Consider the following 72089-nt stretch of genomic DNA (forward strand, 5'->3'; position numbering starts at 1 on the left):
GTAGGAGACACAAAGGATCTCGGAACCACTACCGGTCATCAAATTATTGGCTTAGGAATGCGCGAAAAACAAAAGAAATATCCATGAATTCAAGTCTCCATGGGGTGACTAATCGATAGAAAAAAAGTCATTTTGGGGGTGAACTATTTCTTTAAGGTCGGGTCTATAATGCGTTATACTGCAACCACATTTATAATGCACTTATAAAGCATTATAACACTTGTTATAAATGTTTATAATTATGCATAACAGCTTACAACAAGGTTTATGAAGTATTACAACTTATAAATAATATAATGTATAAGTGGTCATAATGTTCATAATGCCTTATAAACTCAGTGGAACAGCACATTATAACTACCAGGTAACACTTTACTTAAAGGTTAGGTCTATAATGTATTATAATCAAATTTATAATGCGTTGATTATATGCATTATAATGCTTCATAACACTCGTCATGAATGTTATAATTATGCATAAATAACGTTATAACAAAGACACTTTATAACTAACTAAGTTAAGGTAGTTATATGATCTGCTGTTCCACAGAGCTTATAATGCGTTATGACCAGCACTTATAATACATTATAAATGTTGTTATAAGTTGTCATACATGATTATAAACATTTATAGTGTTATAATGTGTGAGTGTTATAAACGTGATTATAATGCTTTATAAACCCAACATTTGAGTAAAGTGTCACCGTTATGCAGTGGTGTAAAGTAACTAAGTACATTTACTCAAGTAATGTACTTAAGTAAAATGTTGAGGTATTTTTACTTTACTGGAGTATTTCCAATTTCCAATTTACTTCTACTCTACTACATCTCAGAGGCAAATGTTGTACTTTTACTCCACTATAATGATTTTAAAACTAGTTACAGTACTTGTTACTTTGTAGATTTTGATTATTACTACAAAACATACATTAACCACTTCAGCCCTACAGTATATACATTTCGGCCTTTTGAAAATAGCCGATCAGATTTTAAGATTTTTATACATTTGAAAACTTGTGAAATGGGACATTCTGCTGAGTACTTTTACTTTTGTACTTTAAGTATGTTTTGATACTAATACTTTTGTACTTTTACTCAAGTAAAAGAAAAGAACCCGGACTTTTACTTAAGTAAAAAATGCGATGAACGATTTAATTGTGTGTTTGGCATTGAACATTGGAACATATGAATAAAAAAATCATTTTCTGTTTGCCTTTTAGGCTTCATAATCAAAAGTTGTACAGGGCAGATATGACAAAGACATTATTGACATATTTAATAATTTTATACAGCTAACAACGCGTCACTTCGTGGCGCGTTGTAAGCTTGTAGATCTGCCATTTCTGCTTTTTTTAATATTTGAAAATATGTGGAAAAAAAATCAACATGGAAACGATTATGACGATTATGCTAAACTAATTGCGATTAGACGAGTGTGTAATAATTGTGACAGGCCTACTAATATACTGTACAGTCTCACCCTGAAAGAGAGGCCATGGAAAAAATATATAAATGAACCATTGGTTTCAGGCATTATATATGACCATCTTCCCGTTTCTTTTTTTGTTTAGTTTTTTTTTTTGCTCTAAAGGAAACCTTTTGCACCCTTTGTGTTGATTACCGTGGGTTAAATGATGTCACGGTTAAGATTAAGTATACCTCAGGCTCTGCCTTCAATGAACTATTTTGAGTCTCGATCTCCATGATGCCAACAGTCTTCACTATGCTGAACGGACTGCGTATCAGAATTAGGAAAGGAGAAGAATGGTAGACAGCCTTAACACTCCTGCTTTACAAAATATAAATACACTTTTGGACTCACTAATGTGCCTGCAGTTTTTCAAGCCTTGGTAAATGAGGCGTTTTTGTACCTTGACTTGATTGACATTTTTTATTCACAAAAATGCATATACAGTACATAACATATATTTGCACATATCTGTCAAAAGGATACAACACATAACTACACATTATCTCTGTCGTCAAGACATATCTGTCGATTTAGCATATTCCATTACGATTAGCTACGATTGACTTCCAAAGTCACAAATTATTCACAAAATACCACAAATCGTGAATGCAGTGTCCGATTGGTGTGAAACTTTGCACGCACACTCCCAGTTGGCCAAGGAAGACCTGGCACACCAACTGTTTCAAATTGGCCTCATGGTGGCGCTATAATAGGTCGCAACACAGCCCTGGGTAGGCCAACCCAGCCTTTTGAAGATGTCTTCCATCTTCCTTTGTGTTTCTAACTGGGGGAAAATACTCTCTAAGACACTGTTTCCCAAACAGTGGGTCGGGACCCATGTTTGGGTAGCAGACCAAATTTCATGGGTCGCGAGTAAATATCCCCTTTTTTCGACAAGAAAGTCACAACTTTTCATCAATTAAAAACAATTCCAACATTTCTCAAAAGTATTTCATAAATAAAATCAAACAATCAAATAATTTACAGAAATACATTGAAAAGTAGTGAGAATAGCAGATCTACAAGCTCGCAAAGCGATGCGTTGTGAGCTTGTAGATTTGCTATTCTCACTGGTGTGGGTCCCCGGCAAACTTCTAATTTCTCTTTTGGGTCTTGAGCTACAAGGTTTGGGAACCCTGCCTGTAGCTCAGAAGCCTAATATCTCCTTTGGCCGGGGGGGTTAATCCCCTTTACATGATTGGTAGATGTTTGGTTTCCCATGCTGCAGACCTGGGTTTGAATCCAGATGGTCTACGCCGTGCAGGTGAGTAACTGAACCATAGTGTTTATTGTGGTTTATGTACGGGAAACTTACAGTATGTGTTCTTTAATCTTGATACGTTTTGTCTTTATTTTTTTTATTTTTTTACAGATACACTCACAGCTGTGATGTATGGGTAAGTTTATTGATATTTACTACTGCTGCTACTACTTAATATTCTCTTCTGAATCAAAATCATCGTTTTTCAAATAGCCAATGTATGCATGTTTAAAGTGCTCATGTGGCCTAGTCGCTTCTTTTGGGATTGTTTTTTCATAGACCTTGTTGCTTATTTCTCTCGCAAAATCTGGTAACAGTGCTGGCTACATAACACAAGACTATAGGCTCGGGTTAGGCTAGGTTAGGTTAGGTTAGGTTAGGTTAGGGTTAGGGTTACCTTTCGCCCCCGACAGCCTTGTGTCGGGATATGGTACTGCAGCTTTTTTCTTTTTGGAAAATGTCCACTTATTGGACAACAACTCCTTATTAGGGTTAGGTTAGGTGAGGGTTAGGTTAGTTAGGTATGGGTTAGGGTTAGGGTTAGGGTTAGGTTAGTTAGGGTTAGGGTGGATGCTGGGAACATGCTCCCCCTTGTGGCAGAACTTGCCTGTGCCAAACGTGTGAGGTTATATGACCGTCTGATGACAAGTGGTTCATATAAAAGGCCTCCGAAGAGACTAGCAGCTGCCTCTTGTCTTACAAAAGCACCCAGAATTAGAAATGAGCCGCTTTCCCCAAACGCAGCTGGGGATTTGTTTGGAATAACAGAGATGTCTTAGGAACACAAACCCTCTTCTAAACCCTTTTTACGGGGTTTGAACCTGTGGGGATTAACGCAAAGGTATCCCGCTCTAACACAAGCATCAGTGCCTTGTAACTCCTAAATTAATATGTCCCTAAAATATCATTACGTTGGTACACACATATCTATGTATAGAGATGTTCGTTAAGTACTTAGAGAGTGTTGTGTACTTTTCTACAGTTTAGTAGGACAAAAAATGGAATTCTAATGTCATTCTAGTCATCCCTCAGTCAAATATCATATACTTTGTTAGAAAATGTTAGCACGTTTTCAACAAAGCCAAGAAGCTTGAGAAAGTTAAGAATACCTGTATTTAATCTTAGAAAGAGGCCTCAAATCCTATAGGGGGAAAAAAGATGGTAGAGTGAGATGAAGGATTATTTTGATAATCATTCAAACAAACAAACAAACATGTTAATACAATAATGGTCAAACAAAACTCAAGCACACAAAACAAAAAAAGTTGGAAGCTGATGTCCAACATGAGAGAATCAGATAAATGACTACTGCCCCCCACTGGACACGTCAGCTCACTGCAGGAACCTGTGCTTGATGTCTGCATGCGAGTATGTGTGGAGTATAAAACATTGCACATCCAAAAGCAGATCATCAACAAAATCAAAAAGTTAATGAGCAGAGGGCGTGAAATGTCAATGAACGGGGTGAACAAGACTGCCAAAGAGTCTCATAGCCTTTCATTGCTTAATAAACCTAGACTTCCGTTAAATGGCCTGCATGTTGAGAGCTACGAGCCCAACTTGAGCTCGTTTGGCATTTCACACCCCGGCAGATCGATGTCCGAGAAGATCAAAGCACACAAGTGGGCCAGAAAGGCGAGTTGGAGTTCAAGAAGCCATCCGGGGGCTTGAGGAAAGCGTGCCATGTCTGCAGCAGAGACACTGCTGAAAGGTCCGCCAGCCTCCGTGAACTTGGACTGAGGGGCCGACCTGAAAACAAGGGGGGGAGGGGTTTAAAAGAAGTCAAGCAGGAGGTGAGTACCCTGTCTAACGTAGCTATGAGGAGTTATGTCTCTCTGTGTCCATAGATGTCACTTTACTTATGGCTCTGTGTCCATAGATGTCCCTTAGTTATGGCTCTGTGTCCATAGATGTCACTTTGTTATGCCTAATATATTGTCAGTCGTACCACCCCACTGAGCATTTTTCGGGCTATTAGACGTTTAAAAAACGTCTAAGGTCTAGGCTAAAACCGGGTTATAATTGGTCTAAAAGTGAAAGTTTTTTCAACGTCTATTCTTAGCCTAGACGTTGATTAGCTGTTTTTTAAGCGTCTATATATAGACCGTCTATATCATAGCCGTTGAAATGACGTCTATAATATAGACGGTCTATATATAGACGCTTAAAAAACAGCTAATCAACGTCTAGGCTAAGAATAGACGTTGAAAAAACTTTCACTTTTAGACCAATTATAACCTAGTTTTAGACGGAGGTCTAATAGACGACTATGGCTCACTGGGACGTGTCGAATAGAGCAGTTCTATGAGCTCTGTTAGATCGCCTATTTTAGACACAGGACAATGTCGTAAATACTTTTGTATAAATCAAGCTTATAAATCAAGGTGTGGCAGAGCATAGCACTTGTCGACAGCATTCTAGATTATGCTTACAGTGCAAGTGAGCAGTCATTTTTTTTTACGGGGAGATGTCATCACACCTTCAGGAGAACAACATGAACTTTTGGAGTACCAACACTGACCTCCAGAGTCCAGACAACCCTACTTTTTACTAAGAGACAACGGCCCACCAGTGTTGCCTGATTTTTGTGAGAGAAATAAGCAACCGGGTCTATGAAAACAAGCCCAAAAGAAGTGACTAATATAGGCTACATGAGCACTTTAAACCTACATACATTGGCTATTTGAAAATAGCCGATCTGCAAGCTCACAACGTGTCACGATGTGAGCTTGTAGATCTGCTATTTTCAAAGAAAAATCTTGCAAGAAATGTGAAAATTGTGAAATATTTTCAAATCCACACAAATCTTGTATGGGGGTCTCTGGCACAAATTATTTTCAGAAGGGGGGTCTGCGGTCAAATTCATATTCATTTGGCAGTCCTTGACATGAAAATGTTTGAGAACCACTGGTTTAAACAACATTAGACCGCAAGCCCAAAATAAGCAACTACACTTTAGAAACAAGCCCAAAAAACCGCAACCACCAATATTTACAAGCGACTTAAAGGGATACTTCACTTTCGGGCCGGGGAAACATTTAAAAAATATATTAAAAATAAATGAAAAAAGTTATGGAAAATTCATGGCCCCCTCACGCATTAGAGTGTCCTACTAATGCGTGAGGGGGCCATGAATTTTCCATAACTTTTTTCATTTATTTTTAATATATTTTTTAAATGTTTCCCCGGCCCTAAAGTGAAGTATCCCTTTAACAGAAAAACAAGCCCAAAGTTGCTTATAATGAGTGGACATGGCAACACTGACACTCACACTGGTCCAGTGTGAGTTGTGGGTGGATGGCTCAGTGGCTGTCAATGCCTTGTCAGGAACAATAGTATTTTTCATGCCAAGGAGGACCCCTAAATACATTGGCCGCGGACCCCCATCTGAAAATGTTTTGTATCAGGGACCCCCAGAGGCAAAGATTTGAGTTTAAAAAAAAATGCTTTAAAAATATACATATTAAAAGATTTGCACACATTTTCAAGATTTCTCGAAAATAACAGATCTATACAAGCTCATAGCACTGCACTCGGTGTCGCACTATGAGCTTGTATATTATCTGCTATTTTTGAATAGCCAAAGAAATCTAAAATGACACAGATGCGTTCCCGGATTGAATGCATGGTTAAGTAAGAAGACACTGAGCAATACTCAGAGCTTACGTGCCTCACTATCCCAGCCATCATACATGCTGATCATAAAACACAAGGCATTTCTTTTGGTACATGCTTGGTAATGTTGCTAGCCTGGCTCCAGCCCTTGAAATCGCTAGCCAGGGTCTGGTGACGCTGTAGAAGGCGGGGTTTTCTCGTTTGCAAATCTAAACGACCCAATCGGGATCAGGATAATCCAGTACCAATCACCAAAGAGTCCCACTTTGACGACGCCCCCATCTCAGAAAACTGCTGCAATGAGAGGGCTTTCAGACTGAATAATGGAGTGAAACTGAATGAAAATTCAGGCTGAGTGTCAGGCTATAATGTTGCTGCTATGCCCTTTTATGTCATCAAAATCTTAGTACATTTATTGTGTTCAGTTGTACAGCTGTCCTCCGTCCCCTAAACGTCTTGTTCAATGATCTTGCCAAGTCGTTCACATTTAATCATTTGTATCCTTGGCCCACTATTCTCTTTGCTGGAAATAGCTGATCTACAAGCTCATAACGTGCAGCGTTGCGACATGTTCTGAGCTTGTAGATCTGATATGTTTTTGTTGAATGCTTGCCTATTATAACATGCCCAGAATAGAGACACTAGGGTTCAAATGGCTAATTGCTACTTCATGCATTCTGTTATACTGGCCACCATCTGACCTTTTCTTTTTCCCACCAACATTTATAGGACTAACAGTTGGAGACTGAAGTGAGAACACTGAAGGTATGACTGACAGGAGGTAGATGCGTCAGACATCCAAAGAAGTAGGTTACAACAATATTTTCAACATTATATCATATATAACAATCATTTTTTCACTCATCAGCTACTAGGCTGCCAGTTGTTGTCACGGCAATAGCTACATAGTGTAAAAAGTTAGATCGTGCCGCTTTAAACCAACACAGGGGATTTGGTAGGATGTGTTTTGTATGTCATTGTTTTTTACTCACAGTTTATTCCCACAGCATTACTTTATTTTAGCGTTTTCCCCACACAAAAAAAACGTGATTTGCAAATAAATGATGGGCTATTATCATTGATATGTTGTCATACTAGTATCACTTTTTTTGTATGGTGAGTTGGTGTTTATCCAAATCAACACACTTATAAACGTTCATTCATGCATGTACAGTATATACGTTGCATATCGTCTCGTCGGATGGAAACCTCATAAGTTACTTTTCAGGATTGAAATTCAAAAATAGCAAAAGCAGCAGATCTACAAGCTCGAAACTCGGCTTCGCGTCGCGTTTCGAGCTTGTAGATCTGCTACCTTTGATGCTTTTGTGTGACGCTGTAGTATGATCAAGTAAGGAGTTCATTTACGAAAAAACACAAAAAGTCAGAAAATGGAGATAGGAGGTTTCTGACCGACCGCAACGTGTGTTCATTGCATGCTAGACAGGTGTGTGGGCAAACATGGCATTGCACTTTATAGTGACACATTTAGGTAGATGTTTGGGGGGAGTCGTTATTTTCTTCTTTCGTCATATTCTATGTTTTTAATTGGCTTCTGGTATTCCTCTTTGTCCAGATATGTGTGCATTCATCCCACCAGACCTTGGCTGTAATTTAGCTCTTTGCAAAGTGCAATATTAATATCAGCCTATATCAAAGGCCTGCTCAAGACATAATTAACAGCGGAGGGAGCTTAACGTTTACATAGCAAGTAGGCTCAAATGGCTTGGTTTCAAGCATCATAAATATTTTATCGAGTACAGTACGCACGTGAAATATCCATTACCGCGAAATATTCGCTCAATATCCGTTACTGTGAGATATTCATGTTACTGTGTTTAGATGGTGAGGAAAGGGCATCGTTCCATCTCCCGCAGGCGCTTATGAACTACAAATCGCACTACAAACATTCCTGGGACTCATATTGGATGTCGGGGGGGGTTTCGAAAATAGCAGATCTGCAAGCTCCCGACGAGGCGCGGACACAGCGCGTCGGGAGCTTGCAGATCTGCTGTTTCCGGGGGCACGCGACACCGACACGACACCCGTCGCACGATGAATTGGGCTTTCATCGTCGAAGCGTCTCTTTTCTCCTTGACAGTATCATACATACCATATGACACCTCCTCCTACTGCCCCGGCATGGAAGTGTGGGTAAGGGTAGCCATCACTATGCGGCCCAGCAGGAGAGGATTTGAACCGTAGTGTGATCATCATTGACGTCTGACAAAGCTGTCATCATAACCCTTCCAGTTATGAATGACTCTCCCATAGACAGACCTGGTCATGGTCATAATGTGTGGCGAGGATTGTACTATTATTTGGTTAAGTGAAGCTACTTCATATAATACTGTCTAGACACGTTTCTAACTTATGTGACACCTGTACAACGTGCTTATATTTTCAGCATTTTTTATGTTCTCTTTTTTTTCCAACTTGTGTTTTTTTTTCCTTTCTTAGATACAGTAGTTGAAGGAGAGAGACAGACAGATGAAACCAAGGGCAGAGAGAGAGAGAGACTTTATACGGATATGACACCCGTATATTGTGTTTATATTTTTTTGTTTGTTTGTTATTTTCCCCCCAACTTTTATGTTTTCTTTTTTTAAAGTAATTTTTCCCCCAACTTGTATGTTTTCTTTTTTTTGTTATTAAACCTCCAACTTATGTTTTTATTTTCCCCCCAACTTATGTTTTTTTTTTATTATTATTATTTCTCCCCCAACTTTTATGTTTTTTTTATTTTTTTGTTATTTTCCCCCCAACTTTTATGTTTTTTTTTCGTTCTTACATACAGTAGGTGAGTGTAGAAGAGAGACAGGAAACCAACGGCAGAGAGAGAGAGAGAAAAGAGAGAGAGACGTTATACAAGACTGGTAGTCGGATTTGAACTTGTGTCCTCGGCATTCACAAGGAGCACATCAGGTCTGCGCACTAACTAGACTAGACTGAGTCACCAGGCACCCTGGGTGTGTGACAGTTTTAATGTATGGTCTTAAATAGAATCTATCAGAATAGCAGACGTCTTCTACGCAGGTAATAACTTATCGGGCTTCATGAAGGGAGTATGGACCTATTCCACCGCTGAAGGACTGCTTAAGTTACCGTTCTGCCGAGAGAGGTTTGACTTCAGAGCTTTCTTTTTAGTGTAAATCTGTTTAACTGCTGCCCTCAAATGGGTGTATTATGGATGTATTATACAGAAGTATATGTACTACAGTATATACTACTGTATATACAGAAACAGCATAACGTGGGCTACTTATACACATACAGTCCACATGTAAGGATTTCTACAAAGTGAAAACATACTGTCTGGGTGAACATTGCTAATAGTGAATGCTTAGGCTATATCACTTTCCCACTAATGCGTTGTTTTCGTTGTTTTACAGGTTCTACAAATATGTAAATGATCCTGTCACCGATAGGTTGGAGAAGGTAACACTAGCTTGCTAGGGCTACCTGAAGACGACCCTTATCTTTTATAGCCCGAGTGTTAATATGAGAGGCCTCTCTACCGCCAGAATCGCACACTGCCAAATATTACGCGAGAGGTTTTTCTGAGGACAAATCTGGATCTCGTCTGGAAACACTAACCAAGCAAGCTGGTGATTAAAACAGTATTAATAGATGATAGATATGTGAGCTTGGTAATTACATTGGGAGCAATGGGAGGGCAACACAAATATTGCCCTCCGATTAATATTTCATCAGTAGTTTCTATATATCTTTTAGTGTCATTTTCTCTCTTTCGCTCACAGGATACTGACCCTGTTATCCATGATAGACCTCCAGGATACTAACGCTGGGTATGCGTTATCCATGACAGACCTCACAGGTTGTCCTCGTTTCTTTGCTTCTGAATCTGATACCCGGCACGGGGACGGCATGCAGCATGCTTGTGTTTGTTAACTGACCTGTGTGCAGCCTTCTGCAGTTGCTGGAACAAGATTGTTTTTTATCTTGTGTAGCTGATACTCTTGGAATCTGAATTCCTGACACAGACTGACATGTGGCTATTTGGGAGCCGTTTGTTTAGTTAGTTTATTTATTTGTGCTTGCATGATAAGTTTAGTATTTTGTTAAAGCAGTTAGACATGTAGTTAGACAAACCAAGTTTGTTGTGAGTTTCATTAGAAACAAGTCCCCAGGACTTGTATTTCTGACTTATAAAAGTATTTAATCAATCCAAAAAAAAGTTAAAGTCAGCAGTGACTCAGCAGTGTGATGTCTACAGTAGTTACTTAGACCTGTGTGAAGTTATTTATTTGCCCCCAGTTCCATTACCCCAGAGTATTAACCCTGCTGTGTAAAACTTTTATGGATCCCTCCATAAATAGGTGTTGCCTTGGCAGATTTTCCTTTCGCCTTGTGGGAAACTAGTTTGGTGTGTATTTCATGCCTGTTGCAACCATCTTGAAGCTGAACGATGCTGGTTAGATAGGCTATCTTAAATGATGCAGTAGGTTCTGCTATGCTCTTATAGGTGATTAACAAAAAGATGGTGTATTGAAGACAATGGCGGGTCACAGTATTGTATCGTTAGCCTCATAGCATAATTGCCTAACTCATATTTTTAAGGTTTTCAGGAGACAAAAAAAAACACTTTCTGCCTAAGTCACCTAAATGACTAAAACTCATATTTCCTAAGTCATGTTTATCTTCACTGATTCATCCTGCCTTATTGACAATGTTCTCAGCCTATTAAACATTTCCGTCCTTCTAATATTTGAATAAATATTCATTGTTTAAGGCGGGTTTTAGTGGCCGACGGAGCAGTCAACATGGCCAAGTTCACAGCGTGTCACCTCGCAACACACTGTGAACTTGTATAGATCTGTTATGCTTGTTACATTCTAAATCATTTCTGCCTAAGTCAAAAAATAGTTGACTTAAAGCACTTTCTGCCTAAGTCATTTTGGAATGTAACAAGCATTCTGATTGGCTTAGGACAGGGGCAATAAGGCACAATGATGCCAAAAATGTCAATTTGACCCAAAAGTGAGTTAGGCCATTATGCTATGAGGCCAACGGTATGTAATCTGAATGTAGTTTACTTACGGATGGCGCTTATACAGTCACTTGGGATTTTGAGCCTCGTACTTTAAACAGGTATGTCTGTCTGACAGATTCACTGTTTAGAGGAAAATTTACATTGTCAAATCGTAATGTCGTTGTCCTGTAATGTCTTGTCGAATGTTATGTTTTCATGTTATGTGTGGACCCCAGGAAGATTAGCTGTCGTTATGCTATTGCTAGCCAGCTAATGGGGATCCTAATAAACACTACAAAAATAACCTGTGTAGTCAAACGATTCTGGCATATTGGCATGCATACTTAAAGGGATAGTTCACCCCCAAAATGTTTTTTTTTCTATCGATTAGTCACCCCATGGAGATTTGAATTCATGGATATTTATTTTGTTTTTGTCACATTCCTAAGCCAATAATTTGATGACCGGCAGCGGTTCCGGTAGGAGACACAAAGAGTCTCCTTTGTGTCTCCTACCGGAACCGCTGCCTACCGGTCCGCTGGTCAACAAATTATTGGCTTAGGAATGCGACAAAAACAAAAAAAATATCCATGATATCCAATATCCATTTTGGGTGAACCATCCCTTTAACGTGAAAGAAAAAGAAAAAACCCACAGTCAGTCCGGCATGACTGAACAGAAAAGTTTAGTGTCATTTCAAAGTAGCCTGCTGTCCCTGAACTTTATTAACCAATTGCGTTTCTTAAACAGGATTCTGAGTCACAGCTGATATTGTCCGTGGGAGAATCATGATGATTCCCCCCCCCCCTTTTTTTAGCATACAAGTGGCACCGGGACCTAGTCATAAAAAGATACGTGATCAGGCTCCTCCTCGAAGTTGGCTGATTTACAGGGTGAGTTGGCATAGGCAATGATGATATTTCAGGAGCTTGCCGGCCTATTGGTTCTCAGAACGCCTTCATTTCCATAAACAGGCCCGGATCCAAATGTGACCCCCCATATATAACCAGTGTAATGTCTTTTCACCGTGACTAGCCAGTTTGTCTCTTTCTCTACAAAGGCACTGCTCCTATTCCCTCCTCATCTTTCTTGTATAGGTGAGATATACTTCTGTTTATTCCTCTTTCTCCCTCTGTCTATCTATACACTTGGTTTGTGCATGAAGATAGTAGAACTGAAGTCCTAATCTTGACGGTTGTTGACTGCTTAACCTTTGGGGAAGCCTGCGACAGTAATGTGTTAAAGCGTTAAAACTTCCGGCAGAAATGTGATTCTTGCAAGTCGGCTGAAAGAATCTACTCGGTAGAGTGGAGTTAGCAGGTCTTTAAAAACAGTGTATTTTTGTTGTTGAGTTCGTTTTGGTATTACAGTATGGATTTTTTTAATTGGAGCTATAGCGTGATATTACAGTAAAATAAAATGTGAAGCTTCAACCTATTTAGCTCCGTTCAGTGTCTTTAAGAATTTGTATCGAGTAGAATTAGATTTGTAGACATGCATTTGCATCTGTGCTCAATGAGGCCAGTTGCTGTTCCTTTGTTTGTCTTTGTGTTTCTTCCAGTTGCTTTGGACATTATGATTAGGGGTAAAAAAGGACCTCTTTATGACATTTCATTGTATTGAGAACATAAGGCTCTTTGCTGTGTTACTTTAGAAAGTAAATACTGATTGAGTTGGGACGAGGTCGTAACTGTATACTTGCACAGCATTTCAACAATCTTTTGCCGCCGGACCCAAGTGTACCGAGTGTTAAGGCTCAACGCATTCCTTTTAGGAGCTAAATTCCGTGTTGAGTGTTGATGTACGGGGTCTTAGCATCTGAAAAATTACTTATCAAGGAGGCTGAGTCCGGACATTTAATCCGTCCGCCTAAAATTAGCCCGCGTTACTCCTTGAGTTCGAAACTCCATCAACGATCAAATGGATCGTGTTTCCTTGGAACGCCATCATGGTCAGTTCTGATATCCAAGTTAATGAACAGGTGTGTCCTCATATTCTCCTCCACATCTTTCCTTTCTCTTGTTGTTTGTCTCAACAGGTTGTGAAGCACAAAAACAGCCAAGATGTCTGAGTAAGTGGCTTGTTTCTTGCTTATGACTAAATATTAACCCATTAGACCTGGAAATCCTATAGGCTACCTTCTTATTCCCTTCAATCCGGGAAATTTCTTTTTGGTCAAGGACCCCCAAATTGATATACATTTGACCGTGGAACCCCATCTGAAAATATTTTGTTCCAGGGACCCCCAGAAGAGAAGATTTGTTTTTAAAAATAAGAAAAAATGCATAAATTATTAAAAAAAATCCAAATATTGTTGAGATTTTTCAAAATGTATTTAAAAATAGCAGATGTACATGCTCACTGTTTGTATATCTACTATTTTTGAATAGCCAACGTATACATTTTTGAATAAATATGTCAAGTTCCTAAAAAAAACGTAGGTTAGGATTTAGAAGGCGTTTTTTTTTATCAGCCTCAGGTCTAAATGGGTTAATACGATTTATATGTCTATATCCACATACTTGTTAACAATGCTGCGTTTCATTTGTCTCTCGTTAGAGGGAAAAAGATGTCCTCCAGCCGCAAGCATCACCTGAAGGTATGATACTATTCCTTTATTCAGTCAGTCTGTGGGGACTGTGGGAATTGGCACATGCTATACAGTGAAATCCTGAGTGATCATTTAAAACCCTCTGGCGTCTCACATTTTGTTTTATAATGCAATTTGAATGGGTCCTGCTGGGTCATGGGTGTCCTGGCCGACTTGGAAGGATTTTAAAGTGTAAAAAATAATTGAATCAATAAAATAAACAAAAAATGAATCAAGAAAATAATCAAGGGTCCAGTTAAATTAACGCTGAGCGTTTTGTTGTGTATAGTTTAGGAACTTGATGATGATGATATACAGTTACCATACAAACAATGTAGAGAGAAACCCTATAGTTGTCTGCTGCATTCGTACATGTATGTGTTTATATGTGCGAGTGCACATTTTGTGTGATTCTGTGAGGGCATAGATTGCATCTTGAGCATTTAATCTTTCACGTGCAAGCGTTCATTGCATTTATGTCCTTTCTGCAAGTTTGATTGGTTTCATATTTGCCAGGTAAAATTATAGAACCGAAACTTTAGAAACTTTGTATAAAACCTGGGTTTGTTCCACTCCTTTTATTTTTTCACTTTAACCCTGGCGTCCATATTTTGGGCATGTCAGGTGAAATAATTTTCACAAATCTTTTGATAATACCTGATCTACGAGCTCACAATGCGTTGCAATGTGACATGTTGTGAGCTTGTAGATTGGCTATTTATGGGTTGCTGTTGTTTTTTGGTCCAAACTTTTTTATGCTTGAAAGAGTAAAAAGGTAAAATACATTATATAAATAAAAAGTAGTTCAAAGTAAAAGCAAAAAAAGGGCTTAAGTTGTTAACCAGGCCTCCATCGTTTTGGCAGCTTCTGATTATATGGTTGCATGGCCAATCATTTCTTGTCATGATTTGATCTGAAATCATGTGGCAGTTTGAGGACGGACACATTTCTACTATATACTCAACATATTTCAGTTGAAAATATGTTATTTGTTTTTATTCCCTGGCACTTGTCGAAAGGGTCGAGTTACAGTGAAAACATATATTAACCTTTAGGGTAGTCGTGATCTGCTTGTTGTTGGTTTTCAATTAAATGGTTTACTATGGTAAACAATGTCAATAATTGTGAAGATATCTGCAGTTTTGCAGTATTTGTGAAAATGTGTTACTTTGTAAAGATTACCAAATAATACATTATGTGATATCTTACCTCCAGTGATGGAAGAAGTACTCACATGTTTTACTTGAGTAAAAGTATCAATACTGCAATGTAGCTATACAGAAGTCCCGTATTCAAAATGTACTTGAGTAAAAGTTGCAAAAGTAACTGCATCAGAATACTTAAAGTATGAAAACAAAAGTACTCATTGTGCATAATGATCCATTTCCCAAGTTCAAAATGTATAAAAGAATCTTTTGAAAATAGCGATCTACAAGCTCACAATGCGACACATTGTGAGCATCGCATATTTTCAATAGGCCGAAATATATATATAGGGCTGAAGTGGTTAGTGTTTTTTGTAATAATAATCAAAATCTACAATGTAACTAGTAACAAAAGTTTTCATATAATTGTAGTGGAGTAAAAAGTACAATATTTTCCTCTGAGATGTAGTAGGGTAGAAGTAAAAGTATTGAAAATTGTAAATACTGAAGATTGTACTTGTACTGTACTTGAGTACATGTTCTTAGTTACTTTACACCAGTGCTTCCCTCTGAGATATCACATCTCTACTAAAACCATTGCCATGAGAGAAGTGTTCCTTGCGCCTCCTGGTGGCCTAACAAAGAACAAGCTTTGAGATTATTCTGTTGACGAGCAGCTCAGATATACAGTGGTGTAAAGTAACTAAGTACATTTAATCAAGTACTTAAGTAAAATTTTGAGGTACTTTGACTTTACAAGAGATTTCCAATTTTCAGTACTTTTACTTCTACTCCACTACATTTCTGAGGCAAATATTACACTTTTACTCCACTACTTTATTTGAAAACTTTAGTTACTTGTTACTTTGTAGATTTTGATTATTATTACAAAACATACATTAACCACTTCAGCCCTATATGTATTTCGCCCATTTGAAAATATCTGATCTACAAGCTCACAATGCGTCGCAGCTTGTAGATCTGCTATTTTCAAAAGTTTATAAATTCTGCCTATGAGTACTTTCTACTTTTGGTACTTTAACAACACATTCACCGCCAAAGTTTTTTCATAATAAAATCACCCACTGCCAGGGTTTTTAATAATTTTTTTATAGAAACAATGTGAATTATTTGTCTGTTTATTTTTTAACATTGAAGTGAATGGATTTTTTTAATTTATTTTTTATTATTAATTCGTTAGGGTTAGGGTTATAAATTTATACTCAAAAATTTGAGAAACATTTTAGGAATTCAAAAACAGAATAAAAAAAAATAATTAAAAAGGGGAGAATTCTCCCCTTTGGCGGTAAACACCATTGACTGAAAAGGGGAGAATTCTCCCCTTTGGCGGTGAGTGTGTTAACATTTTGATACCAATAATTTTACTTGTTACAGAGCACTTCTACATTGCAGTATTGAAACCTTACAGAGCACTTCTACATTAAAGTATTGAAACCTTTACTTAAGTAAAACAATTTGAGTACTTTTCCCATCACTGCAGATATACAAAATATGTTTTCCTTCTGCTGTAAGGCTACATGTGCTATTTGAATGTACCGATTGCTGATATTTTTCACAAGTACAATGGATTATACTTGTAACTGTATTTGTCTGTAAAATACAGTAAAGTTTTGCCGTTTCAAACCTGTAAACTGTGTAGCCATCAGTGATGACTTTAACGGCTAATTACATATGTCATTAGCAGGAACCTTTTGACAAAATGTTCCTCAACAGAATAGTGCATTTTCAACTGATTCACTTGACGCAAATTATATAAAAATGCCAAAATGTCAAAAGGGAATGAATTATAAATTAGCCTCAAGTTATTTAGAATTAGAATAAGAGATTGTTTGGGATGTGGATGCTGTTCTGAGAGGCTTATAACCAGAGGCCTCAGATCAAAGTTTTGACTTACTTAGACATCTTAGGATCTTAATACACTGATATTTGATCAAATTCTTCTAATAATTGTCTCAAAATATGGTCCTGCTACAAGAAAATCATATATGCAACACCAATCAAACAAAAATACTGACAAACTAGTTAGGTTACTGTACATCAGAGCAGTGGTTCTCAAAGATGGGTCTGGGGACCCCCAGGGGTCCTTTGGTCCTTTGGGGGGGGGGGGGGGGGTCCCCAGCTAAATGATTGAGGAAGCAAATGTGCCCTTACAGGTCTGTAACTCTGAGAGTTACAGCCAGGGCTGAATTTTGGTCCCAGCCCGCCCCTGTTTATCGGCACTCTCGCCAGTAGTACCCCATTACTCAAAAAGCCCATAATAGTCAAATATGTGATAAATAAGGGATATTAACAATTATTATTTGTTGTAACTTTGTTTTTATTTAGCATTTAGTAATGCTTCTATCAACTTACTACAGCTTTACTGCTAAACAAAACTTCACATTCCTGAGTATGCCTTTCAGAGTATTGCTGTAACCTTGGCTTAAAAATATACAAAAATGAACACTAGAATTAGAGTTAATAAGGCTTCTATTAAAATAAACGAGCGCGCTCTACTGGTGGACTGTTGTAATTAAAATGGTTCATGGAAAGTTGCATGTTTGGAACAGCTGAAGGCAATAGTTCACCATTTTGGATATGTTTAGATCACTTTGTTTTTCTTTGTGATTTCAAAAGTAAAAAAATCCCTGATCTAGAGAATAGAGACACTCCCCTGTTTTCGAGAGAGTGTATAATATACACAACATACGTATGCAGCAGTGGTAAAGTAACTAAGTTCATTTACTCAAGTATTGTACTTAAGTACAATTTTGAGGTACTTTTACTTCTACTCCACTATATCTCAGAGGCAAATATTGTACTTTTACTCCACTACAATTATTTGAAAACTTTAGTTACTTTGCAGATTTAATTATTTCATTATAAAACATACATTAACCACTTTAGCACTATTTTATACCTGGGCTATTTGAAAATAGCCGATCTACAAGTGATGCGACGCGTTGTGAGCTTGTAGATCTGATCTTTTCAAACGTCTTAGTACTTTTACTTTTGGTACTTTAAGTACATTTTGATACCAATACTTTTGTACTTTTACTCAAGTAAATTTTGAATTCCGGACTTTTACTTGTAACAGAGTACTTCTACTTTGCGGTATTGATGCTTTTACTTAAGTAAAACATTTGAGTACTTTTCCCACCACTGGTGTGCAGGCAGGACTTTGTATTATGGTCATCCCATTGAAACAGCTGTTAAAACTGATCAGGGGTTTGGGGTCAAGACACTCCCAGCAGTACAGTGTTGTTGTTAACAGTACGGGCCAGCAGAGGGCAGCAGCGCACTGTATTTCTAACAGGGGGAAGTCAGAGTTGTGAGCTTCAAATTAAACCAATTTCAATTCCTGCCGCATCAGTTTGAAGTCCATTTGAGAGAACGCAGAGTCTCAAACTGTGATTCTTTTTTGTGAAAAACAAAACAAATTTGTATAACTTAAACCCTATATACCACTGTTTCCCAAACATTGGGTCGGGACGCTTTATATTAAGATAAAAAAATAAAATAAACCAAAAACAATTATAATTTCCATAAAAAAAAAAGATGCTTAAGAAGTAGTGAAAATAGCAGATCTACAAGCTCGCAAAGCCGCGCGAAGCGACACTGCTGTGAGCTACGGTTGTGAGCTTGCAGATCTGCTATTTTTACTAGTTTGGGTGCCGTGGCAAACGTCAACATTTTTTAGCTAAAAAATGTTTGGGAACCACTGCTGTAGTGTTTCCCTCTAAACCGAAATGTCTTTGCAGAAGAACTGAATGTTAGCGCCCACAATAGGGCCGTTAACTAACACTTATCTATCTATCTATCTCTCCAGACGCTGATGCTGACCATTGCGGCCCAGTGGCTGGAGACAGAGAAGAAAGAGCTGGTTGCAGCGAAGGATGCCTACATGAAGGAGACCTGCGGCTCCTGCGTCACTTCTGGAGACCAGGCGGCACTGATTGTATAACCTTCATGTCACTCTTATCATGTCTTACACACACACACACACACACACACACACACACACACACACACACACACACACACACACACACACACACACACACACACACACACACACACACACACAAAACTAACACATAAAACATTTGCTAATCCCCAACTTGTATAGTTTTTAGTATTTGTCCCCTCAGTGACTGATTATATGCAACACGTGTTTGTGTGTGTGTGTGTGTGTGTGTGTGCGTGTGTGTGTGTGTGTCTTCGTGGACAGGAAATTTGTAAAAAGCTAGCGTCACAGGTTGACACGATTGATGAGGAGAGGTACGACCAACACGCCAAAGTGGTGAAGGGCGACAAAGAGGTAGAGTGCCTTAATTCCTGTGTGGAACACAAGCTATGAGCTGTATATAAATAACCCATTCAATCAGGGAACACATCTGTGTCATTTTAAGATTTATTTGGCAATTATTTTGAAAAAACGTGGAATAATTTGTGCAAATCTTGAATATATGAACATATATATATTAAATATATATAAATGTTTTAAAGTGTAAATGAAATGTTTAACTCCAATCTTTGCTTCTGGGGGGGGGGGGGGGGGGGGCCTGGAACAACATATTTTGACATATTTCTTTGGGGCAGAAAATGAAGTCCACCAGACGTTTTTTACTAAATTGTTACTAGTCCATACCCGGTGAAGTGCGCAGGCGAAAGTAGTTGCAAATGTGGGGTTATTGCGCGTCGCGTCCCGTCGTGCAAAAAACGCTAATAAACAGCTGAGATTTGGTGAAATCGAAAAACGGGCTTCGCAGTTCCGTTCAGATGGTAATGGTAAGTATGCAAATTCAGATCAATTGCTCCAGCCACTGAGGAGAACCGGGCACACAGTTTTGGTCTCACCACCGTCGACCGACCACCCACCCACCACAGAGGTTTGTCAAATTATAGGAGGATTTACTCCACTGCACCCTCTACAGATCTCGACGATATAAGTTACCATTGACCAGATCTGTAGAGGGCGCAGTGGAGTAAATAAAATACATCGCTACTTAGAGAGAACTCGCTAACGCTCTGGACCAGGGCTAGGATGCCCCCAGCCAAGTGGTTGACGGTGATCAATATCACCGTCCCGTCAACCACTTGAGCCCTATATATTTTATACTTATGGTGTCACGCGGCGGAAATACCTGATCTACAAGCGCACAACACATCGCACCGTGACACCTCATGAGCATGTAGAGCTGCTATTCCCGCGTTTTTTTTGTAATAGATCTTTGAGCATTTTTTACGCAACGTCATGCGATGGGAGTACAAATTAGGCTTATATTAGATAGTGGCATCAATACACCAATATATGCACCGCTCGCTCACACGACTTGACCCTTGTGTGATCCCTCCTCCTTAGATTGAAGACCTGAGGATCAAGATGGTGGACCTGGGTGGAGTCAAGAAGCCCGCCCTGAAGAAAGTGCGCATGTCCGCCAGCGCCATGCTGGCGGCCCTGCTGGGCACCAGCAGGTCGGTCAACATGGACCTGAGGGCCGGCCTGAAGACGGTCAAGAAGGAGAAGAAGGAGGAGGATGTAAGACATTTAAAGTTACCGGATGGGATTCGTTTTAAAGCTGCAAACAGCCACAAACAGCAGCCGCACACTTAAAAAAACCCCACTGTGCAGACATCTGTTTAATGAAAGCTTTCATGAAAGCCTTGCATTAAACTGATATCCGCACAGTGTTTTCAGTGTGCGGCTGCTGTTTGTTCCGTTTTATAGTGTTTTTATTCAGCTCCAGTACCACGTTTACGTCTACGTTCACAAAAGCTGCAAGCCATAACTGTTTTTTTTGTGAATGAAACATAATTTTGAACAATCTGCATGGTATAGTCTAGAGTATGTTAATTTGATAAATAATACATCACACATTACAGAATCCCATGCAGGAAAATAAGTAAGCCTATAGGGCGGGATTCTATCATTTGTGATGTTTATTCTTCCTACGACTGTAGTTTTTAAATCGATGCAGTTATCTCTCTCCATTGGGAGAGGTAGACGAGCAGAGGAAGTGACGATTCCTGTCCTGATACATAATTGTGTTTTTATGTCATGCAGACTGCAGGTGCCGGCGACTGGCGCCAGAACGTTGAAGACAAAGCTGACAGGAAGAAGATGTTTGAGGCATAAACAATTCAACTTCATTCTCGTATTTGCTCTGGGCTGTTAGCAACTTTTTATGGAACTAGACGACTGCACAGACGTGACATTCTTAATATAATTGAAATGCCCTTTGTTTCATTAAGATTCAGCCTTATGCCTGTCATTGCACTGTACATTTTGTATAGTTGACGTACAGTAGGATTTGACACACTGTTGCAGTTATGAGTTGTAGATCAAAGGCCTATCTTCGCCCAGAGCTATTTATCCAGTTCGCATTTAGCAAGTGTGTTTTCTGGTAATTTTATAATAAATGTGTTTGATTTCATACACTTTGTTCTCGTCAGATATTTTGTCTTTCGCTCACTGGTGGGTTACAGTTGGAGTGCATGACTGTATATTATGTTGAGTATGACACCAAAGTACAGCTGCAACACACATAGAACCCACAGAATAATATAACCATATATGCACCCGTGAATATGAGACAATTCCTTCGAAGAAATTTGGTTGATTACTTGGCTGATTCCGCAGGGGGGCTTGACAATTTGTCTCTGAATTGAACCCCTCTAATCTGCAACTATAGACTTTTCTCTTTTCAGACGATAAATCGTGAATTCGTTTTTCACAATGGGCTCTCGCTCTAATTAGGTTGTATTGAGCACTTCAGCTATAATCCTGTGCATTGCCAGTGAATGATGAGACATCATATGCGATGAGACAACATTATTTTGTGTAAACGTTGCCAAGCTACGTCAGGGTTGATATGAAATGTATTCAACGACATGTCAGGAAGTATTTGACGATGGGGATCGATGAGAATCAGTCCAAGTAATAATCCAAATGAGAGATAATAGTTGTGGTGCATCAAAAGTAAATAGGAAGCCACACTAATTTCTTTAAGAATTTCTCTGTACCGAGACCTCTAAACCAAGCTTTTAAAGGGATAGTTCACACCCCAAATGACTTTTTTTCCATCGATTACACATCCCATGGAGACTTGAATTCATGGACATTTTTTTGTTTTTGTCGCATTCCTAAGCCAATAATTAAATGATCGGCGGCGGCTCCGGTAGGAGACACAAAGTGTCAACTTTGAGTCTCCTGCCGGAGACATTAGCATCTTTCCGCCGGTCATCAATGTATTGGCTTAGGAATGCGACAAAAACTAAAACGTCTCCATGAATTCAAGGCTTCATGGGGTGTCTAATTGATAGAAATAAGTAATTTTTTGTGTGAACTATCCCTTTAAGGCTGTTGAGTGGAGGTGATAGTTTTGGATGTCACTGCCAATAGATGGAGACATGCAGGACATCGACCACTAGATGGCGATAGATCACTTCTTGGCCTCAAAGTAGGCTACTTCATAGAGACTTCAAAGAGAACATTGATTTATAGAGAACACTGTGAAGGTCATGCAGAAGGTGAGCAACACTTGTTTACATTTTGACATCAAGTCTGTGTGTTATTTTGAGGCGGCATAAAAGTGACATCATTACAACAGTTTGAATAATGTTAAATATTTGGTGGGGTTATGTACTGTACATAATGTTTAAAATTATTCTGGTTAAGGATAATTCCTTTTAACAGGACGTTCATGAAAGTCCTTGCGGGCTTGTTTCCAATGAGGGCCTGTGAGCAATTAGGGGTTAAGAGTCTTGCTCAGGGACAAATTTCATTTCATCGACACATATGCTGGCGTGGCCTGGAATCGTACCTGGGGCAACCAGGGCCTCTGGCTCCCTAGGCGGGCTCACTAACCACTCAGCTATGGTCGCCCCTCTATTGCACTTAAGACTACACCAGGCCCACTATTAACTTCATATCTTTTATAGAACTTTTTAAGAATCACAACTGTTGTTCATTGTCTCTTCCAATCATTTATTCACGATAGAAAAATGCTATAACAATGTTTTTTCTTAAAATTCTATTTATTTTCTTAATGAATGCATGTCCATGTGTGTGTGTGTGGTATGTGTGTTTTTTTTGTTTTTTACTTTACTGTAGTATTTCCAATTTCCAGTACTTATACTCCACTACATTTCAGAGGCAAATATTGTACTTTTATTCCACTACAATTATTTGAAAACTTAAGTTACTTTGTAGATTTTGATTATTATTACAAAACATACATTAACCACTTCAGCCCTATATACATTTCTGCCATTTGAAAATAGCTGATCTACAAGCTCACAATAAGTCACAATGCGACACATTGTGAGCTTGTAGATCTGCTATTTTCAAAAGATTTTTATACATTTTACACGTTTGAAAACTTGTGAAATGGGACATTCTGCAAAATGAGCACTTTTACTTTTGTACTCTAAGTATATTTTGATACCAACACTTTTGTACTTTTACTCAAGTCCATTTTGAATTCCGGACTTTTACTCGTAACAGAGTATTTCTACATTGCAGTACTTTTTCCACCACTGACCATTGCTTCTTTTCCCTTGTTTTGTGTACAAGGCACATTGCGTCGTCAGTCCTGAATGCTGAAACAAGACCTACCTAAAGATCCTATACTAAGGGTCTGGCCAAAGGAGCCAGAGTTCTAAGGTCAACTGGCCAGAAGAAGGATGGAGGTATTTCAGGAGCTGACCAGCCCATTGGACTGACCGTCCCTACAGCACCATAAAGAGGAGCCACCAAACCAAAGTAAAACACCATAAAACACCAACACATGCCACTGTTGGTCTGTATGTGGCTCTCGTCCAGTTTGTCAGCCAGTCCTTCAACCAAGTCCTCTCCTCCTGAACCACCACGTCTGTGTAGGTGAGAATCTCTTCTCCTTTCCTTATGTTCTGTACTTATAACATAATATCAAGAGCTATTCTTCACAAGAAGTGGGATGCAATCTTTGATAATTTTACCATGGCTTTAGTGGCTTGTATATCTGGGGGAAAAAACTGAACTTTTAGACCAGAAAAGCATCGGTCATTTTAGATTTTAACCCCTTTAACACGTTATCTTATACTTTGGCTATTCAAAAATAGCAGATATACAAGCTCATAGCACGGCACAGAGTGCGGCGCTATGAGCTTGTAGATCTGCATTTTTTTGGGGGGAAATCCTGAAAATGTGTGCAAATCTTTGAATGTATCTAATAATCTTTGCTTCTGGGGGATTCTACAAATGTCAGTTTTTGTAGAAACAGTTTTTTTTGGAAAAAAATTATGTTGCTATAATCAGTGGTTCTCAAACTTGTTCATGTCAAGGACCCCCAAAATGATATATATTTGGCCGCGGACCCCCATCATTTGTTGTTCCAGGGACCCCCCAGAAGCACAGATCGGAGTTAAAAATGTTCGCTTTAAAACATATATATATATATATTCAAAGATTTGCACACATTTTCTAAGATCTTTCAAAAAATAGCAGATCTACAAGCTCATAGTACGGCAATGATCTTGTATATCTGCTATTTTTGAATAGCCAAAGTGTAAAATAATTGTTAAAGTGGTTACACAGACGCATTCCCGGTTTTAATGGGTTAAAAGGAAAAATTTAAAACTATTACAGACACAATTGTTCAAACTGCTACATTCATTGCATTAAACTGGTTATTATTTTGGTCCAGAGACTTTTGGAAATGTGCAGTTTGTTGTGTCACCGCTTTGTCACGTGAACAACAGCCAACCTGTGGATAGATGTCGTGTATTTACTGCTTAGTCATTAATACCCTACTTGATCACACTACAGCGTCACACACGCAGAGATGTAAAGTAACTAAGTACATTTACTCAAGTACTGTTCTTTTACTTGTACTCAAAGACAGGACAGACTTATAGTGTTGCCACTAGTAAAGGATTCTGCATATGCATGTCCAGTGGTGACCTTTGACATGACTGTGAGTGACCCTGACCCAGAATTAGCCTGCTAATGCATGACCCATGAAGGTGACTGTTAACCAAGACGGAAATAGCAAGACATGCCATCATAGGTTTACTTCCCGTATCTGTGTGAAGTGGGTGGAAATCCCAAGATTTTCATACTAAAATGGCTTTTTTCAGAGAGTCAGGAGAAAATCAACTCTGTCTCAGCAACACACTCTCGCGGGATCTAGCACCAGTGGTGGAAAAAAGTACTCAAATGTTTTACTTGAGTTACGAGTACAAGTCTGGAATTAAAAATTTACTTGAGTAAAAGTACAAAAGTATTGGTATCAAAATGTACTTGAAGTACCAAAAGTAGAAAGTACTCATTATGCAGAATGACCCATTTCACAAGTTTTCAAATGTATAACATTAATAAAATCTTTTGAAAATAAGCAGATCTACAAGCTCACAGTGCGTGAGCTTTGCGACGCATTGTGAGCTTGTAGATTATTTTCAAAAAGCTGAAATGTATATAGGGCTGAAGTGGTTAATGCATGTTTTGTAATAATATTCTAAATCTACAAAGTAACTAGCTAAAGTTGTCCAATACTTGTAGTGGAGTAAAAGCATAATATTTGCCTTTGAGAGTGGAGTAGAAGTAAAAGTACAGAAAATTGGAAATACTCCAGTAAAGTAAAAAATACCTCAACATTTTACTTTCCACACCTGTCTAGCACCAGTAAACATAGGACGTTCGCGAGATTTGCCGTCAGACGCCGGCGCCCACTTAGGAGACCATTAAATGGTCAATCCTACATGGTAAATCCTACACATTTTGTAGGATTTGGGTACCATTTTGTCTCTAGTGGCTCCAGTCGGGATGGTCTATCTTCCTAAATTAACCATCTTTGCCCTAACCCAGAGTTAGCCTGCTAATGCATGACCCCATGACCCCATGGCACGCAGGTGACTTTTAACCCCGCTGACATGGGTCACATTTCATTACAGAAGGCAGCGAGAGGGCCAAACACTAATTAACTAATGAGACAAAATATAACTTCTAGGTTTCCTAGGAAGGCCATTTTTTGGCATCTCTTCCACATTATCTTTCTTATTTTGTGTTACTGTACCCTAATATTTTTAAGAATTTGTCTTATCCTTTCCTTTTTCTCATGTGTTTTTAACTACATTAATTGCAAATAAACTATAAACTCATTGCTCATTAAAGTATACGGTAGACAAATAAGAGAAGAACATGTAAGGTAATATACTGTATATTATATACATTATACAGTTCTTCTATACAGTAAGTAAAGTAAGCCTTGCCGAGCCCTGAGGCCCACAGGGCAGGAGCCTATCTCCTGTTTCCTTAGCGTGAGGCAGCTTGATGTTTTTCAACCCAGATTTGGCACAAACGAGGGAATGAACTCGTTCTCATGCTATTCAACAAAAATGTGGAATGCCCTACCAAAAGGAGTAAAGGAGTGTAAAACCCTACTCACTTTCAAAACTGCCCTAAAAAAAAACAACTTCAGCAGGCTGCAACTCCAAACTGGCCCTGTCAAAGTCTTAACCTAACGCACCCCCCCCCCCCCCCCCCCTCCTCGAACTGTCTATTGTACATATTTCTTGTTTTTCATACCAGTAACCTGTAAGCTGATTGTATGACGTTCTGCATAGTAGTGTATATCTGTCTGTTTTCTTAAATGTCATCATGATTTCAGTGCGTGGGGATCTCATTTTAAACAAGCCAATGCCATTGTGCTTTTTGGTGCGATCCAGTTTAGAGGACCTTGTACTGTAAACGGTACTTCCATGTACCTTTTCCATGTCTTTCTAAATAAAGTACTTCATTCAATAAATCATGCACAAGTACACGCCCCCAATCCAACCCTTGATGCTGAGTGCCAAGCAGGGAGGCACTGGGTGACCTAGCCGGATAACAAACCCCGACCTTCCAGTCTCAGGTCCAGTCTCAAACCACAAGGCCACTGAGCTGGTTCTTCCATACGGTGCTAATCTGTTTTTCATTTTCTTTTCTTTTTAGGGGTCTTACATTTTGTTCCTGGTTCCAGAGTCAGAAGCCAAATAAACAGCCATCATGTCTGAGTAAGTACACTACACTACACTGCCAGGGTTTTAAACCTGTATCACTTTACTTTGTAAACGATTGTAAAATTATAATGATACCTAACATAGTTTAACTGACTGAACTTACTTTGATAAAAGGGTTACCATATGATAAAAGGGTTACCATATGATAAAAGGGTTACCATATGATAAAAGGGTTACCATAACCATGGCTTGTGTAATAATAAAGTATTGAAAGTATTTTTCATCTCTGTTGCTTAGAGATACTTATTTTAAAAGTGATACGTTAAGACCGGGAACGTCATTTTAGATTTGTATAGCTATAACCATTATTTTATACTTTGGGCTGTTCAAAAATAGCAGATATACAAGCTCATAGTGCGGCACCGAGTGCCACGCTATGAGCTAGATCTGCCATAAGATTTTTTTTAAATAATGAAAATGTGTCAAATCTTGAATATATATATTTTTTTAAAGTGAACTCAAATCTTTCCTTCTGTGGGATTCTACAAATGTCTTCTAAATCCTAACAGTTTAAAAAGCATCAAAAGTATGTTGCTATAATAGCAGTGGTACTCAAACTTTTACAAGCTCATAGCTCATAGCTTTTACAAGCTCATAGTGATGTTGAACTTTCATTACAGGCATAAGAAAATGACGTCCAGCCGCAAGCACCATCTGAAGGTAAGACAGACTACTGACCAGTGGCGGAAAGTAACATTTAAGTACATTTACTTAGGTACTGTACTTGAGTAAAATGTTGAGGTATTTGTACTTTACTTGAGTATTTCCAATTTCCAATACTTTTACTTCTACTCCACTACATCTCACAGAGGCAAATATTGTACTTTTACTCCACTACAATTATTTGAAAATTGTTAGTTACTTTGTATATTTCTATTATTATTACAAAACATATATTTACCACTTCAACCCTACAGTATATACATTTTGGCCATTTGAAAATATCCGATCTACAAGCTCACAATGTGATGCGACACATTGTGAGCTTGTAGATCTGCTATTTTCAAAAGATGTTTAAAACATTTGAAAACTTGAAATGGGACAGTCTGCATAATGAGTACTTTTACTTTTGGTACTTTAAGTATATTTTGATGCCAATACTTTTGTACTTTTACTCAAGTACATTTTGAATTCCGGACTTTTACTTGTACTGAGGACTGAGGATTAAATTCCTCACTTTTACTTGGACTGAGGATTAAAAGTCACATGACTTTTAATTGGAAACAATTCAACAATTTAGGAAAACATACAAAGTGAAACCAAACAATTTTATATCGTCTCTGTCGGGCAGAAACCTCTTATCTCCACATTCTAACTTTTTGTGTTTTTTTTCCCGTAAATCAACGCCCTACTTGATCATACTACAGCGTCACACAAAAGCATCAAAAGTAGAAGCTCAAAACGTGGCGCGAAGTGACGCATTTCGTGATCTGCTACTTATGCTATTTTAGAATTTAAATCCTGACAATAGTTTTGGACAGAGACATTATATCTCCCCCAGAGCTTAATGCTTCATGTTGATTTCTCTCTCCCAGAGCTTAATGCTTCATGTTGATTTCTCTCTCCCAGAGCTTAATGCTTCAGATTGATTTCTCTCTCCCAGAGCTTAATGCTTCCTGTTGATTTCTCTCTCCCAGAGCTTAATGCTTCAGATTGATTTCTCTCCCCCAGAGCTTAATGCTTCAGATTGATTTCTCTCCCCCAGAGCTTAATGCTTCAGATTGATTTCTCTCTCCCCCAGAGTTTAATGCTTCAGATTGATTTCTCTCCCCCAGAGTTTAATGCTTCAGATTGATTTCTCTCCCCCAGAGTTTAATGCTTCAGATTGATTTCTCTCTCCCCCAGAGTTTAATGCTTCAGATTGATTTCTCTCTCCCAGAGTTTAATGCTTCAGATTGATTTCTCTCCCCCAGAGCTTTATGCTTCAGATTGTTTTCTCTCTCCCAGAGCTTAATGCTTCAGATTGATTTCTCTCTCCCCATGCAGAGCATAATGCTTCAGATTGATTTCTCTCCCCCAGAGCTTTATGCTTCAGATTGTTTTCTCTCTCCCAGAGCATAATGCTTCAGATTGATTTCTCTCCCCCCATGCAGAGCATAATGCTTCAGATTGCAGCTGATTGGATAGCGCAGGAAGTCCAGGAGGCCCAGGAGGCCAAAGTTTCCCACTTGGCGGAGCAGTGCCCCAACCCAGATCTGAGTGGAGACCATGCAGCCATGATTGTAAGATAAGATGCCACCAGTACACACCTCTGCATGCTCAATGGACCCTTTTCACAGTGACAGCAGCACACATGTTGACATGAAAAACGCATCTGGTAGCACTTGTAAAGGTCGGTTCTATAATGCATTATAATCACATTTATAATGCATTATAATGTGCTTATAAGGCATTACAACACTCATAATAAATGTTTAATCATGTACTGTATGACCACACACACACACGCACACGCACACGCACACGCACACACACACACACACATTTAGTTGTTTAGTTGCATGTAAGTTAGGGGTGTGCCGAATTTCACCAAACGATACGATACGATATTTGGCTCACAACTTCGATACGATTTCGATAAGATACGATACGCACTTTTTCAAAACGATATTTGTTTTTCTCCAAAACGATACATATCGTCACGAAAACGTATCGCGATATATCGCGGGACGATATATCGGCACACCCCTAATGTAAGTTGTTCAATTGAGTTATAATGATGTACTGTATACCACCCAATAGGAAGTCTGCAAAAAGATGCTGCAAGCCATCGACAAGATTGATGATGACAGGTACGACAACGAGGCTAAAGTGGGAAAGAACGATAAAGAGGTACAGTATTATTATTATTATTATTATTATTATTATTATAAAGAGGTACAGTACATTTCTGTTCTGATCAACAGTGGTGGAAAGTAACTGAGCACATTTGTTGAAAATTTGAGGATGCCAATTTCCATCCCCTAGTGTTCACATTTATCCTCAAATGATTTGACCAAACCCAGAATTCGTCTGATAATGCAATGGTTCTCAACCTGTGGGTCGAGACCCCCAGGGGGGTCCCCGCATTTTTTTTTTTGCATGACAATTTGTGTGACTTTGCGTGAGTTTTTGATCAAATCTGTATGAGTGGTAGCAAAATATGTGTTTTTAAAATAACGCAAAATGGCGGAAAATCTTGAAAGCAGAAGTGGGCGGGGCCTTTATGAGAAGTTGTGTCGTGATCCAAGGAATCCAGGGAATTTAAGGTTAAAAAGTTATAGGCCAAAAAGTGAAAACATTTGCCGCTTTTATCCGCTTCATAACGCTAATGTTTAAAAAAATCCATTAAGCCACTGGACTATAATCTGGCAAGCTAAACCATCAAGCGAGAGCGAGCGAACGCTTCCGTGTAGTTCCTGCTGCTTATACAGTATACCCTCTTTATTTCCCTATCAAGGCAGACAAAATAAAATCTATTCTTATAGATAGTAAATTATTATTTATATCACCTTTAGTGACCAGTCCAATAACTGCTCATGTGACCCATTCAGATATCATATGTATCATCATGTTTCATTACTCTTAATATAGAAGATACCTTTCTCCTAAGGGAGACGCAATAAAGTAAACCTTGAGCCTTGGAACCTTGAAGCAGACAGTGGTGTAAAGTAACTAAGTACATTTACTCAAGTGCTGTACTTACAGTAAGTACAATTTTGAGGTACTGTTACTTTACTGGAGTATTTCCAATTGTCTATACTTTTACTTCTACTTCTACTCCACTACACTACATCTCAGAGGAAAATATTGTACTTTTACTCCACTACAATTATTTGAACATTTTAGTTACTAGTTACTTTGCAGATATAAATGAATACATTATAAAACATACATTAACCACTTAAGTCCTATTTTATACCTAGGCTATTTGAAAATAGCCGATCTACAAGCTCGCTCGCGGTGTGAACTTGTAGATCTGCTATTTTCAAACATTTTAGTACTTTTACTTTTGGTAAATGAAGTACATTTTGATACCAATACTTTTGTACTTTTACTCAAGTAAATTTTTTATTCCGGACTTTTACTTGTAACAGAGTGCTTCTACATTGCAGTATTGATACTTTTACTTAAAGGACAACTTTGTTTTTTTTTTTACAACCAAGGTTTATATTTTAGCTTTTAATTAAAGTAAATAAAAGATGAGTGTTATTTTTTATTTATGTACTGCTTTCTATAGTTTTAGCATTTTTTGCGAATTTTTTTACAGTGGGTGGGGGCATTCTGTCCGGTGGCTAAATATGCCTTTTTTACACAATAAAAAAGGTCCTGTGGTCTTTGATGGCCAGATGTGAGTTATTGGGGTCTAGAAGAGCTACTGTAAATAATAATAAAGAAAACGCAGGGTTATTGTATAAAAAAAGACATATTTAGCCCCCGGACAGAATGCCCTCGCCCACTGTAAAAAAAATCCCGAAAATTTCTAAAACTATAGAAAGCAGTACATTTAATTTTTTTAACACTTATCTTTTATTTACTTTAATTACAATCTAAAACATAAACCTTGGTTGTAAAAAAACAAAGTTGTCCTTTAATGTCCATTTGAGTACTTTTTCCACCACTGGAAGCAGACAGCAATGAGGCAATTTGTAGTAAAACATAAGAGTTTGAGTATTTACTCAAATACATAAACACAATGTACAATACGAATCTTGCATATCACCGCATAGTATAGAAATGCCCAAACATTGCCTCCCACATTTATTTATGAAATGATGCCTCTGTTTTGTATGATAAATATTATCAATATAAAAAAATAGTCAGAAGTAATAATAATACAATTTATTTAGATTGCACTTTACATTTGAAACAAATCTCAAGATACTTTGTCAAGACCAAACTACTATATTTCTAATAGTCAATAACAATATCATCAGTGTCCTGTTCTTCCACAAAGATGAATGAATAATACTGCTCAAATGCGATGCTGCCCGCGTTATCTACACGCAAATACTGTGCATTTCTGGTTGTGGTGATGTCATGAGGATTTGGTCTGTATAATGTTACGACCCGGCCTAGGGGTCACCAGGTGCGACATAAAAATGTACTCCCTCCTTTCCAGTCCCCAAACACAGCCAAGGCAAGACCAGTTTAAAAGACAGTGATTTATTTGATAAGTGAGAAAACATGGGTAACTTATCTCACACACTACTAGCACATCTAAAAAAAAAACACTGGCAAACGCAGAGGACTTACTGCATGCGGTTGGAGGCCTTGGCTGGCTAGGAGGAGGAAGACATCTGTGGAACTGCAGACAGCCACCTCAGATCAGCCACACAGGGCAGCGCGGTGGGTCTTTAAACATCTGCCCTGTTCTGCACAGATTACCGACCTGAGGCTTAAAGTGGTCGAGTTGGGCGGAGTCAAGAAGCCGGCCCTGAAGAAAGTGCGTATGTCCGCTGACGCCATGCTGGCGGCTCTGCTGGGCGGCAAACACAAGGTCACCATGGACATGAGGTCCAACCTGAAGACGGTCAAGAAGGAGAAGAAAGAGGAGGTGAGTTGCCGCCGCGGCTTTAGAGGTCTTCTATTTCAGCTGGGGGGGTGGGGGTGGGGGGGGGATCGGGTCCCCAAAAATATAATTATTTTGGGGGGTCCCCAGATGATTAGCTTAATGTGCAACATACTCACTCAACAGTAAACAAACCAACATGCAGTATAAGTGTATACATTGTATCTGCACATGTCTAAGGTGACAATTTAAAGGTTCTATGACATTCATTTTCACTTTTTTTATTTTTTATGTTTTTTGGGGGGTTTTATGACCTCAATTACACCCAAAAAATCTGAACTTTGAACATTCAGTGGATTTTCTGTGGTCTGGGGTTTTCTGAATAATTAGGCTGAAAAGTAATCTGAGCTTGGCCCTTCGGCAGTGAGGTCACAGCCGATTAATCCCACCCACTCTCCTCCTCGCGGAGGGGGGGCAGAGCAGAGGCGATGATTGACAGGCAAAATCCCTCACCAGCGACACCCGCAGGCAAAGATTTATTTTTTCATTGCAGTTGAAAAGGCTTTAGAAATGTGAGAGAAAAACAGCTGCCATTGATCAATGGAGTGGAATTTTTTGTTAAAACTTTCTATACACGTTTGAAGGACCATGACAAAGACTTTTAATGTGTGGTAAAACTGAACGTCATGAAACTTTTAATGACTTTTTAATACCAAATTGGCCAAAATTGTCAAATATTACGTAAGGAAGAGGCAAACATTGTATTTATCCGTGGAACCGAGTCATACTAAATGTAATGCCTACAATTCCTACAATTCTAAGTGCTCGTCGGCTAGAACACTTGTCTACTGTAGGTCCAGACAGGTGCTCTTTTATGGCGGTCTTTGAAGGAGGGTAGGGGGAGTTACACTTATTTCTGGCTGTTGGTAGGGCATTCCACATTTTTGGTGGCATAACAGTAGAATGAATTCATCCCCATGTTTGTGCCAAATCTGGGGGGAACTCTGAGATACAGTCATAGGAAGAATGAACATCAACAAGTCTTTAGGGCGAGATTCTGTAATTTGTGATGTTTATCCTTCCTATGACTGTAGTTCGGAAATCGTTGCAGTTATCTCTCTCCACTGGGAGAGGGAGACGATAGACGAGCAGAGAAAGTGAAGATTCCTGTCTGATACATGAATATGTTTTTATGTCATGCAGGTTGTAGATGCTGGCGACTGGCGTAAGAACATTGAAGACAAAGCTGACAGGAAGAAGATGTTTGAGACAGCTACATAGACTTTGACGTGATTCTTCTCGGAGGCCACTGTTTTGTTTTTGTTTTTTGAGGAACAATACAGTTGCATTTCACCTTTTTTTTTCACAAAACTGGAAATAACATGTTGTCTATTTAATTTTTTTGAATAAATCCTCACTGTAACCCTTCAGTCTTTCTCAGATGGTCATTAGAAATGAACGATTGAGAGAGTTTACTAGGCCTACCAGTATTTTATAGTCATACATATATTTTTGTTGTACAAAGATCTGTCACTTTTTTCTCCACATTGTTTGAACAAGCCCTATGCTGTACTTTATTGTATGACGAATAGCGAATAGCGAAAATAGCCAACAGGTCAGTGATGCTTTGTGAGCTTGTCCATGTGGTATTTTTGATTTTTTTTTAACATTTAACACTTTTTTGAAATTCTTAAGATTTTTTGGGATAATTATAGTTTTTTTCCCCCCTGAAAATGCTCACCCAAAAAAGATATGCCGAATACTATTATGATGCTAAACCACAAGATGTCAGCAAAGAACCTTGCAGTCAACTCAGCTCTCCTGCACAATTGTGATTATTTTCACTACATTCAATTCACCAAATGAATCTCTTTAAGTTCCATTTTCTTTTAAATTAAAGTAATATTTAGGTCATCAAGCCGTACAAGAGGTGAGTGGTACTTTGTCATTTTACCCTTTCATTATGAAAACTTATGAAATGAAAATGTAATCACATTTTAAAATTGCAGAATTTTGTAGTATTATGCATAATATAATTTTTCACGATGACAGTATTTTTCATTAGCCATGAAAGTTTCCGAAATATGTAAATATCAGCAAAAAAATGTTCCATCCAGGCATTGTTTAAATGTATTATCTAAACAGCATGTTTGGCATATCTTCAGACCCCCTCGCCCCCCCGCCCCCCCTCCAGTCCTCCACCCCACCCAAAATGTGTATGCAAGTTTTATTGTATTCCTTCATAACTCGACTGTGGAGGAGAGGGAAACCCGATAGGCTCTCCCAGGAGACAACTTCCTCGATGAAAATTTACGAGGTGAGTTGGAGAGGTATGGTGGTATTTTGGTCCCCGTTGGCCTATTGGTCTGAACTGACTCGACTTCCATAAAGAGGGCTTAGGGTTTCTGCTGAGCCAACACTTAACACCCTATATACCCTGTTTAATCTTTTCTGTTTGTGACTTGCCAGTGTCTCCCCTTCTTCCAACGCGTCTTGTCCTGTCCTCCTGTCCTCTGTCTTCACGTTACAGTACCGTAGGTGAGAGTCTCTCCTTTTTCTCGGTATTCCTGAGGTTATTAACACTAGAGCACAGTTTCCACTGTTATTAGAAATGAACAGATATAAAAGATCCAGGGTCAATCAACAGGGGAAGAGGGTGTCATAATGTTAGTGGTTGAAGTTAATTTCAATAGAGCATGTTTTATGTTTTTTTTGGTGTGTTTAATAGTGCGATGCAATGCTGAGGTGTGACCTGTGACCTGTTTGCGCGATAGGAATTGGGATCGAGTTGTCATTTGGCACCTGAGATATTATACGATATGACTTGTGTGATGTAGGATTTTTTTGTCACTTGGGCATGCATGGCCGTACGGTAACGGCTAAATGGTAAATCAGTTTGAAATTAAAACCTAAAACTATAATTTCTTATTTAATTAATTCATATTATTGTTTCTTGCTTGAGGATTACTAATATAATAAATGTTCAGATACAGTTCAATGCTCAGTTGTTGTGTCAGAAAGTAGATTAGATTTGTTATCAGCCTGGAAATTATTTTCCTGATAAATTAATCCATCTTTTTTTATTGTTGGCTTAAAAATGAGACGAGGATTAAAGATATGTGATTTATAGCTTTTACCAAAAACAATCTTTTAAATGTGCTGCTATGGCCTCATCGTCTTGATATGAACCCGGTTGCCACATTGTCTTGGCATTCACAATTACGGCTATTTTGATGCATGGCCAGTATAGTTCCTGGAATGGGCCGGTGCGTACGTGAGTAAAAGTGTGTTATGCTCAAGTCTTGAGGCGGTTGAATTCTGTGTTAAAGGCTCTCATGCGTGCTCCGCTCCGCTCTCTGCGTGCTGCGCTCCGCATATTTTGTTCCTATATTGGTATTTTCTTTGGAGCCGCTCTGAACTGCAGTCTGGGAACTTCTGGGAAGTCCAAATACCAAATGGAAACTCATGTGCGGCAGGGCAACTGCTAAGTGAAAGGGCGGGTATTTGACCCCGCCGTCCAAAATTAGCTTGATTTTGAATTGCGGCAACAGGTTTTTAACGATTGCTAAATGGATCGCGTTTCATGGTGCCGTGATTGATCAATAGTAAGACAGGAGCCGCAGTGTCATGTTCTTCATGTGTGAACAAGTGTCACTGGACCTCCTGCCACTGCATGTGTAAGATATTTGCTTTACTGAATTAAGTTTTCCTCCTTTTAAACAGGGTGTGAACCAACAAACAAACCGCAAACATGACTGAGTAAGTATTCTTTTCTTGATTTAAAGACATACGACATTGACCGGATGTAATGCTGGCCATTTCATGTCATTACCTATCTTATCAATGAACTTAGAAATAATAATAATCACAAATTGCCAGTTTTATCACCTGAAGTGAAAATCTAATCAGATGCACCTAAGGAATATCCCATTAAAACCGAGAAAACATCCGTGTCATTTTGGATTTTTGCGTTGGCTATTCAAAAATAGCAGATGTACAAGCTCATCTGCTATTTTTTTGAACATTAAATGTTCAAAAAATAGCAGATGAGCTTGTACATCTTCATGCTATTTTAAAAAAATCTTAAAAGTGTGAGAACAACCTATTTTAGCCTCAGGTCTCAATGGGCTATAATACAGAATACGAAAAGAATATGTACTCATTAACTGAGTTTCCCTGGCATTTATGTATTTATTTAGTCAGACCTGTAATGCATTGGATTGTATTATATTTAATCATAAATACGTATTTTTGTTACAGGCACAAAAAGATGACCTCTAGCCGCAGGTCTCATCTGAAGGTAAGCGTCGACACTGGGGTGTAAAAGCCATGGTTTTACATCCCAAAATAGATGAATTTTTTTTTATTGCGACCAAAATAATTGCGATTGACGATATTATCGCGATAATCAAAAATCTGCTTAAAACTCTGAAAAATGCCACTTCTGTTAACCACTAGAACCCCAGCATCCATATTCTGGGGCCGGAACGTTTGCCAAACATAGCTCACAACGCGCTGCGACGCGTTGTGAGCTTGTAGATCAGCTATGTTTGGCAAAGATATTTGGTAGAGAGTATCGAGTACGTTCTTTACAGGTCAGCTTTACCAATTATAGAGGGTTTGGTATCGGCAAAGGTGAATTGATCCCAGCGTATGACGGAGGACAATTTCACGATAAATTAAAATCTCTGCGCGATACGATTATTGTGAGCGTTTTTTTATCATGAAAAACGATGATAATGATTATCGTCCCATCCCTACGTTCAACAATCCAATCATTTCCCGATAATCGCTAATAAACAACACACTGTGTACAGTAGTGGTCCTCGGAGTGGGTCTGGAGTCCCCGGGGGGGTCCCCAGCAAAATGATGAATAGTTTAACCACTTTAAACCTATTTTACATTTTGGCTAACTACAAGCTCACAATGTGTGTCATGATGTGATGCGTCATGATCTTGTAGATCTGCATTTTTGAAACATTTTGAACATGTTATAGGAATGATATCGAAAGAAAGAAACAATAACACAAATATTTTCGTATGGGGGGGGGGTCTTTTCAAATAAGGTTCTGTGGCTAACTATGGGGTCATTGACATGAAAAAGTTTGAGAACCAATGCTGTAATACAGTGTGGCCACATGGATCAATCATTTTGACTAAATCAAGACCATGGCACTTTTTTTTCTTTTACTAGGCCTACTATGATAGAGGTAAATGCATCCAAGTAATAATATTACAATGTGCTTCAATGTTTTCCGATAGCTGTAAACTTGACAGTTTTATCGACCACTTTTACAATGTAGGCATTTAGCAGACGCTCTAAATTCAGAGCGATTTACAGTAAGCAAGGTAAACACGAGGTAATACATCAGATGCATAGAGACAGTAATCTAGGATCATAGGCAAACCAATAACCTACCATCAGTCTAAACAGTATAATATAAAAAAAACAAAATCTGTACATTGAAACCCACTGCTATAGTGTGTATAGTTTCAAACTTTTTCATGTCAAGGACCCCCGAAATGATGTATTTGGCTGCAGACCCCCATCTAAAAATATTTGGTTCCAGGGACCCCCAGAAGCAAAGATTTGAGTTACAAATATTAGCTTTAAAAATATATATATTCAAATATTTTAAATATATATATATTCAAAGATTTGCGCACATCACGTTTTTTCAAAGATAGCAGATCTACACGCCCATAGTGTGGCACTCGGTGCCGTGCTATGAGCTTGTATATCTGCTATTTTTAAATAGCCAAAGTATAAAAGGTTAAAGTGGTTAAAGTTATTGTGATGCTATATTAACACATGTTGCTGGGGACCCCCTGACCCCCCCCCCCCCCTCCCCAGACCCCACTTTGAGAACCGATGCACTATAGGATGCCAGGTCAACAAACGAACCTGGCATCCGTCTAAATAACTATCTAAAAATCTTTCCCCCTCCAGAGTTTGATGCTCGTCATTGCAGCTGATTGGATAGCAAACGAGAAGAAGGAAGTCCAAGACGCGAGGGTAGCCTACCTGAATGAGAACTGCCCCGAGCCATCCATGAGTGGAGACCAGGCAGCGCTCATGGTAAGACACCAGGAAGATACCGCCGGTAGACACACTTTTACCCACAATCAGTAGTGGAAAAAGTATTCCCATTTTTTGCTTAAAGAGGTGGTGCCATGGTTTTGCACTTTTTCTGTTTTTCATGTGTCTATGAGGTTGATAGAACTTCATTAAGCCCCCTGGTGGTGTTTTTATGGTGTTTTATGTCTTCTCTGACTATTTTGAGTCCGACGCATTGTGATGGAATTGTTTTTAATTGATGAAAAGTTAAAAATCTTTTGAAATAATTTAGGAGATGAAAAAAGGGGATTTATACGTGACCCTTTAAAATTGGTCCGTGACCCAAACGTGGGTCTCGACCCACTGTTTGGGAAACAGTGGCGTAAACAGTGCAAAGAGCAAAGAATAAAGTGCAAGAATCCACTATGAATCCCATTACAAACTGGCTGTTGTGCTGTCATCATCTTAAACACTTACCCCTAGTTGACCGGGCCGGTCTATACTTGGTCACCCTTCCTTTTTACCCTCTACACCAAATCTCTTCTCTGCTCTACAAGCTCACAATGCGTTCGTGTTGCAGAGCTGCCATTTTCAGTGGTGGAAAAAGTCCAAATATTTTACTTAAGTGAAAGTACCAATACTGCATTGTAGAAATACTCTGTTACAAGTCAACATTCGGAATTCAAAATTTAAAAGTAGAAAAGTATTGGTGTCAAAATGTACTTAAAACATCAAAAGTAAAAGTTACGCAGAATGTCCCTCCACGGGTGGAGAGAACCGTTCTGCTATACTGCACACTTTGGGGTTCTAAATTGCACATAATACCTCGCCATTTGATTCCCGCCATAGCCTCTATTTATACTTTGAAAATGACAGTGAAACCACCTATTTGAAACCAGTGGAACATAATATTTGTGTACGCAGTTGAAGTTGCATTTAAAAAATATAAAACATTTAAAAAATATAAATAAATAAAATAAAATACACTACACTTCCAACAATGACAAGCTGCTCTCAATGTGTCTCAAAGTATTTCCAAGGGCAGAGGGTCAAGCACAGAGGACATGTGTGGATTGGAATGCAGCCTAGTCTCTTTATGAGTATCTAATAAGAGAAGTATGTTCGCTCGGGTGCCATTTTGCTAATGACCTCAAATGAAAGTAGATTCTGAGAATTTCTGACCAACAAGACAGTCTCTCTGAAGTGGAAAATTAACGATGAGTCATCTAAATCCATTGTGCCGAGTTGTATATACCACATAGTGTTAAAAATGTATTATTTCTTTTACTTTACTGGAGTATTTCCCATTTTCAATACTTTTACTTCTACTCCACTACATCTCAGAGGAAAATATTGTACTTTTCACTCCACTACAATTATTTGAACTTTAGTTACTAGTTAATTTGTAGATTTTGATCATTATTACAAGACATACATTAACCACTCCAGCCCTATATACTTTTCGCCATTTGAAAATAGCCAATCTACAAGCTCACAATGCGTCGCATTGTGAGCTTGTAGATCGGCTATTTTCACTTCAAGTACATTTTGATACCAATACTTTTGTACTTTTGCTCAAGTAAATCTTTAATTCCGAACTTTTACTTGTAAAAAGAGTATTTCTATATTGCAGTATTGATACTTTTACTTAAGTAAAACATTTGAGTACTTTTTCCAGCACTGTTGATTGATTGATTGATGACTTTTTTTCTATCGATTAGTCACCCCATGGAGACTTGAATTCACAGATATTCTTTTGTTTTTGTCGCATTCCTAAGCCAATAATTTGATTACTAGCGGACCGGTAGGCAGCGGTTCCGGTAGGAGACACAAAGGAGACTCTTTGTGTCTCCTACCGGAACCGCTGCCGGTCAGCAAATTATTGGCTTAAAAATCCAAATTCAAATCAAATTATTGTCTTAAAAAATATCCATGAATTCAAGTCTCCATGGGGTGACTAATCAATAGGGGAAAAAAAACATTTTGGGGGGTGAACTATCCCTTTCAACCCTGTATGGTTGACCGGAGTCCCTCAGGGCTCTATACTAGGGTCTTTTCTGTTTTCTGTTATTGTGGGGAAAGCTTTCGCTGAAAATAGCCGATCGACAGAGCTCACAACGCTTGTCGATCTGCTATTTTCTATTTCCCACTATAAGGATGCTGGGGTTTAAGTGGTTAATAAGGACGTGTGAAAGTCAGACATAGTTTTTTAGGCGTAGGCTCTGGAGAGTACCGAGTCCCATTTTCACAGAATTCATGTTAAAAGTCCGCAGAGTTCCGCTTGTACCATCTCTAAATGAATGCCTAAATGCATTTGTGCATACATATCAGCTGTGCTCATCAGCGCTGCTCTGCCAAGACTGTCTGATCAGCACAGCTGATATTTATAATTAGAATAGTTTTCAATTACGGCTGTCGGTATGAACAAATACAATTTAAGAACGGCTAGGTGTGCCGTCATGCTCGTTTAAGCGCGGCTCGAGAGCCCATTTCAACAAACCAGATTGCTTGGCCGGAACTACCTGTTGTATAATAGCTGTTAGTCATGCACACTTTGCAGCCATCCCACATTGTAAGCACTCTGGATACAGTGTGACACAGCCCTGAGGTATATTAGTGAAACAAGTCAATGTTCAAAAAATAGAAAAAATTCTAAATGTTCAAAAATGTTGAACAAAATCAAGAAATAGCCAAAAATTCATATATTTCGAAATGTACAACAGATTTGAAAGCAATACAAAAATCAATTAATTATATATATTTGTTATTCTTCAAAAATAGTAAAAAAAAAAAGTTCTTAAACACATCGCGATGCAACGACATGTGAGATTTCATCGCTATTTGGCATACGACAACGTATAGTATACTGTATATATACTGTAGGGCTTAAGTGACAAACTGCAGCAGCAATAGAATGTCTACGTTATGTGCTGCTAACATGCTGTATGTTTGTTTGCATCTTAACAGGAAATCTGCAAGAAGCTTTTCCAAGCCGTTGACCACTCTGATGAGGAGAGATACGATATCGAGGCCAAAGTTGTAAAGGGCGACAAGGAGGTACAGTATACAGGGAACACACTGTGACAACACTGTCACAAAACACTGTGACGACACTGTCACAAAACACCGTGACGACACTGTCACAAAACACTGTGACGACACTGTCACAAAACACCGTGACGACACTGTCACAAAACACTGTGACGACACTGTCACAAAACATCGTGAGAACACTGCCCGAAGCCTCATTCATACTTCATTGCATACGCATCGCTCACCAGTGGTGTAAAGTAACTAAGTACATTTACTCAAGTACTGTACCAGTGACATCATCGTTATGCAGGTTTTTGGGCGGTGAAAAAAAACGCCCAAAATTCAGGACTGTGATTGGCCAGTGTCACATGACACATGTGCATAGCCCTATATAAGAAACCATAACTTTAAAAAAACCATAAATATGTTTTTTTTTACGTTATGGTTTCTTCCATCATAAAGAGTGTTTCAATAAATGTATTTATTTTTTGTACATGATTGGTTGACTCCATTCAGTATTGTGATTAGCTAGCAAGACACCGCCCACTTCACACAGGGTGTGATTTTTTTTTCCAAACAAGATTTAAAAAAATATATTTAATTTTTTATAAACGTGAGTACAATGGCTTCCATTATAGCATGCTAACTTTCCAGTAATAGAAGGCCTGCGATTTCTATTAGCTTGCATTCCCCATCGATGATGTCACTGTCCACAGCCCTTCTCTGAGACACAGAGCGAGTAGACAAAAAGGTGCCATATTATAACGAACATTAGTGACGACCAATTATATGAAGATGGGTGAAGTCGTCCTTTAAGTACAATTTTGAGGTATTTTTTTACTTTACTGGAGTACTTCCAAATTTTCTGTACTTTTGCTTCTACTCCACTACATCTCAGAGGCAAATATTGTACTTTTACTCCACTACAATCTTTTGAAAACTTTAGTTACTATAGTTACTTTGTAGATTTTGATTATTATTACAAAACATACATTAACCACTTCAGCCCTATATACATTTCGGCCATTTGAAAATAGCCGATCAACAAGCTCACAATGCGACGCATTGTGAGCTTGCAGATCGGCTATTTTCAAAAGATTTTCATACATTTGAAAACTTGTGAAATGGGACATTTTGCATAATGAGTACTTTCTGCTTTAGGTATTTTAAAGGTTCTATGACATTCATTTTCCCTTTTTTATTTTTTATGTTTTTTGGGGGGTTTTATGACCTCAATTACACCCAAAAAATCGGAACTTTGAACATTCAGTGGATTTTCTGTGGTCTGGGGTTTTCTGAATAATTAGGCTGAAAAGTAATCTGAGCTTGGCCCTTCGGCCGTGAGGTCTCACAGCCGATTAATCCCGCCCACTCTCCTCCTCGCCCCTCCCCTCCCCTATCCTTTCCTTTGGGGGGGGGGGGGGGCGGAGCAGAGGTGATGATTGACAGGCAAAATCCCTCACCAGCGACACCCGCAGGCAAAGATTTATTTTTTCATTGCAGTTGAAAAGGCTTTAGAAATGTGAGAGAAAAACACCTGCCATGGATCAATGGAGTGGAATTTTTTGTTAAAACTTTCTATACACGTTTGAAGGACCATGACAAATACTTTTAATGTGTGGTAAAACTGAACGTCATGAAACCTTTAAGTACATTTTGATTCCAAGACTTTTGTACTTTTACTCAATTAAATTTTGAATGGCATACGACCAGTAGTGGATTCAGTAATGCAAGCGTATTCATTATAGCCAACTGTTGATTAACCCATTAAAGCTGGGGAAAGCATCTGTGTCATTTTAGATTTTAGTGTTGGCTATTCAAAAATAGCAGATATACAAGCTCACAGCGCTTAGGAAAAAAAAACGTGAAAATGTGTGCAAATCTTTGAATACACTGTATACATTTTTTAAAGAGAACATTTGTAACTCAAATCTTTGCTTCTGGGGGTCCCTGGAACTAAATATTTTGAGATGGAAGGCGGACAAAATACATATAATTTTGGGGGTCCTTGACACGAAAAAGGGGTCCTTGACAAGACATTTTGGGGGTCCTTGACACCAACTTCGTGAAGGGGTCCTTCACGAGGTTCCAGGGGTTCCCCAGCTAAATAATTGGTAGTTAGGAGGAAACAAAATGCACCGAGTGCCGCACGATGAGCTTGTAGATCTGCTATTTTTGAAAAATCTTGTATATTTGTGCAGATCTTTAATTGAATACATATATTTTTAAAGACAACATTTGTAACTCAAATATTTACTTCTGGGGGGTCCCTGGAACAACAATTTTTTGAGATGGGGGTCCGCGGCCAAATACATATCTAAAAATGTTTAGATAACAAGTATGTTGGAGTGCTGCTCCAACTTTTCCATGTCAAGGACCCCCAAAATGACATGTATTAGGCCACGGACCCCCATCTCAAAATAGGTTGTTCCAGGGACCCCCCAGAAGCACAGATCGGGGTTAAAAATGTTCGCTTTAAAACATACATATATATTCAAAGATTTGCAAAAAAGAAAATCACGATTTTTCAAAAAAAATAGCAGACCTACAAGCTCATCTGCTATTTTTGAATAGCCAAAGAAATCTTCAAATGGCACGGATGCGTTCCCGCCCGGTCTTAATGTGTTAAGAGACATCAACATCTCTGATCACTCTCTTCAGGCTATGGGAGATGAAAGTAAAGGCATGATTTGCAACCATAAACTAAACTTAGTTTGGACAGGAGCACAGAAATAACAACATGGCCAAATAACCTTTCTCTATACTTTCTCTACCCAGATTGAGGAATTGAAAATGAAAGTGGTTGAGTTGGCCGGAGTCAAGAAGCCCGCTCTGAAGAAAGTGCGTTTGTCTGCTGACGCTATGCTGGCGGCTCTGCTCGGCGGCAAGCACAAGGTCACCATGGATCTGAGGTCCAACCTGAAGACGGTCAAGAAGGAGAAGAAAGAGGAGGATGTGAGTGTCAATCATAGACCGTAAAAAAATATATATATGGACAGCGTCACGCCATTGGTTTGCTACAGACCGTAAATGAAGCCTATTTTGCAGCGATTTCAAATACGCCCATCTTTCTATATCCGGTTGATATCCGGTCCGAAATGCAAAACGGAAATTAACGCTATTGGCCGAAACCGCAGCGAGGGCCAGTAGAAAGAACCAGTAGAAACCCTAGAAACACACCCTACTTCATCATTAATTTCAAAATAAATGGGACCATAATTTACCAAAACGCATATCATGGTGATTGAAAGAGGACTTTAAAGTTCGACCAAAAACCCTTCCGCTTGAATAGAGCCTAGTTGCTTCTGCAACCAGCAGGGGTGAAACAGCGAGACTACAGACCATTCATATGAACTGTCACACTTCCTATATAGCCTCAATTTACAAGCCGGATGCTAGCCCCTTGGTGTCAATTTGACATAACAAACAAAAACATAACCTAATCCTTGAACTATCTTTCATATGATATCTCACTACCATAGATAGGAGTTTTTTTCCTTGTTTTATTTTTCTTTATTTTTGTATTTTTTTTACTAGAGATGTACCGATACCATTTTTTCCTTCCCGATACCGATTCCAATATCCGTAACTTAGCGTATCGGTTGATACCGAGTACCGATCCGATAGTAGTGTGTAATTAAAACACACAATCTAGGCCAGTGGTTCTCAAAGTGGGGTCCAGAGAGATCCATGATATTTGTCACTGTACACATACGTAAAATGTACTCCTACGGGCTGGGGGGGAGTGTTGGGCGGGAGGAGTAGGGACGGAGGCCTCCCGTGCGGGGCTCCTCACGGGCAGGTGAGCGAGTAGGATACGACAGCAGTGACAACAAACAGACGTGTGTGTGTGCGTGTGTGGGGGGGGGGAATTAATTGGCATGACGACTACTTTGACGACTACTTTGGGGAGAAAAAATAAACAAAAAAATTATACTTTATACTGTCGTTACTAATTATACTGTCGTTATGGGTAACCAGCGTTGATTTCGTCAACGAAAAATGTTCATCGACTACCTTTTTTCACTGACGAAAACTAAATAAAAACCAAGCTACGATGACTAAACCTAAGACTCAATACATTGACAATTTCGTCAACAAATTTAGGCAAAAATGTTAGGGAGGGACTAGTGGAGAAGAGATCCAGTAGAACTAAAAGACAAGTCAGTTTATGTTTGGTTGCGCTCGGGTGCTGCGCTCTGAAAATAGCAGATTTACAAGCTCACAACGCGCTGCGATGAAAGTGTAAAATCAGCCATTACGACGCCATCAAAGCCTGCCAAAATACATTTTAGTCGACCAAATCAACTGTAGATTTAGTCGACTAAAGCTAGACAAAAACTAAAACATTTCAGGTGACTAAAATATGACAAAAACGAAATGGAATTTTATCTAAAAGACTAATCAACACTGTGGGTAACACGTCTTGTCAGGGTTGCTATGTTATGTAACACGTGTGTGTTTTCTGCTCAACAGGCACCAGTTGGCGACTGGCGTCAGAACGTCGAGGATAAGGCTGACAGGAAGAAGATGTTTGAGGGCTAAAGACACTAAAGACACCATGGGATTCTATCTGGCTGGCAAGGACAAGGAAGTAGATGTTTGCATCTGAGGTCTGACTGACTGATTTTGTTGTTGTATGTTGGCGTAGATTACAGGGTCTGACTTTGATGTCAGGGGTATGTTGTCGTTGTTATTGTTTTGTTATACGGTCACATACTGTACACGGCTATGTCTCTGATGGAGGAAAATAATGTACAGGTTTCTTCTTTAAATAAATTAAGTTTTAATTTAATACATAGTTTGTTTGCTACTTTTGTATGAACATCTTGCAGATACTGTAGCAGTTGAATGGTGCTGATGTCATATGAGTTTCTTTTCACTTGTGAAAAAAAGGTAGGACATGCACATCCCCCACAGTTCTTTAACCTATTTAGACCTGAGGCCGATTCTAAAAACGCCTTCTAAATTCGGACATAAGTTTTCTGAAAACTTTTTATTCAAAATTTGTATTCAAAAATTACAAAAAATGTATGTTGCTATATACTGTACAATAGCAACAACTACCCCAAAAGGGGTTCCCGGATTGAAAGGTATAGTTACGTATAGGGGTTTCCGGGTCTAAATGGGTTAAACACGATGCTGGACCCAAAAATAATCAAGTGAAGAAAAAGAGAATGTCCGCACACGACAAACTGTTCTCCCGTCTTAAAAAATTATAATTGTGAACAACTTTTCGCCTGTGTAGGGCCAGTGTTGATTTTGATTTAGTTTTAGTCATAGTCTTTTGAATAAAATTCCATTTAGTTAGTCATATTTTAGTCATCTGAAATGTTTTAGTTTTTGTCTAGTTTTAGTCGACTAAATATCAAAAGTTTATAGTCGACTAAAATCTACAGTTGATTTTGTCGACTAAAAATTATTTTGGCGGTGCCTTGATGGCCTCGTAATGGCTGATTTTACACTTGGCTGCATGTTGAAAATAGCCAATCTACAAGCTCACAACACGTTGTGAGCTTGTAGATCTGCTATTTTCAGAGCGCAACACCCGAGCGCAACCAAAACATAACATTTCAGTTCTACTGGATCTTTAGTTCTACTGGATTCTACTGGATCTTTAGTTCTACTGGATTCTACTGGATCTCTAGACATTTTAGTCTAGTTTTTATTTGTTGACAAAATTGTCAATATATTTAGTCTTAGTTTTAGTCATCGTTGCTTAGTTTTTATCTACTTTTTGTCAGTGAAAAAAGGCAGTCGATGAAAAGTTTTCGTCATAGTTTTAGTTGACGAAATCAACAATGTGTAGGGCTCCATCAGGGTCTGATGAAGCCCTACACGGGTACGGGCGAAACGTATGCGGACAATCCCTTTTTCCTCTCTTTTCACTCGTTACATTAGAAGGTGAGATATTTTACAAGCCAAACGCCGTTTGAGGAGAATGAGGTTGCTTGAGGTAATAGTCTTTGGTTATCTATGCCACCAATCAAGTTTTCTAGTGAGTTTAAGAGTCAATTTTTGATGCATATCTTCTAAAGCTGGACTGCATTTCCAGATGTGCTGATAGCCAAGGCATTCGTGAAATATGGTCTGTACATTTTATGTTACCGGATGTTTTTGGACAGAATATAGTTCAAGGGAGAACTACTTAAGCTACAGAACCTTGGGGTTAAAGCAGGTCCTTGTTGTGGTTGGATCTGTTGTACATCTGTTGTGTACATTCATGCACACACACACTTTACATAAACATATGTAATTACATACATTTATGGAAGGCTGGCTTGGAACTGGCTCTTTATTAAGTTAATGTACACATTTGGGATACACATTTCTGATAGAAATGTCTGAAATATGATTTAGAATTGTCCAATAACCTGAAAGAGTTAGTAAGTTTAGTCAAAACACAAATGTTTGTTATTGTTATGAACCTCAAGAGGTCAGTAGAGTACTCATGCTATTTCTCATTTCCTAAATTGGCCCCAAATTGTAAGTTGTTATACTTTCACAAACAATTTACCGTTTTACGGTATGGTCTTTATGGTGAGAATCGCTCTGGGGATAATGTGTGTTGTTTTTTAATCAAAGGTAATGAAGCCCTAATCAATAATTAAACTTTTGCCATTTCCTAAATGTCATCAAAGACAATGAAATAGATCATGTTTTTCACACATAGCATTGCATTGTGGTTAAAATGTTTGCTCTTCAATCGTGTTACGTAAAACTTATAGCATAGGCTACGGAGTTAGATTGTTCTCTGTTGTGAGTGACATTTTATATAGTATCAATATTATTATTATTATACTTTTGTTTTTTTTACACATTGACTGTCAGATAATCTGTCATGTAATTAAATGAAGTAATGCGTATATCTAAAACCAGACACACTAATTACCTCAATACCTCCCTTATAGGAAGGAAACTTCTCATTCAGATTGAACATATTAATAAGAAGACACCAATAAGACATGGTTACAATAATCTTGGCATTTCAACAGACTGACAAGAAAGTTGTCGTCTGGCTCCGTGTTCCGGACACTTTTCCACAAAAGCAAAAAAAAAAGTTGAATTTCTTTCTGGATCTCCTCTTTCATACACACTTCTTCAATGTGTTGTGGACGGTGAGATGAGACCAGACTTCACAGGGAAACACTATGCGGAGCCATCTTGCAAAGGAAAGCTAAGGAGACCCCATGCACAGCAGTGGAGCGGGGTTGGGCTGGAGTGTATTTCAGGAGCTCGCAGAGCTATTGGTCTGACTTGGAATCCACTTCCATAAACAGGACCTGGGCATTTTGCTGAGGCATCGCAACTCACCATATATACCCTATTTCATGTTTCACTGTGTGTGGTGCGGCACTGTATTCCTCTAGCTCCATCAAGTGTGTCTTGTCCTCCCTTCTTCTTCTTCCTCCTCTCATATAGGTGAGAAATCTGCATTATTTTCCGCCCTCTTTTCATTCATTTTATTCATTACTCCATCTCTCTCTGAGAATGGCCATCTTTATTCTCAATGGGAATAAGATGTGGCAGTTGAGTGACACAGAGAAATAGACACATTTTTGACAGCAACATCATCTGAAATCATTTGAAACAAGGATTGACAGTAGGGGCAGGAAGACTTTCGAGGAGCAGCAGTATATTATAGTATTATTATTCCTGGCAGTGAGTTTGACACTTGGATGTTTTTTGGTGACATTTGACCTTTTCCTGACAGACCTAGATTTATTATGCGTCCCATTCACTTCAAGGCTTTCTGTTCCTGGGTGTTTGCGTTCGGAGGTAGACAGTGAGTGTGACCCTGTGTCAAGTGGAAGCTGAGGCATGTAAATTGCTAATTAAGTCGTTAAAGATGTTATCTTAAGCCGAACGCTCTCCAGGTTAATGGAGGTCTTGTTAAAGACATGATTTGTGCTGTTAAGTCATCAGTTGTGTTATTGGATTCTTGATGCTAGTATCCAGTAACCTTTTTTCATTAGATGCTTCATATAATGTCTCTAGATGTTATCTTTAAGCCCACACTCTAGGTTAATGGAGGTCTTGTAAAGAAATGATTTGTACTGTAATTGTAGTCCTCAGTTGTATTTTTTTAATTATTGACGCTAGTATCCAGTGAGCTTTTTTATTAGATCGTTAATATAATTTATAGATGTTAAAAAGTGACTTATTTTGAATAAGTTACTTGAATCCATGGAGATGTTTTAGTTTTTGTCGCATTCCTAAGCCAATAATTTGATGACCGGCAGAGGCTCAAAGAGTCTCCACCGGTCATCGAATTATTGGCTTAGGAATGCAACAAAAACAAAAAAATATCCATGAATTCAAGGCTTCATGTCATTTTTTGGGTGAAATACTCCTTTAAGCCCACACACACACCAGTTTAATGGAGGTCTTGTAAAGACATGATTTGTACTTTAATAGTAGTCATCAGTTGTATTTTAGGATTATTGACGCTAGTATCCAGTAAGCTTTTTCATTAGATGGTTAATATCATTTCTTTGGGTTTTTGTGAATTACATTTTTGCTGGATGTTTTGTTAATATTACAATTGGATATTTCCCTTGCTAATGAGTTATCTGCATATACTTTTCAATTAACTGTAGTAAGATTGACTACTGGAGTGGAGGATTAGGAGATCAATTTACTCATTTAATTTAGCTATGGGCCTGGCTATTTGTTTGTTGGTTTAAGTGTGACACGTTTATAACTGGTGTAATTAACTACCAATGATTTACGCTGTCGTGTCAAAAATACTTGGACTTCTGATCAAAATTGAATAATCCACAATAGAAAATCTAGACAAGCAGCTGGTGGTATTAACAATGTTAAGCATGTTCAGGTTTTATTTTTCATATACTTCATCGAATTTAATAGGGTCTGTTGTGGGATGTCATATTCATATTCCAAGTGTCATGAAAAAAGGAGCTTCTCATAAACACTTTGGGAGGGGAACACCTGATACCGTCTGCTCCAGATTTAGTTCAATCATCAGCATCTCAGAGCTTCAGCTGTGGGAGAAGATCATGTATCTGTAAGGAATCTGCAGAGTAAAACAACCCCCTGCCAATCAATCTGGCTCAATGTGTCTGAACAGCCTTATCATCAGAAACCAATGGCTAAGGCCTCGTTTATTTATACACTGTGGTGCGATGGAATAAAAATAAAGCTTAAAAAAGGTAGGCTAAGTGATTTTCTGTGGTTAAAATAAGTGTTAAATAGCTCTATATTCTGATAGTACTCATTGCTATAGAGTGTTTGTTCAGTAACAGGAGTCTCCATGTCTCTCCAGCTCTTTATTACACGAGAAAATGCATTTTCGGGTCGGATACCGATTTTATCCAATAAGGATAGAGAACTAAGACTTATTAGAGAGCTGGAGAGACATGGAGACTCCTGTTACTGAACAAACACTCTATAGCACAGGTCTTCAACAGGGGGTTTGGGACCCCTAGGGGGTCCTCAGAGTAACTACAGGGGGGCCACCAAATCTTTGTGTGATAGGGACTTTTTTTTTTCTACACTAACCACTTGAACCCTCTCATCCCTATTCTGAGGGGAATATTAGCCAAAAATAGCAGATCTACAAGCACACAATGCCTCACGATGCGAGGCGTTGTGTGCTTGTAGATCGTCTGTTTTCGGCAAAAAGGTTTGGTGTAGAGCGAAAAAAGAGCAGACCAAGTATAGAGCCAACGGTCAAGTTTACAAAGTATTGAAGGTTTGAGTGGTTAAATGTCTGAAAACATACATTTAACATGAATGCAATATGTAGTGGGGGTCCCTGCTTCATCTCTATCTCAGCTACGGGGTCCTCTGTCTGAAAAACGTAATGTTTACTATAAGAATATAGAGCTTTAACCTTTAAACAAAAAAAACGTTTTAACCAAAACATATCACTTACCCTACCTTTAAGTTCTACAGATGTTTAAAAGTGGGCCACAAGATAAATGTTTTGTTCCCATGTGTTTTTCCTGTGTGTCTTCAAGCAGTGTTGTGAACCAACAAAACCGCCAAGATGTCTGACTCGTAAGTCTCACAAGAAATTATTTTTGTTTGACTCTTCTGATGAAAAAAACCCAAAACATTTTATGATCAGTTTGTGATGTTACAAAACAGCAACGTTAACTGCTTTCACTTAGATGCTGTACATGATAGGCTATAAAATGTATACTTGCCGCATGACACTTTGAAAAATGAAATTCAGTTGAAAATGTTTCATTTTTGTACAATAAAGCAACGGTGTGTAATGTATTCGATATGCACATGCTAAGAAAAAAAGCATGGCCCGACAGCATGTTTAAATCGTGTTTCATGCCGAAGACAAATTTAAAGGGATATTTCACTTTCAAATAAAATAAACATAAAAAAATATATTAAAATAAACATAAAAAAAGTAATGGAGAAATCACGCCCCCCTGACACATTAGAATGTCCTTCTAATGCGTGAGGGGGACATTATTTTTCCATTACTTTTTTCATTTATTTTTATATTTTTTTAATGTTTATTTTATTTGAAAGTGAAATATCCCTTTCAAAATATCCGAGATGTTTCTGAAACATATATTACTAGTTTGACCACTTCAAATGCTCTAATTTTTAAATGACAACCGAAAATAGCAGATCTACAAGCTCGCATTGAGAGCTTGTAGATCTGGTATTTTCGCTGCACAACATGCTTCCATAGAAGACACGCTAGCTGGCTTCTATGGAATCCAAGTGACCGAGAATGTTAATCCATGGGTGTGGATTACCTTTCCTGCCCAAGACTAACAGAGTCCCATGCACTGCCGTATAGCTAACACAATAATGTCCACAACTCTAATCCTTATCATTTTAATTCTTATTGTTATCAATGGTGTAAAGTAACTAAGTACATTTACTCAAATACTGTACTTAAGTATGATTTTGAGGTATTTGTACTTTACTTGAGTATTTCTATTTTCCAATACTTTTACTTCTACTTCACTACATCTCAGAGGCAAATATTGTACTTTTACTCCACTACAATTATTTGAAAACTTTAGTTACTAGTTACTTTGTAGATTTTGATCATTATTACAAAACATACAATACCCACTTCAGCCCTAGATACATTTCGGCCATTTGAAAATAGCCGATCTACAAGCTCTGTGAGCTTGTAGATCTGCTATTTTCAAAAGATTTTTAGATATTTTAGATATTTGAAAACTTGTGAAATGGGACGTCCTACATAATGAGTACTTTCTACTTTTGGTACTTTAAGTACATTTTGATACCAATACTTTTGTAGTTTTTCTCAAGTCAATTTTTAATTCCAAACTTTTACTTTTTTTACTACCTGTACATTGCAGTATTGATACTTTTACTTGTATTTTACTTGTATTTACAATAAATGAGTACTTTTTCCACCACTGATTGTTATAAATCTTATTTCATGACAGGAAAAAGATGCCATCCAGCCGCAGCAAGCACTTGAAGGTGAATCTATAATACATTTCTGATTTTTATTGGTGGATAATGAATTCTCAAAGCAAGGAGTTGGAAGAGTTGCACAACAATGTTCCAGTTTAATAAACTTTTTAAAAGGGGACACATTTTAAATTATGAATTGGATAGTTAATTTTCAGGGTTTTCTTTGTTTGTTTTTTGTTAAAAAAAAATAATTCTCAAATTATTTTTTTCCCCCCTCCTTTTTATTTGATGAATCATGGTGATGTACTGGTTGGTAGCCATTGGACAGATCATCTATTATATGACTTTTAATTGAAGATAGAGGCAGGTATAATAAGATTTATGTTCTTCCTGCTCCTTTTCATTTGTGGAATACGTAAAAGTAAATGTAATCATGTAAAACCATAAATGGAATAAATAAAGATGAAATGTAATGATTACATAGTCAAATCTAATTAGTATGTTGCAACAAAACTCTAGTGGCCATCAAACCAGCCAGTGCAAGTTCCATACAGCCACTGAGGTTCCATCTTTTTTCAATACTTTTATTTCTACTCCACTACATCTCAGAGGCAAATATTGTACTTTTTACACCACTACAATTATTTGAAAACTTTAGTTACTAGTCACTTTGTAGATTTAGATTATTATTACAAAACATACATTAACCACTTCAACCCTATACACTATACTGTATACTTTGGCTATTTGATACAAAATAGCAGACGTACAAGCTCACAACGCGTCGCTTTTGCGACGCGTTGTGAGCTTGTAGATTTTCAAAAGATGTTTATACATGACAAACTTGAGAAATGGGACGTACTGCCTAACGAGTACTTTCTACTTTTGTTACTTTAAGTACATTTTGATACCAATACTTTTGCACTTTTACTCAAGTCAATTTTGAATTCCAGACTTTTTACTTGTAACAGAGTATGTCTACATTGCAGTATTGATACTTTTACTTAAAAAAAAATGTGAGTGCTTTTCCACCACTGGCAGAACATCGCCAGTAGCCATAGATGCTCCAGTTTAAAGTTTAAAAAAAAAACAATTCTGTGTTGTCTGTGTAGAGCTTGATCCTTAACATCGCAGCCCAATGGCTGGAGGATGAGAAGAAGGAGCTAACGCAGGCCAAGGCCGATTACATGTCTTCAAGCTGCCCTCCCCCAGAGATGAGTGGAGGCATGGAGGCACTGCAGGTACCATGGCTGATTTCATAGCGACCATGCATTCTCTATGCCAGTGTTGATTCAGTTTTAGTCATAGTCTTTTGAATAAAATTCCATTTAGTTTTAGTCATATTTTAGTCATCTGAAATGTTTTAGTTTTAGTCTATTTTTTAGTCGAGTAAATATCTAAGATTATAGTCTACTAAATCTACAGTTGATTTAGTCGATTACAATGTATTTTGGCGGTGCCTTGATGGCGTCGCATTGGCTGATTTTACACTTGGTTACCCCACCTCACACCAGACAATGTGCAAAAAATAAAAATAAAAATAGCCGATCTACAAGCTCACAACGCGCCGCAGCGCGACGCGTTGTGAGCTTGTAGATCTGCTATTTTCAGAGCGCAACCCCTGAGCGGAACCAAATGACTTGTCTTTTAATTCTCCACCAGTCCCTCCCTAACATTTCAGTCTAGTTTTTATTTGTTGACAAAATTGTCAATATATTTAGTCTTAGTTTTAGTCATCATAGGGTTTTTTTTATGTAGTTTTTGTCAGTGAAAAAAGGTAGTCGACGGAAATTTTTCGTCATAGTTTTAGTCGACGAAATCAACACTGCTCTATGCTAGCATCACGGTATTTCAAGTCAATCGAGTCATATTAGTTGGCTTTTGGTTGACAATTCTGTTGAAGTTGATAGTGATACATACAGTACATTCTATCTATGTATTACATAAGTTATGTAATAATAACAATAATAATAATACAAAATATCTGTCAACAGGAATATTACAAAAAGCTTGCAGCAATTACTGACAAAATTGATGATGAGCGGTATGACCTGTTGTCCAAAGTGGGAAAAGAAGACAAAGCGGTAAATATTATTCCAGTGTTGACCACATTGTAGAGCCTGATTGATGCTTAGCTGCGTGTAGGTCTGTCACAACTATTGCATAATCACAATTATTCTGCAAATCATCATCAAAATCGTTTCCACGTTGAAAAATGTTCATATATTTTCAAACATTTTTAAAAAATAGTGGAAATGGCAGATCTACAAGCTCATAACGTGTCGCATCGCGGCACGTTATGAGCTTGTAGATTGGCTATTTCCACTATTAAAGTTTTTTTGGAAAGTACTATAAAGTCATTAAATGTCATTTCTTTGTGTATTTAGATTAATTGTCTTATCTGCCTAGTACAACTTCAAAGCCTGAAAGCCAAAAACAGAAATGTAATTTCTATTCATAATATGTTACAGTGTTCAACGATAAAAAAAATAGGGGTCCTTGGCATGAAAAGGTTTGAAAACCAACTGCTATAGTGAACTGATTTGTTCTCTCTCTCTCACAGCTTGAAGATCTGAGGATCAAGATGGTGGACCTGGGTGGACCCAAGAAGCCCGCCCTGAAGAAAGTACGCATGTCCGCCAGCGCCATGCTGACGGCCCTGCTGGGCACCAAGCACACGGTGAACATGGAGCTGAGGGCCGGACTGAAGCCCGTCACCAAGGAGAAGAAAGAGGAGGTGAGGAATTCCACCCAGTGTTAATTTTGACAACAAATTCTGATTTAGTCTTTGTCTTAGTCTTTTGAATAACACACATTTAGTTTTGGTCCTATTTTAGTCATCTGAAATTGTTTAGTAATGTAGTCTTGGTTAACAAACCTAACACTTAATTCCACCCAAAGAAGAAAAGTGGACGTAGAAAATGTGTTAACCACTTTAAACCCTGTACACTTTGTTGTATATAAAAAAATATATATGTATATAAAAAAATAGCTGATCGATTGCTTTTTTCAATATGTTAAGGAAATGTAAAACAGCATTTGAACAAATGCACCTGGCACAAAATATTATATATTGGGAACCACTGATATAGCAACATACGTTTTTAGAAACAGCTATTGGGGATTTAGAAGACATTTTGTAGAATCGGGACACAGGTCTTAACGAATTAAAAGGAAGGTGGTGATTCCTCATAACAAAAACATCCCTCCATCTTGTCTTTTCAGGCTGACGCAGGCGCTGGTGACTGGCGCCAGAACATCGAGGACAAGGCTGACAGGAAGAAGATGTTTGAGGGTTAAAAAACGCCGCAGCATCAACGCTCTCCGTTTTTGTCCTGCTGTTGTATTTATGAACTTCACTTCACTGTCTTATTTCTGTTGTTGGATGCCTGCCCAGATGTCTATCCCACCAGATGTGTATTTGGTCTCAAGTCCCATAGAGCTATAATACGCAAATATTCACACTCGTATGACCTTCGCTGTTGGTTTTTCTTCTACATCAGAAGCGAGGGGTTTTCAGATCGGTTGCAAAGATGTCTGAGTCTTCCAGATGGTTCTCTTTATTTCTTCAGTGGTTTTTTTTTTTGCACATTGTCTGGTGTGAGGTGGGGGAAGGAGAGGAGAGTATGTAATATTGGTTTATTGGTAAGTTTACTGTTGCCTCTCACTGCTTTGCATCTTTAAAATCTTTAAACATTCAGGGAACACATCAAAAGCAACCAAAGTTGTAAAATTGTATACAAAATGAAATAAAATGTTAAATTAAAGTTGTTTTTGTTTTCCTTTTGTGTATGTGTGTGTGAGTGTGCTGTGTGCGTGTGTTTTATTCATTGGTCGAGGCATTAAGCATCGATTCTATTCAGCAGTTTTAGTTCATTAATCATTCAATCTGACTTTTCAAATATAATTTGTAAAGATAAAAAATATTTTGTCAAACAACTTTTGAAGGTTTTTTTCCTGCATTGGACAACTAATTTATATTACCTGTTGTTGATTATAGGGATCTGCTATTAAACACAGCAATTGAGGTATAAAATACCAAACCTGGGTCATATTCTATATACAGTATATACAGTATGGCTACAATAGGTTACATACTGTAATCTGCCCCCTTCACTGTCACCAGTGAAACCAGTGTTTATTTGTTTCCTGGAGTTCTTGTGATTATTAAATGTATTATACTGTATGCTGTATGCAAATATATTCAGTTACAGTAAACTACAGTATATCTCTGCTGCAGGGCAGAAACCCTGGCACAAAATATTTTTGAGATGGGGGGGAGGAGTCCGCAGCCAAATACATATCATTTTTTGGGGGGGGGTCCTTGACATTTGAGAACCACTGACTTAGGCAACATAACATGGGCTATAGGTCACACTCTTAACATAAAGTCCATTATACTACTGGAGTGGGAACAACATGATCTTTTCAATAAGGATAATAGGCGATTTTAATAGGCCAGTGTCATGAAAAGCTGATTTAGTAAAAAAAAGAAAAGGCCATTATTTTAAGAAGGTGATGAAAGATGAGATAAGATAAGCAATCATTGATCCCTGGCAAGGTTGCCATGTCCACTTATTATAAGCGACTTTGGGTTTGTCTTTCTGTAAAGTCGCTAGTAAATATTGGTAGTTGCAGGTTGCGTTTTCACCCCCCCCCATAGAAAACTTTTTTTACAAGCTCACAACACGTCTGCTATTTTCAAATAACCGATGCATATAGGTTTAAAGTGCTCATGTGGCCTCGCTTCTTTTGGGCTTGTTTTCGTAGACCTGGTTACTTATTTCTCTCGCAGAATCTGGCAACGCGGATCCCTGGGGAGAAATACAGGTGTCATAGCAGCTGGTGGTACAAACATTCTGTCTCCAGTCCATACTGTACCTTATCCCAGTGTTTCTCGAACTTTTTCGTGCCAAGGATCCCCAAATTGGTATATGAATTTGGCCATGGACCCCCCATCTGAAAAGGTGTTGTGCCAGGGGCCCACAAAATAGAAGATTTGTGTAAAAAAGAAGAGAAAGAAGAAAAATCAACATTTTTAAGATTTAAAAAAAATTTCTCCAAAAATAGCAGATGTACAAGCTCGCAGCGCGGCTCGAAGTGACACACTGCAGTTTTTTGCAATTTTTTACTATTTCGAAAAACATTTTAAAATAGTTCAAATAGCCGATGTGTAAGCTCACACCGTGTCGATGTAGATCGGTTAGTTGAACTATTTTAAAATGTTTTTAAAAATAGTAAAACATGGCTAATAAGTTTAGGAATAAGGGGTAAGGCAGCGCGCAAGATAGGGCTCATCGTCTCTGTCGGGTGGAAACCTCATTATGTCCAAAACTGTTACTTTTCAGGATTCAAATAAAAGAGACAGCGAAAGTAGCAGATCTACAAGCTCAAAACCTGTCGCTTCACGCCACGCTTCGAGCTTGCAGATCTGCTATTTTTGATACTTCTGCGGGACTCGGACTCCAATCTGGATAAGAAATCAGATTTGGACTGCGAGTCAGAACAAGGCCAGCACAAGGCATTCATACATTTAGGGCCCTATCTTGCCAAGTGGCCAACCCTGGTACTGCAAGCTTACTACTGGAACGTGTAGGAGCATGGTGACGTAAGATGTAAAAGGACATTAAGACACAATTTCGCTAGTAAATATATATATATTTCAAAGATAAAAGGAATTCAGATATTTTTAAAGAAAAATGTCAAAGGTTTTCCAAAAGAAAACATAAAAAGAAAATCCAAAGAATTTCCATTAAAACATTTAGGAAACCAAACCCAAACTAGCGAAAATAACAAATCAACAAGCTCACATGCGTCGCATCGCAACGCGTGGTGCGCTTGTAGATCAGTTATTTTCACTAATTTGGGTCCCTTTTGGGTCTCGAGCCAAAAAGTTTGGGAACCACTGCTCAGTGCTCAATGGCCTCAAACCTCTCTCCTCTCGTCCTCTCTTTTCTCGTCCTCCCTTTGGTTGTGTGGGTTTGTGTCCCATTGGTACAATCGTAATTAACCCTGTACGGATTCACGCTATACTATACTGTATATTATCTTAATATTATTTTATTATACCATTATATACTGCATACACACTATTGCTGTACTATATTATATTATCATATACTATCTTACACTATTATATTTGCTGCTATTGTTATTGTTACTACTTGCACTGTATCTCTTTCTGTCTCTCCTCTGTCTGTCTCTCCCTCTCTCTCTCTTCTTTCCCCCGACACGGTCGAGGCAGAAGGCCGCCACCCTAGAGCCTAGGGTCTGCCTGACGTTTCTTCCAGTTAAGGGGGAGTTTTTCGTTGCCACTGTCGCAAAATTGCTTGCTCAGGGTGGGATGTCGGGTCTCTTCTCTACATGTAAAGTGTCTTGAGACAACTTGTTGTGATTTGACACTTTAATAAAATTGAATTGAATTGAATTGAATTGAATTGAAACCCTATGGCAGCAGGGGGTCCGGGACCCCTAGGGGGTCCTCTGTGTTACTACAGGAGGGCCGCCAAATCTTTGTGTGATAGGATTATATATATTTTTTACATTAACATCCCTATTCAGAGGAGAACTTTAGCCAAAAATAGCAGATCCAATGCCTCGCAGAAGCTTGTAGATCGGCTATTTTTTGGCAAAGAGGGTTGGTGTAGAGGGGGAAAAGAGCAGACCAAGTTGACTAAGTATTGAGGGTTTAAGTGGTTAAATGTCTGAAATTACAATTCAATTAACAGGAATCCAACATACACTGATGACACTTCTATCAAACAAGGCTATGAAGCTATCTATGAAAAAGTTTAATCTGCAACACAATGTAATACAAAATGTAGTGTGGGGGGGGTCCCTGCTTCATCTCTCTCTCAGCTAGGGGGTCCTTAGCCTGAAAACATTGAAGACCCCTGCTATTTGCTACTATTGTTATTGCTACTACTTGTATCTCTCTCTCTCTCCTCTGTCTCTGTCTCTCTCTCTCTTCTTTCCCCCCGACACGGTCGAGGCAGAAGGCCCCCACCCTAGAGCCTAGGGTCTGCCTGACGTTTCTTCCAGTTAAGGGGGAGTTTTTCGTTGCCACTGTCACAAAAATTGCTTGCTCAGGGTGGGACTGTGCTCTACAGTACATGTAAAGTGTCTTGAGACATCTTGTTGTGATTTGACACGAAATCTATGGCCGCAAACAGAGACACGTCCGAGGGAGAATGTACTGGGTGAGCAACTTTCACTGAAACGAGTGGGAGAGGACTCTCGAACCCATTCAATCCGGGAAAGCATCTGTGTCACTTTAGATTTCAGCTATATAACCATTATTTTATACTTTGGATATTCAAAAATCTCTATAGGCTTTAAAGTAGCCTGCATGTCTCTCCCCATCTCTCTCTCTCCCTGTTTCCTGTCCATCTCTCACTGAATGTCAAAAAAACTAAGGAGATCGTGGTGGTGACCATCAATGAATGGCTCAGCGGTGGAGAGGGTGGACACCTTCAAATACCTGGGGGTGAACATCGAGAAGGACCTAACTTGGGACTGCCATGTCAATGCAGTCGTAAAAAAAGGCCCAACAATGCCTGTACGGACTCAGGCGTCTGAAGAAATCCGGCCTGAGGCCCAACACCATCAGGGACTTCTACAGAGGCACAGTAGAGAGCCTCCTGACAAGCAGCTTCACATCCTGGTACGGCAGCTGTACGGACAGAGACCGCAAGGCACTGAGGAGGGTCGTTCGCACTGCCGAGAACATCACCGGGTGTGAGCTGCCCAGTCTGGAGGACCTCTACAGTACACCCAGCGCTGCTTCAATAAATCCCTGAGGATCATAAAAGACACCACCGACCCGGCACCCCCATAAAAAAACTATTTTCCCTGCTTAAGTCCAAAAGGTTGAAGGGATACAAGATCCTCTCAGCGTGCACTAGCAGGCTGAAGAACATTTTTTTTCCCACAGGCTATCAGACAGAATATCAGCTATCAGTTAAATGACAGTGAAAAGTGAATGTGCAATAACTATTGTACTACTTTCTTTGACTGATATTCTTGCCCTGTGTTTACTTTTATTGAGTGTTTTCAAGTAGTTTTATCATGTTTTTATGGTTTTATTGTATTGGAGCTTCCGAGCGTAGGTTTTTCCACATGTATGTACCTAAACAGTGCATCTAAATGACAATAAAGTGAATCTAAAAAATCTCCACTTCCCACTTCAAATAAAGGCAGAAAAGCCCCCAAAACATATTTTTTTTTTTAAAGAAAAAAGGTGAGGGCCAAGTACAGAGTCAGACCCCCTTTGGGGGACGGCGGTCAACAAATATATACCGTAGGGCAGGGGTCTTCAACGTTTTCAGGCCAAGGACCCCCTAGCTGAGAGAGAGATGAAGCAGGGACCCCCTCTATATTGTATAAAATTGTGTTTCAGATTAAACTTTTTTTTGTTTACTTAGTCTGCTCTTTTTTCCCTCTACACCTATACCAAAAATAGCCGATCTACAAGCTCACAACTTGTAGATCGGCTATTTTTTGGCTAAAGTTCTCCTCAGAAAACAGATGCTAGGGTTCAAGTGGTTACTGTAAAAAAAAATCCTCTCACACAAAGATTTGGCGGACCCCCCCAGTAACTCTGAGGACCCCCTAGGGGTCCCGGACCCCCTGTTGAAGACCCCTGCCGTAGGGTCTAAGTGGTTATTAATGCTCGGACCCACACTGTTCTCATAGTTTTCTCACCTCCAGTACCTCACTCCTCCCACTGGCCAAGAGACACCCTACCGCTCCTTCTATGGTCACCGTGTTCTGCGTTTTAACGGGTCTCCTCCTCGGCCCCCCCCCCCCCGGTTCAGCCGGTGTAGGTCCTCTAAAGTTACCCCCAAGGAGCTCGAATGCCCTCCGGGGGCAAGATGTCCTGCTAAGAATAACCACCAGGCCTCCTGGAGAATGCTGCTGGATGCCACTAGAGCTGTATTTGGAGGCTCTCTAACGTCATTCGTCTTTAACCCGTTAAAATAGCATCCGTGTCATTTTAGCTATATTTACAGAATATATATATATATATAGCAACATAAGGTTTTCAGAAAACTCTTAGGATTTGGTTTAGAACAGTGGTTCTTGAAAAATAGCAGATGTACAAGCTCACAGCGCGTCACTTTGTGCCACGAGTTTGTACATCTGCTGTTTCTGCTGTGTTTTTTTTTTACTTTTTTAAAAAAGCTCTAGAAAGTGTTTTTAACACAAATCTTCTCTTCTGAGGGTCCCTGGCACAAAACGTTTTCAGATGAGGGTCTGCGGCACAAATATAAATCCATTTGGGAGGTCCTTGGCGTGAAAACGTTTGAGAACGAACTGATTTAGAACAGAATTTGTAGAATCGGCCTCAGGTCTTAAAGGAAAAGTTCACTAAAAAAATTATCTTATGTTCTATCAATTACACACACCCAATGAAGCCTTGAATTCTTGAAGTTTGTTTTTGTCACATTCCTAATTTGAAGACCGGTGGAGTCTCCGGTAGGAGACTTGCGGAGTCTCCTACCGGAGACATTTCCGCCATTTTATTGGCTTAGGAATGAGACAAAAACAAAAAAATCTCCATGAATTCGAGGCTTCATGGGGTGTGTAATTATTGATAGAAAATGAGATTTATTTTGGGTGAACTACTCCTTTAATGCTTTAAAAGAAGCCGTTTTCAGGATGCTGATGGAACTTTGGTGCCACGTCCACTGCTGGGACTTAGTGGGGTGTGTTGCATGTCTCCTGTCCTACTGACTGGGACATTTGGGTCACACATTACAGCCCCACCGGGTCATGTCTGGATAAGGTCCAGGTTACAGTGCATCTTACAGTGCAGGTTACTGTGTACTGTTGGCGGGCCGAGGCGACACCACACCACTGACATTAACCTAGTTTGAGGGCCTGCTCATCCTATTCATCACTTCTCGGTCAACATACTGCAATGTAGAAATACTACTGTTACAAGTAAAAGTCCGGAATTAAAAAATTGACTTGAATAAAAGTACAAAAGTATTGGTATCAAAATGTACTTAAAGTACCAAAAGTAGAAAGTACTCAATATGCAAAATGTCCCATTTCCAGTTTTCAAAATGAATGAAAATCTTTTGCTCACAGAGCTTGTAGATCGGCTATTTTCAAATTGCCTAAGTATGCATAGGGCTGAAGTGGTTAGTGCATGTTTTGTAATAATAATCAAAATCTACAAAGTAACTAGTTACTAAAGTTTTCAAATAAGTGGAGTAAAAAGTAAAATATTATTTTAAAAGTACAAAAGTATTGGTATCAAAATGTACTTAAAGTACCAAAAGTAAAAGTACTGAAATGTTTGAAAATAGCAGATCAACAAGCTCACAACGCAAAATAGGGCTAAAGTGGTTAATGTATGTTTTATAATATAATATATCTGCAAAGCAATTAGTAACTAAAGTTTTCAAATAATTGTAGTGGAGTAAAAGTACAATATTTGCCTCTGAGATGTAGTGGAGTAGAAGTAGAAGTATAGACAATTGTGAATACTCCAGTAAAGTAAAAGTTCCTCAAAATTGTACTTAAGTACAGTACTTGAGTAAATGTACTACTTTACACCACTGACTGTAGGTGAGGTGAAACCAAACCAATGACATTAACCTGGTGTGACTGTGTATGAGGGACTTCCCTTCATCATCATCGCTGCTCGGTCAACACGGATCAACCACACATTTTGTCAACATGTTTGTCACTTTAACCAACATGAACCCAAGTGTCCCTATTCTAGGGCGAAGGCACTTTGTGACTATGTCTGCAAATGTGCTACATAAATAAATTCATTATCATTATCATCATTATGATGTTGTGACGTATTGTGAGCATGTAGTTCGGCTATTTCCTGCAAAAAACAGGAGGGGGCTTATAGTATAGAGACCACTGGGGGACTCCAGTCCCCCAAGATGTAGGGCTTAAATGGTATATACTTTGTTGACCGGGGGTCACCCAAGGCTCTATCCTCGGCCACCTACTTTTTTCCCCTCTATACTGAATCACCGCCAAAAATGGTCGGTCAAATTTGCTTTGATTGATTGATTGAATACTTTATATAGAAGTTTGCAGAAAAAAACACATGAAAGTACAGTTTAAATACAAGGTCAACTAAATAGGAGTAAAAAGCCCATGAAAGCCTAATGGCTTGTTTCAAATGGGTTCCCCTTGTACTCAATTCATAGTGACATTAAATGACAGACAGATATACACTACTATGCAGAACATCATATAAACAGTTCACAAATTGAATAAACAGTTTACACATTGAAAATTTTATAAACAGTTTACACATTGAAAATTGCGACACGTTGAGAGCTTGTAGATCTGCTATTTTCGCAGAATGTTCACCTATTATGACATGCCCAGAATAGAATGTGGCTAAAAGTGTCAGTGGAGACATAATATTTAGTTAGTTAAGAGGCTGTTGAAAACTCTTAGCACAAGATCACTACTGTTTTGTCCACAGTACTTCAAAACCATTACCATAGCAGCTAGGAAATTAAATAAAAAAGCATGACATTGATGAATGAAGAACTCTTATATTCATTTGGCTCCTAGTCACTCTCTGTCTGGCGTTGGACGACCGTCAGCTGAGACCAGAGCTGTGTCGATGTTCTGTCGGGGCAGAGATGTCATGACAGGCGTCGGTTTCCTGGGTCATATCGATGCCGTCGGGGTCGTGAAGGAGCAATGGTGTATGAGAAGCAATGGTGGAAAAAGTACTACATTTGTTTTACTTGAGTAAAAGTATCAATACTGCAATGTAGAAATACTATGTTGTATTTAAGTAATTCAAAAATTGACTTGAGTAAAAGTACAAAAGTATTGGTATCAAAATGTATTTAAAAGTACCAAAAGTATAAGGTACTCATTATGCAGAATGTCACATTTCACAACTTTTCAAATGTATCAAAATCTTTTGAAAATAGCAGATCTACAAGCTCACAGCCGCCCAGATATACTAAATTATAGTAAAGTATATCCGGGTGGCCATAGCCTAATGGGTAGAGAGGCCGCATTGAGATTTTCAAATAGCCGAAATAGGGCTGAAAGTGGTTAATGTAGCCCATGTTTTGTATTAATAATCAAAATCTACAAAGTAACTACTGTAGTAACTAAAGTTTTCAAACAATTGTAGTGGAGTAAAAAGTACAATATTTTCCTCTGAGATGTAGTGGAGTAGAAGTAAAAGTACTGAAAATTGGAAACACTCCAGTAAAGTAAAAAAATACCTCAAAATTGTACTTAAGTACAGTACTTGAGTAAATGTACTTAGTTTCTTTACATCACTGATGTTGTGTACTGTAGGTGAGGTGAAACCAAACCACAGACATTAACCTGGTTTGACTGTGTACAGTATGGGGCCTGCTCATCATATTCATCAGGTCAACACGGATCAACCATACATTTTGTCAACATGTTTGTCACTAACCTAACCCTAACCCTAACCACATGAACCCAACACGTGTCCCTATTCTAGGGTGAAGATTTTGTCCGGAAATAGCCGATCTACTAGCTCACAACACATCATGTTGTGTGACATGTTGTGATGACGTGTAGATCGGCTATTTTCTGCAAAAAAACAGGAGGGGGCTTAGTATAGAGACCACTGGGGGACTCCAGTCAATAAAAGATACAGGGCTTAAGTGGTTAAACTCTATATACTTTGTTGACCGGGGTCCCTCAGGGCTCTATCCTTGGCCACCTACTTTTTTCCCCCTCTATACCGAATCGCCGCCAAAATCTAAATCTTTTGAAAATAGAAGATCTACAAGCTCACAATGCGACGCATTGTGAGCTTGTAGATCTGCTATTTTCAAATGGCCGAAATTTATATTTGTATGCGAGAGCTGGCGAGAACTTCTGGGAACTCAGATTATATGTTTTGTGATAATAATCAAAATCTACAGTAAGTAATTAGTAACTAAAGTTTTCAAATAATTGTAGTGGAGTAAAAAGTACAATATTTTCCTCTGAGATGTAGTGGAGTAAAAGTAAAAATATTGACATTTGGAAATACCCCAGTAAAGTAAAAGTACCTCAAAATTGTACTTAAGTACCGTACTTGAATAAATGTACTGTACTGTAGTTACTTTACACCACTGATTATACTCAGTGGCAGCCAATGCATAATGACGTTGGCTTGGAATCGACACATTAAAATGCATGAGGGTATTATCTTTTTTTAAATAGGCCTGTAATGTTTTCCCACAGCCACAGATGTTTTCTGTCACGACATTATCGCCTGCACACACGGGGTGCGTTTGGAAATGCGCACGGGAGCGCACTGGCCTATTAGTTTGTATGAGCCAGTGCGCTCAGTGCTTAATTTCCGAACGCACCTACGGTGTGAATGTGAGTTCTGTTGTATTATTTACATTGTATAGCTCTTCTCCTCAGCCTGGTCATTATTTTTGGTCAAAAGGAAGAGGCTCTATCTTGGGTGAACAGATGGGGGGACACTCGGGGACATTCTTAGCTGAGCTGGTCTCCGGCTATAGACTACAGGTGCTGTTCAGTGGCTGTCATACTGCTCCCATTACTTAGCCACTTACTTACCCCAGCATCCATATTCTGAGTGGAACATGTTGTGGCCAGAAACATGTTGGCAAAGAGATCTGCTCTAGAGACCCACTCAGGTCCAGATTACTGAGTCTAGAGGGTTTAAGTGGTTTGGGTTCAGTTCAATGTAGGAGGATTAATTTCCCCATAAAGATAGATACATTATAATTAAGTATATCCGGGCGGCCATAGCCAAATGGGTAGAAGAGAGGCCGCCTGGGAATCAGACTGGCCAGTCTGGTGTCGAAGTGTCCTTGAGCAAGACACTTAACCCCCCTAACTGCTCCCCGGGGTGCTGTATTAATAGCACCCACTGCTCCTAATAGTTAGGAATAGGATGGATAAATGGAGAGAGGAAACATGTCATATGATGTACAGTGAGGAAAAAATACCCTTAAGGAGTAGGGATTCAAACTATTATAACTTAAAGGTAGGGTAAGTGATATTTTTGGGTTAAAACAAAAAGTATTTTTTTTAAAGGTTTAAGCACTATATTGTGATAGTAATCATTGCTATAGAGTGTTTGTTCAGTAACAGGAGTCTCCCCGTCTCTCCAGCTCTTTATTAAACAGAAAATACATTTTCTGGTAGGTGTCAAAATCTCAGCCAATCAGGAGAAAGTACCCATTTTTAAGCTTTGGGTACTTAGTGTTCCAGTTCTAATTTTGCCTGCTCATTTCTTAGTGTCATCACTTCCAATTTCACTTGTTTAATCTATATCCTGATTGAGTTCTCTATCCTGATTGGATAAAATAGGAAATGAAACTGAAACTGAAACGAAAATGCATTTTCTGTTTTATAAAGAGCTGGAGAGACATGGAGACTCCTTATATGGACAGGACACTCTATAGTAACGAGCACTATCAGAACATAGACCCATTTTGCAATTATTTGAATAATTGCAAATCACTTACCCTACCTTTAACTGGAATTTTAGGGTTTAGGCTGAGTACATCAACTCAGCTCAAATAGTGTATATTAGCCCTTAATCACTATTAGTCTCTCAAAGGCTTTTAAAACACCCACAGAACCCCCGTCCCTGTCCCCATCCCTGTCCTTATAGAGTCCATAAGGACGGGGGGGGGGGGGGGGTGGTGTCTGTAATAGACCCTCAATCGGTCAGAGAAAAAACATAGGCAGAAAAGGAAATGGAAGAGATGTTGGGAGGGATTGCAAAAGAGCCACCCCCCCCCCCCTTCCAGGAGTGACAGGCATGCAATTACGGTAGGTGCCGAGTGGGCAATATCCAAAAGTAAGACAAAGCTATCAAATGTCCATGCTGGTAAAGTTACAGTAAGGCTGCAAACATTGCAGATCTACAAGCTCAAGATCGTGCCAGTTTTGTCCACAAACAGACAGACCCCCTGGCTGGGGGACAACAAAGTATAGGATTTAAAGGTAGGGTAAGTGATTTTCTTTGGTTAAAATAAGTGTTAAATAGCTCTATATTCTGATAGTACTCATTGCTATAGAGTGTTTGTTCAGTAAAAGGAGTCTCCTTGTCTCTCCAGCTCTTTATAAAACAGAAAATTCATTTTTGTTTCAGTTTCAGTTTCATTTCCAATTTTATCCAATCAGGATAGAGAACTCAATCAGGATATAGATTAAACAAGTGAAATTGGAAGTGATGACACTAAGAAATGAGCAGGCAAAATTGGAACTGGAACACTATAAAATGAAGCTTAAAAATGGGTACTTTCTCCTGATTGGCTGAGATTTTGACACCTACCGGAAAATGTATTTTCTGTTTATTAAAGAGCTGGAGAGACGGGGAGACTCCTGTTACTGAACAAACACTCTATAGCAATGATTACTATCAGAATATAGTATTTCAACCTTTTAACAAAATACTTTTTGTTTTAACCCAAAAAATATCACTTACCCTACCTTTAAGTTGTTAATGACTATTTTACAGCATGGATAAATAATATTATTATTATTATTTATAAAGGACATTTTCCTATAGCTATCAGTCTCTACAGCAGCAGGCACAGTCTGTCAGCCTGAGGTCAGTCACCGACCCGTCAAACGGTTGGTCGACGGAGCTGATGGCTCTGACCAGACGTGACCCATGACTCAGTTCTCCCATGCATCATCATCATCATCATCATCATCATCCGGCTGAAGGGAAACCAGGCCGTGGTCCAGAATGGATGGCCTTGTCATGGCACATTACCAACCAACTGCCCCTACGGCTCATAGCCACCCCATGAGCTCATACATACATACTGTAGAATGCATGTTTCAATGCTCAAGACTTCTTCCTGTATGAATATTCAGGGGGCCTCCCCGGCTCGGCTCGGCTCCGCAGAGCGTCTAGGGGTCCTGAGAAGAAGGGCAGCTGCTAGAGGGGCCTTACTCTTTGGTCAGTGGTGGAAGAAGTACTCAGATATTTTACTTTAAGTAAAAGTAGCAATACCACAAAATAAAAAAGACTCTGTTACAAGTAAAAGGCCCGTGTTCAAGATGTTACTTGAGTAAAAGTACAAAAGTATTGGCATCAACATATACTTGAAGTACCAAAACTAAAAGTACCGAAATGTTTGAAAATAGCAGATCTACAAGCTCAAAACGTGTTGTGATGCGACGCGTTGTAGATCTGCTATTTTCAAATAGCCTACAGTATGTATAAAATAGGGCTAACGTGGTTATTGTATGATTTTTAATATAATAATGTATATCTGCAAAGTAACTAAAGTTTTCAAATATATGTAGTGGAGTAAAAGTACAATATTTGCCTCTGAGATGTTGTGGAGTAGAAGTAAAAGTACAGATAATTGGAAATAATTGTACTTATGTACATTACTTGAGTAAATGTACTTAGTTACTTTCCACCACTGCTCTCGGTAAGGGGCTAACCACACACAACCCCCTGGTCTACGGGATCAAGAGGGGAGACTACGTTCCCACCGACAAATGGCTGCAAGCGCTTGGAATGCGCCGGAATAAATATTTCCTTACGAAAGAATGCAGAGGCTATTTTGATTGTAGTGGTGATGATTCCGGCAAACAGAACATTGGAACATTTGCGGTGTACAGAGTGAAAGGTCAGGTTTACTAAAGTATTGACGGTTTTAAGTGGTTAAAATACACATTAACATGAATCCAACATAGTACAGGACATTGATGACAGTTGCTGATGAATCTATGAAATCTATGAAAAAGTTTAATCTGCAACACAAATGTATACAATATGTAGTGGGGGGGTCCCTGCTTCATCCCTCTCTCTCAGCTAGGGGGTCATTGGCCTGAAAAACGCCAGAAAAACATTTCCTTACAAAAGGAATGCAGAGGCTATTTTGATTAAATGTATTAGTGGTGATGCCAGCAAATATTGGAACATTGGAAATGTTGCGGTGTAGATGATAGTTCAATGACGAGTCAGTAGGGGGCGTGTTTGCACTGTTTTGACTGAAGTGGATGGGTGGCCCCTCCCCCTCCCCCCCTCTCTATTGGCTGTGTTGGCCCTTTTACCCTGAAACAGAATCCATGGACCAAGCAGCAGCTGACTGGAGATTCCACGGACGGGCCTGTTTGTGGATTTGGTTCAAACGGCCTGAGTTACTGTATTGCCTTCTGTAAAAATGACTCACGCTGAACATTCATAATGCCTCAGAATAAATCTCAAAAGCCATAATCCATTAAGACAGGGAACGCATCTGTGTTATTTTAAGATTTACTTGGCTATTCAAAAATAACAGATATACAAGCTTGTGAACCACAAGCTTGCTTCTTTTTTTTTGTTTTATTTTATTTTGCAAATCTTTCAATATGTTTTTGTAAAGGAAACATTTTTAACTAAAATATTTGCTTCTGGGGGATTCTACAAATGTCTACTAAATCCTATCAGTTAAAAAAAAAAAAAAAAAAAAAAGGACGTTGCTATAATATCAGTGGTTCTCAAACGTTTTCACGTCAAGGAACACCCAAAATGTATTTGTCCGTGAACCACCCCCCAATCTCAAAATATGTTGTTCCAGGGACCCCCAGAAGCAAAGATTTGAGTTAAAAAATTATATATTATATTCAAAGATTTGCACACATTTTTAGGATTTTTCAAAAAATAGCAGATCTACAAGCTCATAGCACGGCACTCGGTGCCGCGCTGAGAGCTTGTAGATCTGCTATTTTTGAATAGCCAAAGAAATCTTAAAATGACACAATGATGCGTTCCCGGATTGAATGCGGTTAAGGCCTCTCACCAGAACAGATCCGTAAAATATAGCGATCACGAAATAAAGACAGGCTTTCTTTAGTGTTTGACAGAATGCAATAAGCAGGCGTTTACACCAGGTCTATTCACCCTGCTGCCGCATGGTCAAATCGTTTTCCCCGACATTTTCCACTCTCCTTAATCTGCTGAATCAAATACCCCCCCCCCCATTTTTAACATGACTTCATCCCATGCATTATTATGTTCCCCCTACAGACCCTCATGACTGGAACACAAACGGGACCCTTGATAAATGACCCCAGGCTGTAAAGCTATTTGGTGGCTATTATGTCCACCCCCGCGGAGGTCATCGTAAAAGTTCAAGCAGTGCCATTACGTTTAGTGCCTGCTCAAACTCTCATTAAGGGCTACTCTTTATTTGCCCATGGGTCGTCCGCATATGGTTTCACTTTGTCCTTAAGCTATACATTATGTCGGTTTTCCTCCCAATAGGTGGATTTCTTAACCACGTTCAACCTGGTGCTCCTATTTTTTTTTTGCAGGGGGTTAGGGTTGCCATTATAAGGGGGGGAGAAAAAAAAAGACAAGCCTTTCGTGAGACAGGAGTCATACAATCAAGTATAAAACGGGGCTTTACTGCTAATTTAATTTATTCTTCATCGTGCGCGACACCGACAAAGTATAAATCAGGCTTAAGTGGTTAAAACAAAGCCATTGGCTAAGTTGGACCACATGCTAGTTGTCATTTCTGCATCGATGTGGATTTATTTCTTTTTCGATGCAGGCCTTGGTCAGACTCTTCAGTTCTTCTTAGCACCCACAGACCTTAGCAGGCTCTTGAAGAAGGCAGCACATGTGTTGCCAGATTTTGTGAGAGAAATAAGCAACCAGGAAGGGGAAAACAAGCCCAAAAGGAGCGACTACAGGACACATGGGCACTTTAAAACTACAGTATATACTGTATACATAGGCTATATGAAAATAGCCGATCTACAAGCTCACAACGCGTCGCGATGCGACCCGTTGTGAGCTAAGATTAACTTTCTATTTTCAAAAGATCGTGAGATAAAATGTGGAATGTTTGGAAGAGTTTAAAACATTCTAACAACAGCGTTCCCTGGCTCATTTTCACATGGGGGTTAGGGACAAATACTTTGAGAACCCCTGGTTTAAACAATATTTAGTTAACAAGCCCAAATAAGCAACTACACTTTAGAAACAAGCCCCAAAAACTGCAACCCCAAAGTACCAATATTTACAAACAACT

General features: G+C 38.8%; 4 protein-coding genes across 9 annotated transcripts; all 4 read left to right on the forward strand.

Annotated features, from left to right (window-relative positions):
- The first annotated feature begins 13292 nt into the window (after positions 1 to 13292).
- Positions 13293 to 21513, forward strand: LOC308092508 (troponin I, fast skeletal muscle-like). The gene is made up of 6 exons (XM_080438437.1): positions 13293 to 13412; positions 13901 to 13940; positions 18906 to 19034; positions 19308 to 19397; positions 20442 to 20618; positions 21144 to 21513. The coding sequence occupies exons 1-6, from the start codon at positions 13405 to 13407 to the stop codon at positions 21213 to 21215; spliced, it is 516 nt and encodes a 171-aa protein (XP_080294563.1). The 5' UTR covers positions 13293 to 13404; the 3' UTR covers positions 21216 to 21513.
- A 2315-nt stretch (positions 21514 to 23828) lies between these two features.
- On the forward strand, positions 23829 to 34043 carry LOC308092507 (troponin I, fast skeletal muscle-like). Of its 3 annotated transcripts, XM_080438436.1 has the most exons (8): positions 23829 to 23960; positions 27051 to 27112; positions 27739 to 27778; positions 28654 to 28668; positions 29227 to 29340; positions 29861 to 29950; positions 32481 to 32654; positions 33813 to 34043. In XM_080438436.1, the coding sequence occupies exons 2-8, from the start codon at positions 27105 to 27107 to the stop codon at positions 33888 to 33890; spliced, it is 519 nt and encodes a 172-aa protein (XP_080294562.1). In that variant the 5' UTR covers positions 23829 to 23960; positions 27051 to 27104; the 3' UTR covers positions 33891 to 34043. The 3 variants fall into 3 exon arrangements, with proteins under 3 accessions (XP_080294562.1, XP_080294560.1, XP_080294561.1); XM_080438434.1 differs by lacking the exon at positions 28654 to 28668 and having other exon boundaries at positions 29212 to 29340; positions 33813 to 34039; XM_080438435.1 differs by lacking the exon at positions 28654 to 28668 and having other exon boundaries at positions 23885 to 23955; positions 27048 to 27112; positions 29212 to 29340; positions 33813 to 34039.
- Positions 34044 to 34569: 526 nt separating this feature from the next.
- On the forward strand, positions 34570 to 46489 carry LOC308092511 (troponin I, fast skeletal muscle-like). The gene is made up of 8 exons (XM_080438443.1): positions 34570 to 34926; positions 35079 to 35147; positions 36333 to 36368; positions 36870 to 36909; positions 38560 to 38688; positions 41635 to 41724; positions 44479 to 44655; positions 46177 to 46489. Exons 3-8 carry the CDS (start codon positions 36361 to 36363, stop codon positions 46243 to 46245), a joined length of 513 nt encoding a protein of 170 aa, XP_080294569.1. The 5' UTR covers positions 34570 to 34926; positions 35079 to 35147; positions 36333 to 36360; the 3' UTR covers positions 46246 to 46489.
- Positions 46490 to 48991: 2502 nt separating this feature from the next.
- LOC308092509 (troponin I, fast skeletal muscle-like) lies at positions 48992 to 56855 on the forward strand. 4 transcript variants are annotated; one of them, XM_080438438.1, is made up of 7 exons: positions 48992 to 49122; positions 51687 to 51723; positions 53118 to 53154; positions 54201 to 54329; positions 55083 to 55172; positions 55652 to 55825; positions 56314 to 56855. In XM_080438438.1, exons 2-7 carry the CDS (start codon positions 51713 to 51715, stop codon positions 56386 to 56388), a joined length of 516 nt encoding a protein of 171 aa, XP_080294564.1. In that variant the 5' UTR covers positions 48992 to 49122; positions 51687 to 51712; the 3' UTR covers positions 56389 to 56855. The 4 variants fall into 4 exon arrangements, with proteins under 4 accessions (XP_080294564.1, XP_080294566.1, XP_080294567.1 ...); XM_080438440.1 differs by having other exon boundaries at positions 49000 to 49122; positions 51687 to 51727; positions 53125 to 53154; XM_080438441.1 differs by having other exon boundaries at positions 49006 to 49122; positions 51684 to 51727; positions 53125 to 53154.
- The last annotated feature ends 15234 nt before the right edge of the window (positions 56856 to 72089 follow it).

The sequence above is a fragment of the Gymnoscopelus braueri genome (genome assembly GCF_963280865.1).
Source record: "Gymnoscopelus braueri genome assembly, chromosome: 9".
Lineage (NCBI taxonomy): Eukaryota > Metazoa > Chordata > Actinopteri > Myctophiformes > Myctophidae > Gymnoscopelus > Gymnoscopelus braueri.

Excerpts from the sequence above, each read along its gene's own strand:
- LOC308092508 (XM_080438437.1), top strand. Across the intron at positions 19,035-19,307 it reads GAGACCAGGCGGCACTGATT|GAAATTTGTAAAAAGCTAGC; the intron begins GTATAACCTTCA and ends CTTCGTGGACAG. Across the intron at positions 19,398-20,441 it reads TGGTGAAGGGCGACAAAGAG|ATTGAAGACCTGAGGATCAA; the intron begins GTAGAGTGCCTT and ends CCTCCTCCTTAG.
- LOC308092507 (XM_080438436.1), top strand. Across the intron at positions 29,951-32,480 it reads TGGGAAAGAACGATAAAGAG|ATTACCGACCTGAGGCTTAA; the intron begins GTACAGTATTAT and ends TGTTCTGCACAG. Across the intron at positions 32,655-33,812 it reads AGAAGGAGAAGAAAGAGGAG|GTTGTAGATGCTGGCGACTG; the intron begins GTGAGTTGCCGC and ends TATGTCATGCAG.
- LOC308092511 (XM_080438443.1), top strand. Across the intron at positions 41,725-44,478 it reads TTGTAAAGGGCGACAAGGAG|ATTGAGGAATTGAAAATGAA; the intron begins GTACAGTATACA and ends TTCTCTACCCAG. Across the intron at positions 44,656-46,176 it reads AGGAGAAGAAAGAGGAGGAT|GCACCAGTTGGCGACTGGCG; the intron begins GTGAGTGTCAAT and ends TCTGCTCAACAG.
- LOC308092509 (XM_080438438.1), top strand. Across the intron at positions 53,155-54,200 it reads GCCGCAGCAAGCACTTGAAG|AGCTTGATCCTTAACATCGC; the intron begins GTGAATCTATAA and ends TTGTCTGTGTAG. Across the intron at positions 55,826-56,313 it reads CCAAGGAGAAGAAAGAGGAG|GCTGACGCAGGCGCTGGTGA; the intron begins GTGAGGAATTCC and ends TTGTCTTTTCAG.